Source organism: Maniola hyperantus, chromosome 16, assembly GCF_902806685.2.
Source record: "Maniola hyperantus chromosome 16, iAphHyp1.2, whole genome shotgun sequence".
Taxonomy (NCBI): Eukaryota; Metazoa; Arthropoda; class Insecta; order Lepidoptera; family Nymphalidae; genus Maniola; species Maniola hyperantus.
The window spans coordinates 10,758,654-10,821,461 of record NC_048551.1 but is presented as its reverse complement, the minus strand read 5'-3'; the positions used below and the strand labels follow the sequence as shown (position 1 = coordinate 10,821,461).

The window sequence follows — 62,808 nt, the reverse complement described above, 5'->3', positions numbered from 1 at the left end:
AAATTTTGAAAGTGGTTCCACAACTTTTAAGCTTATAAAATTGATTAAACGGTATACCTAGAAGAAATAGATCTAGAAAATAATCTAGAAGACCAATATCATGCTAGACGTAGGCAATGGTCTCAACCCTGGGCTTGGATGGAGTGGACCACGGGTTTAGCGTGTGAAAATTTCATATTATACCTAATCACCGCATTGTGTATGCATAGTCGCGAGAAGTGGGGGCGTATTGTGAACCTCGCGAGTAGGTTTAAATTAGAAAGAATATACCGAAGGTGGTTTTAACCGGACAAGTTGTGTAACTAGGTTCAGATGTATTTAGAATAAATACTTGTGCTAGATTATGTATATAACCGTGTGTACAGTGTGTCTTTAACTCTAATTCGTTTTTAGGAATAAAATTTAAGAAATCTCTCTTAAATTTTATGACATATTATGTGTGTAATTGATTGTGAAATAAACTGCGCGGCCGTAAGGGTTTTTAAAGTTTAAATGTTCGTTTTTCCCTTCTAAATAGATTGGCCTAGGAAGCGAACATTTGGCGGGTTTTAAATGTAACAAACACATTTAAAATTCCGTCTAAATCACAATACCAGTTTCTTTTTTTTCTAAAAATACTCAACTGTGAGAGTAAATAAAACAACTTATTTACCAGAAATAAAAGCATTTGAGTATAAATATCATCTTTTATTTATCACGTCTAGATACCTTCTATAGACATTTAATAATGGAGCTCAAATTCATTTTAGAGGTAAACGATCGAACTGTGTGTGTTCAAAAATGCCGTAGATACATGGTTCCATGTGTCGGACTCCAATATTAAATCTCTCATATTACCTATATCACGACTCTTACTATTAAGTAAAGTTTAGGCTAGTTCCTTTTTTTTCAGCAGTACACCGAATTCACAATATTAGCTCTTATCTAATAGTAAATAAGAAATAGAATAAAATTGACAGACTAACGCAGTCAGATGGGACGACCCTTGCCAAAATACACATTGACTGGGTAGGCAAAATTGCACTAATAATTTGGATAATGTGGTGTGTTTTGAACTATCAGCTACCACGATACCATCACCATCATCATGAGCAACCCTCGCCGGCTCACTACTGAGCGCGGGCTCCATAGAGAACTCTCAGGTTGCGGTTTACCTCACGATGCTTTCTTTCTACGACGAACCAAGTGATATTTAATTAATTTGAATATACACAACTACGACTACTAAAGGGTTATCTTTCGGGTTCGAATCCCCGACCCTCGAGTGGAAAGCAGGCGAGTCAAAACTGGGTCAGTGCGACTTACAACCAGCACACAGCGCAAGCAGATTGTATGAACGAGTAACGGGGCCGTTGGTGAACAGTAGAACAGGTACAGACCTTTTTTTTTTTGTGTGTCATCGTTACGCCGCATTCCGAGAGCTATAGGACGGCGTTACATACCGGCCTAAACCGCGGGACACTGAAAGTATTAATGTGTGAGAACTATTAGTTTGATATCCTTGACCTATAAGGTCGGATTTAATGTAAAAAGGCACACGGTCGATATGACGGCGTCCTGGCGGCAAAGCCTCGGCACACCAAAACACGCCATGTCTTACAGCTTCGACCTCCCGACACCTAAGTTGGCCAACTTAGACATAACTGAACGAATATATATATATATATATACAAAATTATACCATGGTAAGGGGCGAGCTTTTAGCTCAAGAAAAGAACCTTGTCTTCCACGACAGGCTACCAAACGCTTCGTAGCGAATTAACAGGGAGGTCGGCTGTGCCCCACATAACAATGTTGAAAGGCTGGTGTCCAGCGCAGGGTCCCCCGTGCTAGTAGAGGCTTTGGTCAGTAGAACGATGGCCTTATTGGCAAATACATGTACCAACCGACCCTTCATCCAAGCCAGAACGCATAACCTAGCTGTTTTTTTTTTCCCTCCTCAGGATTTTCATCCGAGAGAGTTGAATGAGTCAAAATAGTAGATCTCTGAAATAAAATTCATCATCTAACCGCGAAAATCTGGAAGTTTGATTGGCAAGGTCTACATGTCCGTCCGACGAATTGTGCCTGCCATGTACTTGGCCATACCTAAGATAACATATGACTCCGAATACAAATAGTGTCCCAAAGTTTAGCCGATTTACTTGTTTTTGAATTTCCTCATTATAGCCCATCAATCGAAAGAAGCAGAGACGATCACCGTACCATCACACCGTCGACCTTTCGGTTTTCAGTCCACTCCTTTACCGGTTGAGCTATTGAGGCTCTTTAAAATTGTATCCCAAATGTCGACATAGTTAGGCACTTTAACCAAATATTAGCTCACGTTACTCACGTAAAGCTCTAGTAACGAAACAAGGCCTAATTTATGGAAAAGGTCTCCTAGTTCAAGGAGAAAAAGGCTTAACAAGGCTGACGCTAATGCGGGCCTTCATCAAACCCTGGGGGCCTCCACCCGTGTTGAGTTACAGGTCCTGTAGTTACCTGTAAGTTAGCCTGACTATAAACGATTTTTTAACGTGATTAATCCATAATAGAAATCTTATATCACTACGCATTACCTACCCATATCAGTACCCTTATTATAAATGCGAAAGTGTGTTTGATTGTCGGTTTGTCCTTCAATCACGTCACAACGGTGCAACGGATCGACGTGATTTATTGCATGGGTATAGATAAAGACCTGGAGAGTGACATATTATGCTACTTTTCATCTCTAAAAATCAAAGAGCTCCCATGGGATTTTCAAAAAACCTAATTCCACGCGGACGAAGTCGCGGGCATCAGCTAGTATTTATTATAATTGCGAAAATATGTCTGTTTATTGGTTTGTTGGTTTGTCCTACAATCACGCCGTAACGGAGCAATGGATTGAAAAGTAGCCTATGTCAGTCTCCAGATCTTTAACTATACCCATGCAAAAAATCACGTTGATCCGTTGCACGGTTGCGACGTGATTGAAGAACAAACCAATAAACCAACAAACAAACTCACTTTCACATTTATAATTTGGGTAGCGTACGCAAGAGGAAAACTATAGGTATTCTAGTTTTTTTTATAAATAGGTACACGGACAAACCCGATCTACTTTTTGGTGGTTAAAAATGTATATTTAAATCTTATATTTCTAGTTAAATAAAATTTTATTTAAATAAAATAAAAAGTGTAAAATGCAGAAATCAAAACACCTTGCTTGTGTTGGCTGTTAATTTAGAAATTATTTCACTTCTAAGAATTCTTACTAAAGTAACCCTGTTTTCTTACTAAGAATCCCTAGGAAGTGAAATGGTCATAAAATTAATATTATTTCACTGAGTAAAATGTTTTATTGGAAACCTACAATTTCTTCGAAGTACGAAATGAATGTTATTACAAGATGAAATATCTTAAGCTTCATTTCCGCCAGAGCAACCATTACATCGATGAGAGCAACATAGTACGATATTGCATCATTTTACAGGACTACAGTACGCGGCAGAAAATAATGTACATCGACCTTTAGAATGAGATTTCGGCTTGGTAGAGCGTTGCCTCTGTCACTCATACCTATGTGGTGTTTTATCAGTCTCAACGATAGAGACAACGTTCTACAAAACCGCTATCTCTTTCTTCGTGCCGGCTTCGGCCGTGGCTAGTTACCACCCTACCGGCAAAGCCGTGCCGCCAAGCGATTTAGCGTTCCGGTACGATGCCGTGTAGAAACCAAAGGGGTATGGGTTTAATAAAAACTGCCATACCCCTTCCAGGTTAGCCCGCTATCATCTTAGACTGCATCATCACTTACCATCAGGTGAGATTGCAGTCAAGGGCTAACTTGTATCTGAATTTAAAAAAAAAAAGCGAAACTTTTCATAAAGTTGCAATTACAAAACGCTTTTACCTGAAAGATGCATTCAAAAATAAAACGCATAGGTACACCCAAAAATTAAAGTGCTACAATAATGTTCTGTACGTAATTTAAAAAAAGGATTTCGTGGCAATAAACACACTGTGAGCCCTCGAATTCGAGCCCGTTCTAAAGCAACGTCTGTGAAATTTAAACACGGGAAATATTTTCGCGCACATTTTATAATTAAATACAGAGGATCTCCTCTCACACCTCGGCGTGGATACTTTTTGCTCTGCTGCAAATAAAGATGATGCTCCACTTAAAATTACTATGCGATACATTGCTATAAATAAATAATCTTTATTTTGTCAGACAACAAAGGCCCACAACATTATGTTAGTAACCATCTTAACCTATGTTAGTAACTATATTATAATATAATAAGCTATAATATAAGAGTTTTTAAACATAAAAAGCACAAGATGCGCGAACCGCAAGTCATCTACATATTTCAAGAAGTAAGCTAAGTTTGAGTAAGTACTTTTCGACAACGTTGATAGTTTTTTTTTTTTCGTTCTAGTAAAATATATATATAAAAGGAAAAGCTAACTGATTGACTGACTGACTGATCTATCAACGCACAGCTCAAACTACTGGATGGTTCGGGCTGAAATTTGGCACGCTGATAGCTATTAAGACGTAGACATCCGGTAAGAAAAGATTTTTGAAAATTCAACCTCTAAGTGGTGTGGCGTGGCGATGAAATAGGGGTTGACATTTTGCGTAGTCCACTTAAACGAAGTCACCAGCATAAACTGTAATTATATCTTAGCATCACCACGGAAGTTCACCCTTATACTTCTCCATGCCTATCGCGAACACAGAGTAAAAATAAACTCAACAGCATGTTAGCATACCTATATGCTGACAAAAACCTCTTTTTTGCTATTTAAAATTCATTATACACCCTTTATAAGTGCCTACTGACATGGCACTAAGTTTGCAATTTGTAGCTTTTAGTATCAGCTAGATGCTTTAGTGATGAAAAAACTGATACTTGGAATACAGGATAATTTAAAAGACCTTTTTTTGGCGGTGTAACTCCGCTGCTCTCTGCTCTGCCAGTGTGCGTTGAGCCTTAGTTTAATGTAAGCATTTCTTTCAGTAACTAATATAGTATCCAATTATAATGATGTACTGTACGCGGCTAAAAGTAATGTACCTTTAGAAGGAGATGACTGTCTCTGTGGTTGAGACCGACAAAACGTCAAATAGGTATGAGAGACAGAGACAACGCTCTACAAAGCCGAAATGTCATTCTAAAGGCCGATGTGCATAATACGCGTGACCGCGGCTGCGACTGTAAATTATAGTCCACAGCAATCAGTATGCATAATGAACAATTTTCAGAATCGGATCATTATCGGATCGGATCATTTTTACACGAGCAACCTGTGGGTGGACTACACGCAGAAACAGTACAATACCCTGCGTGTTCAGTTCAATAATGCATTGAGGATGCTAATAGGCTGACATACATAAATGTAAAAGGCTGTTAATAAAAGATTTAAAAAAAAAGGATGCTAATGGGTCTGCCTCGTTACTGTAGCGCGTCGGGTATGTTCGCGGATGCGCATGTGGATTGTTTCTACACTACCATGCGTAAACGGTGCACATCCCTGGTGCGCAGGGTACGAGCTAGCTCCAGTGGCATCCTGAGGGCATTTGCTGACAGGTTTGATTGTCAGTACCTGAACCATTGTCATATGGTGCACGTGCTGACTAATCAGGCCTGTCTTAGATATAGTATTAGGATTAGGTAAATAGTTATAAGATTACTAACTTTAGTTTTTAAGGTGTGTGTTATTACTAACAAATTATGATCGTGTTTTATGGTCGAATTAAAGGATTTTTATTTTTTATTTTTTTATTATTAGTTCCGAAGATAGAGCTCCTTGCATCACAAACTTCGCCTCTTTCTAATGTACTTAGTATAGATAGAGGGCGTTGAAAATAAAATCAGAATAAACATATTATTAAGCAGTTGACCCCGTCCGCTTCGACTTTCGAAATTGCCGCTTAGAGAGGATTAAATGCCGCCCTAATGTTAATAATTCCGGATTTCGACCCTAAAAATTTATTGTCCCCACAGATTTCCCCGCATGTGGGTAATTTTTGTAATGAATTCATTATTCATTGGGGGTGGTCCAGACCATAACGTATTTACGGATATCGAATTGAATATAACTTATTACCTGATCCCCGTGACTTTGTCCGCGTTTATTTAAATTTACTAATAACTCCCGGGAAACTCTTTAGTTTTCATATAATTTTGATTCCTTTCTGGCGCGGTGGCCTGTGGTTTTATCAGTGGGAGTTTTATCAAGTCCCTGATTTAGCAAAATTAAATTCTATATGTATAACATTCTACATTTTGCATGGGTATAAGACGAGAGTGACATAAGTTACTTTTTATCCCGAAAAATCAAAGAGTTCCCACGAGATTTTTAAAAACCTAAATCCGCGCGAACCAAGTCGCGAGCATCAATCAGCTAGTAGTAAATAAATAAAGTACAAATGCTAAATTGCTATGATCAGCAAGAAATCTGTACGGCGCAGACTGCAATACTCTGCATCCCTTATCCACCGCTCACCTACAGCTTTGTACAGGAAAAGCTACACATTACCTACCGTTCAATATACAAATCCTCCAATACACATTCAACGCACGTTTCGCTTCGCCACGAATGCATTCTTAGGAGGCAAATACAATAGGCAATAGCCTTTACAACGGACAATTGCAAAAGCTTGACTTTGCATTATTGTCTCTTGTAAAGTCTAAGTTAATAGGAACTTTTGTAAAAATATTTATTTCCAGTTGTACCAGGTGTACCTACATACATATAAATAGATTTAAAAAAACAGCCAAGTGCGAGTTAGGCTCGCGCAACGAAGGTTCCGTACTACAGCCGTATTTTCCGACATTTTGCATGAGAAATCAAATACTATTGATAGATAAAAAAACAAAAATCGATTTTAGAATTCACATGTGAGATCCTTTCATATGATTCCCCACTTGATAATAGTTGTCATACTTTGAAAATTGAAAACACTAATTATTAGTTCATGACCACAATTTAATTTTTTTGAGTGATGTAACCACAAATTCACGGTGTTTAGATTTTTTCCCCTTATGTCTGCTTTAAGACCTACCTGCCTGCCAAATTTCATGATTCTAGGTCAACGGGAAGTAAGCAGGTACCCTGTAGGTTTCTTGACAGATCGACAGACAGACAGACGGACAACAAAGTGATAATATAAGGGTTCCGTTTTTCCTTTTGAGGTACGGAACCCTAAAAAGTGTACATCAAAAAACAAAATACAAAAAAATGAAGTAGCCTGTACCTAGATAACAAAGGCAGTCTAATCGCTTAGTAGAGATCTTTTCCAGACAACCTTGGACGTTCAAATATTTAAAAAAATCGCAAATATCCCGACTTTCATACATTTGTTGAGTACCTACCTAATCGTTATAAATTTTCGAAGATTTTCATAAGTACTTCATCAATTTATAGGATTGGTAACCTACTTACCTACTACTTGATTTTCCCCAAAATATTTGACGGAAATTTAGAGTAGCAAAAATAAATTCGCGTCATTATACCTACCTATCTACTTAACGACGACCTCTCCTTTTTTTGAAGTCACTAAAGAGCTTCCGATAAAAGAAATTTTATGTAGATACTAATTCTTAGTACAAAATTATTATTTTCTATATCCATGCTTCCGACACGGTCAAGCGGCTTGACGTCAAGCACGTAGATTGTTTTGCTTGATCACGCTCGCATCCATCACGCGTTAAGCACTTAGTTGCTTGACTCAAGCATCAAGCAGACATTGTAACCGGTCTAAATTTCTCAAGCAAAAATCTTGACGCAAAGCCGCTTGACCGTCTCGTATTCCTTGATCACGTAGCCTTTAGTTAACGTCTGTAAAAAGTTAGCTAACAGTTTCGACTCGTTCCAAAAGCTCTCTCTCTACGTCTCTCTACTCTCTCTCTAGGCTCTGACGTCTATATGAAAAGTAATTTGGTCTCATAAATTACTACCAAAAGCATCAAGCAGCTTTTATTCCTCCAAAGTATGTATTGTGAAAATTTTGCTCACCACTGCGCATGTTTGGGGCACAATGCATACGAATGTTCCAAGTTTAAATTCAGTTGCTTACCAGCTGTTGTGGGTGACAGATGTGCTTTCTGTGCTTACTCGCGTAGTTCGGTTGATAAACTTCGACTGTGCGTGATTGTTCGGAACTATCGTGTGGGTTTTGTTTCTTTATGGATTGTTAAGGTGAGTTTACGAAGTATATTTAATTAAGGATTATTTTTATACAATTTGTCATTTTATACATTAAAGAACGGACTTTTGCGTAGTTTTAATAATATAATAGAGAATCTGAAATAAAAAAAAACTAATAAGGCAACATAAAATTTGGAGATGAGCATAATTATTATAACCTTAACACATTATTTTATCATTCTTTTACTGTAATTAGTATTGTACAAATCTAACAAAGCGACATTTTTTAATCCTAAGACTATTATTTATATATATATTTTTATAATTATATAACTTTATAATTAATAGGTACGTTTTTCTAATTAAGGATAAGTAAAGAGTACTTCCTACTTTGGTACTTCCTATTAGAAAATTTTCTTATTAAATAGACTAGGCTTATTTGTATTAGAATTATGTTTCTAAAGGCTTATAAACAGCTTTCGAAAACACTTACAGGCCAACTAACTATAAAATCCAACGGACAAAGCCGTTAAGCCGACCGGGTGTCGGTAAAGCCTATTACATAAACACTTTGGGTGTATGGTCACTAGAAAATTTGCCGCATTAAGTGAAAATGCTTGGGAAAATATTAACAGGCTGGATACTTGAACTTACTTTACTCACAACCGCACTCAGAGTCGCTAATCAATACTTAAGATTGGAATTATTTTAGCATCTTCAATAATATTGAAATCGACCACCAGTTTTTCAGTCTTCTGGTTCTTTGTCTGATTCCTTACATCTAGTTGGTTTCAGGACCTTGGTTTCAGATCGGTACTGCTATTGACATCATCCATGTATATTGTATAGGTACCTAATATCCGTGCCTGTGATTTCAGAAACGGATGTTTTATAGATTAGGTATATTAAACGGATGTTTTATAGATTATATTAAACGGATGTTTTATAGATTATATTAAACTGGTTCTTTTATAGATTATCAAATTTATTTTTACTGAAAAATTAATAATACATATTGTACCATCCGCACAGATGATAATTACTGACATGTAGTGCGTGGGTGCGTGGGTTCAATCCCGGGCCTCTAACTTTTTTAAGTAATTAGGTAAATATCGGTGAAGGAAAACATCGTGAGGAAACCTGCATGCCTCTGCAGTTCTCCATGATGTTATCAAAGGTGTGTGAAGTCTAGCAATCCGTACTTGGCCGGCCACGACCATTTCCAAACCCATCTCATTCTGAGAAGAGACCAGTGGCCCTACCGCGGTTGTTTGACAGCTACAATGTCACGATCACAATCATCTCTGATTGGTTAGTGCTCGCTCACTATTGGCCATAATGCAGTGATGCTCATTGTTGCAACAAGAATCGCACAAATTCAGCCAATTAGAACAATTGAGACTGTAATAATGACTGATGCAGGTTTTAGACAATCGCCCCGCTGTATTCAGCAGTGAGCCGGTAATGGGTTGATGATGATAATATCTCTAGATACCTATAACATTTATGAGTGAATAAAATGTTTTTAAATGGCTACGCCAGAACTCTCACTTCGCTTCGATGAAGCTGAACGAAGGGACAGCTCCTCATTCATCATCATATTTTTTTATTTTTTTTAAAAAGAACATTAGCCATGTTAAATGACTAATATTCCCATTTCCTCTCCAACTAAGCATGAAGCTTGTGCTAGGAGTAGGTACGACAATAGTGCAACGGGCGGGGTTTGAACCGTCGACCATTCGGTTTTCAGTCCTTTACCGGTTGAGCTATTGAGGCTCTTGTATTGTATTCGCATTTCGTTACACTCCATTCTCTCACCTTAATAGAAACCGGAATCGGCAGAAGCAGGCTAACCTGAAAGGGAAAAGGGGGTTTTATTAATCATCATCATCATCATCATCATCATCATCAACCGATAGACGTCCACAGCTGGACATAGGTCTCTTGTAGGGACTTCCAAACGCCACGGTCTTGCGCCGCCTGAATCCAGCGGCTCTCTGCGACTCGTCTGATGTCGTCCTTCCACCTAGTGGGGGGTCTTCCAGGGGGTGTGCGGAGCGTTCCCGCCCCGATCGCCATCTCGACTTGTCGCGTACTATAAGGTAAGTAGGTACATTATAGATGAATATTGCGGTCTCTGCCCTGCCAATAACAGAGCGATTCAGATTAGTGTCGATTAATTAGCCACGTACACAATATTGGGAGGTCATTATTTATGTTTTGGGACCCCTATGGCTGGTTTTCTTCTCACGATAATCGTCGGGCTGACAGGCCAATAAACATATAGTCCGTCGGGGTATGAAGCGGGGGAACGGACGCCCCGCACACCGCTCGTCACCCGCGCTCGCCCGCACCGGGTTGACGCGGGAGCTGTGCGGGTGTGCAGAGCGTTCCCTCCCCGATTGCCATTTTGACCTGTCGCGTACTATATGCATATATCATTACATTACAAGCGGTGATAAGTGGTTAAGACGTCAGCGTTCTATTCGGAGGGTCAGGGCTTCGATTCCTGGCACACGCTTCTTTTCGGACTTATTTTATTTATTTCATCATCATGATTCGTATCAATCTATAGACGTCCACAGTTGGACCAAGTCAGACAGATAGACAGTTCTTTTATGTTTCGATTCAAAGAGCCTAAGTGTTGCCAGATGCCGCATCACTAACATTTAGTTCCGAGTACGCTCACATGACGCTCACATGACGCTCACATGACGCTCACTGCTGCTATCAATGCCAAAATGGCGATAATCAAGTTGCTTCAAATAAACGTCGTCAATCTCGTATCTAGCGTACCTACTAAGTAAAAAGTATTATTGTTATATCCACTAGCTGTTGCCCGCAACTTTCGCTTGAATTAAGTTTTTAAAATGCCGTGGAAACTCTTTGATTTTCCGGGATAAAAGTAGCCTCTGTTATTCTCTGTTATTATTAAGTTTTTAACTCTACACATGCGAAAAATCACGTCGATCGATTGCTCCGTTTCGACTCGATTGAAGGACGAACTAACAAACAAACAGATTCGCATTTTTAGGGTTCCGTACCTCAAAAAGAAAAACGGAACCCTTATAGGATCACTTTATTTTCTGTCTGTCTGTCTGTCTGTCGGTATGTTAAGAAACCTACAGGGTACTTCCCGTTGACCTAGAATCATGAAATTTGGCAGGTAGGTAGGTCTTATAACAGACATTAGGGGAAAAGTCTGAAAACCGTGAATTTGTGGTTACATCACACAAAAAAAATTGTGGTCATGAACTAATAATTAGTATTTTCAATTTTCAAAGTAAGATAATTATTTCAAGTGGGGTATCATAATTGGTGTCATAAATGGGTTCTAAAACAGATTTTTATTTATTTTTATGCATTATAGTGTTTGAATTATCGTGCAAAATGTCGAAAAAATACGTCTGTAGTACGGAACCCTCTTTGCGCTAGCCTGACTCGCACTTAGCTGGTTTTTTTAAATAAAAATGGCGAGCAAATGAGTTAGGATTACCACCGCCCATGAACATTTTGTAGCACCAGAGATACCGCCAATGCGTTGCCGGCCTTTCAAAAATTGGTTGATCCGCCCCTTGAGTAACCCCATGTTATAATATAATATGGGTAGTGATGTTCTAAACACAGCAGCGGTGCCTGGGAACTATGTGGCTATACAATATAATGTGTTAGGCAATTTAATTATTAAGGTTTCCATCAAATCGTAGCCACTTGCCCACTGCTAATTATGTACCGCCTTTATCCAACCTGTCAATTGCAGACCGCTTCGGATTAGTTTCGATTGATTAGTTGCTTGTACATTATTGAATGTTATTAATTATGCTTACTGTACTGACCTCCTGAGTGAATTGCTTACTATTAGCACTTACAGGATTACGCTTTATGTATCTACCTCATTATTAAATCAAAATTCAAAATCAGTTAATGATGTTACACAGAAATAACTTTATAAAATTCTATAAGGTCCGATAAAAAGCTGTGATAGCCTAGTGGTTAGGACGTCCACCTTCTAATCGGAGGTCGGGGGTTCGATCCCGGGCAGTTCAGTCAGTTGTCATCATCACCATCATCAACCGATAGACGTCCAGTGCTGGACATATAAGTCTCTTGTAGGGTCACGCCACGGTCTTGCGCCGCCTGATGTCGTTCGTCCACCTAGTGGCGGTTTTCCAACGCATAATGGATTTAAATACGTCAGCCTGATGTATTAAAGACTATTGTGCTTTCGTGGTGCTTTCAAACTGGGAAAGTTTTAATTTAAGTAACTCAATCAGCGCAGTGGTTTTTGAGTAGTGAAAAATAACTAAAAGGAGACTTAATCTAAATATAATAAAACGAAAAGCTGACTGACGATCTACTGGACTATCTACTTAACAACTAATTGGAGACAAACTAAGGACGTATCAGGCTGAAATTTGGCATGTACATGGCTATTGTGACGAAGACATTCGCTAAAAAGGATTTTTGAAAATTCAATCCCTCCAGTTCAAATCCAGTTTGAAATTTGTGTAGTCCAAGCGGTCGCGAAATTTTCGGTTAACTATAATTTTAGGTAAAGTTTAAAACAGTTTATTAAAACGTTACAAAATAGAATGCTCTCATAAATGACGTAAGTAATAGAAAATATTGCCCGCGATAGAGTAGATAACGCGCGGCGCTTGAGAGTCGTCGCAATTTCATCGGCAGTAAATAAAGTGTGGAATCTAGCAGCTGCCCCATCGACGTTTATCAGAGATTACTTGGCCCGCCTCTTTGCAGTGGAGAAGTACCTAACTTGTATAATACTGCCCATGATAATATGATAGAGTTTCCAACTCTAGGTAATTTTATCATTAACTGATGCTAGTTAATGATAAAATTATTTTGTCTGGTGGGAGGCTTCGGCTGTGGCTAGTTACCACCTTACCGCCAAAGCCGTGCCGCCAAGCGATTTAACGTTCCTGTACGATGCCGTGTAGAAACCAAAGTAGCATGCGTTTATTAAAAACTGCCATACCCCTTCCAGGTTAGCTCGCATCCATCTTAGACTGAATCGTCACTTACCACCAGGTAAGATTGCAGTCAAGGGCTAACTTGTATCTGAATAAATAAATTTAAATAAATACCCGTGACTTATCGAAGTCTTACCTACTATGCGGCAATAGCATATTGGGTAAGACTTCGGTTTCCAATTCGGGGATACCAGAGTTCGATCTCAGGCATGCAACTCAAACTTTTCCGAGTTATGTACGTTTTAAGTGATTAATTAATATCAAACTTTAACCATGACGGGAAACATCGTGAGAAAACCTGCACGCTATATGTTCTCAAAGATGTGTGAGGTGTTAGGTCACACTTGATCAGCATGATGGACTATGGGCCGTAACATTCTGATAGGAGACGCATGCTCAGAAGTGGGCTGACTGACGATGGGTTGAGATGCTGATAATAATAGTTTTAAACAAACCGGACAGTAGTTGGGTAGCAATAGTATAGGTATAATATTAAATTATATTAGCTTCAGCGAGAGAATTTAAACTGAATAGTAAACTAGGTAATCGTGTTTCGTAAAGTTAATTCAACGAGGAATACAAATGTTTGACTGAGAGACGAGTTAACTCGCTCTAAGTCGCAGCAGCAACCGTAAATATTTTCGTTACCCATTATAGAGAAGAAAGATAAAGTTTCCATCGGAAAAGATTGAGCGTGAAACTTACGAGAAAATCACCTGCATTATTTCCTTAGTCGGTAAAGTAAATCGAGCGACGAATACCCCCCGAGTAGAGATGGTTATCAGAGATGACTCGCTCCGTAAACCTGCAGTGGAAAATGTTTTAAATTTTTTGCAAGTTGAATAGGAAGACTGCAGGATTCTTAGTAAACATATTATATTATCCAGTACCTACCTACTTTGAATTACAGCAGTATTTGAGCCAGAAAGACATTTTGAAGATGATGACTCAACATATTATTATTGTAATATGCAATACTAATAAAAAATTAAATGGTATATTATTAAGTACTTACCTACTACTGAAAATATGTAAACAATAAAACGTTAACTCCATAAGTTAATCGAGGGTCGAATACCAGCTATCTAAAAAGATGCTTTTCAGAGATATCATCGCTTCGTAATACGGTTAATAATTTTCTTTAAGGCATGCAAGGGCATGCATGCAAGAGAAAATTCTATTGGAAAAGATAAATCAGAGTATATATTGCTTAAGGTTAAATCTCTTGCATTTTCAAAGACAGTAAGTAAATCGGGGCACGAGTATCAACTGTCTATAGACATTTGTTGTTTGGAAGTTATCTGCAAGTTATGTCTTGGGTAACAGATAACTTCTCTATCCAAATATTGGGGAAACTCACCAGATTTACCTACAGATTTTACTCTAAATCCGATTATTTCGTTTTATGAAAGCTTATACCTGCTTGATAGAATTTTACTATGAGTCCGATTGTTAAATTCTGCAGAATATCTTGTTGAATATCTATAATATAATATCAGAATATATCTATAATATCAGAATATCTCATTTACTTTGTTTTATGAAAGCTTATAACAACTTGATAGATTTACTAGATTTATTAATATTTTTGAATAGCTTGTAGATTACTATATCTACTATATAACATGAGACTTCGTCTGCGTGGATATAAGTCATTTAAAATCCCACGGGAACTCCGACTTACCGGGTTCATTTACAATATTATTAGGATTAGGATTGATTTGTGCACGCGATCGATCCTGTTTTCAGGGATAAATAGTATCCTGTGTTCATCCGTAATGATGTCACTAGCGTTGTTAACCGTGTTTTTTTTTAAATTTATCGGTAAAAACAATAAATCTGCGATGGTCATAAATAATTGTTTATATACCTACACAGGGGATGATCTGTGTTTATACATAACAGATTCCTCAAACAGATGTGTACTTTTTATTAAATAAATAAAGAAATGGGGGCACTTAAGGAAAAGTCTCGTGCTTTAGAGACGGTAAATATAGCGAGCGAGAATTCCAGCTGTCCAAAGGACATTTGTCACAGATTACTCTGAAACCATTCCACTGGAAAATGGCGGAAGGCACCAGCCGTATTAAGGAGAATCTCTTGGCGTCACTGAATTGGCTATGAATTTCCTCAGAGACACTTAGCTAATTTTGCACTGTTGATGTTTTATTTATTAACCCCCTATTTCATTACAACACTATACAAATTGATAAATGAGTACAATGCGTCTACAATCTAATATCTATCCTCTCTAAAGGATATTTGTCTGAGATTATTCGCTAACCATTCCACTGGAAAATGGCGGAAGGCACCAGCATGCCCATATTAAGGTGAATCTCTTGGCTTCACTGAATTAGCTATGAATTTGCTCAGAGACACTTAGCTAATAATGCACTGTCGATGTTTTATTTATTAACCCCCTATTTCATTACAACTCTATACAAATCGATGAGTGGGTACAATGCATCTATAATTTAATACCCGCACTCTCTAAAGGACATTCGTCAGAGATTATTCGCAAACCATTCCACTGGAAAATGGCGGAAGGCACCAGCCGTATTAAGGAGAATCTCTTGGCGTCACTGAATTGGCTATGAATTTCCTCAGAGACACTTAGCTAATATTGCACTGTCGATGTTTTATTTATCGACCCCCTTATTTCATTACAACAGATTGACCGACCTACAAAATCGATAACTGCTTACAATGCATCTATTATACAAGCCATGCATAACCTAATATGCGTCCTCTCTAAAGGACATTTGTCAGCTGGAAAATCGCGGAAGGCACTGCGTGCCCTTATAATAAAAATCTCTTCCCGTCACTGAGTTGGCAATGATTTTTCTCAGACACGCTTGGCTAATATTGCCCTGTCGATGTTTTATTTATTGGCCCCCTATTTCATTACAACACTATACAAATCGATAAGTGAGTACAATGCCTATATAATCTAACTAGCTGATGCTCGCGACTTCGTTCGCGTGGAGTAAACAAACTTGAAACCCCTATTTCATCCCCTTAGGCGTTGAATTTTCAAAAGTTCTTTCTTAGCGGATGCCTAGTCATAATAGCTATCTGCATGCCAAATTTCAGCCCAATCCGTCAAGTAGTTTGAGCTGTGCATTGATAGATAAGTCAGTCAGTCAGTCACCTTTTCCTTTTATATATTTAGGTATCCGTCCTCTCTAAAGGACATTAATTGTTAGAGATTTCCTACTCGCAAACCATTGCACTGGAAAATGGCGAAAGGCACCAGCATGCCCTTATTAAGCAGAATCTCTTCCCGCCACTGAATTGGCAATGAATTTCCTTAGAGACGCTTATTTATCGACTCTCTAATTCATTACAACACTATACAAATCGATAATTGACTACAATGCATCTTCTATACAAGCCTTGCATAACCTAATATCCGTGCTCTCTATAAGACATTTGTCAGAGATTACTCGCAAGCCATTCCAACGGAAAATGGCGGAAGACAACAACATGCCGTGGATGTTTTATTTATCGACCCCATATTTCACAAGACTGCCATTACAACACTATACGAGGCGTACATTACCGAGCTATCCAATGGGCATTTGTCAGAGATTACGCGCAACCCATTCTAGAGGAAAATGGTGAAAAGCAGCAACAGAGACTTGATGTCACTAAATTGGCTATGAATTTTCGCTGAGACTTATTACACTGACGATATTTTATTTATCGATCGAATATTTCATAATAGTGTCACAACACTATATAAGCTTGTGCTATTATTATCCTTGATAAAAGTTGTACAGAGTGGTTAGGTTCTTTACTCACTGCATCCGGAATCCGAGAAAATTCTTCAATTTTTCTCGGAATGGAATGGAGATCCAAATTCGCAATTACCTAAAAGGTACTATTAAGACGTAGTAGTGTGGTATTAGGTGTGTGGTTATTCGTATGAGGGACCTTAGGTCCTTTACTCACGTATTTCGTCGACGCTAGCCCGACTAGTTTCAATCTTTTCCAATTTTTTAAACGATTAATTTGAGCTTAGTTGTGCGTCTGATCGTTTGTGTATTTTATAAGATTGGATTACAAACACTTACTCCAAGCGAGCATGCAAACGTTTCCAAAAACTCTTAGTAGCTCATATTATATTAAGTTTATTTAAATAGTTATTTTTTCATAACCTTGGTCAAGTTATTCTGCCTAAGGTTTTCCATTTTACATAGTATTAGATAAGTTAGGCGGTGTCATTTCACAGGGGACAAGGGTTGATATAGGGACAGAAATGAAATTTACTGCCCTATTTCACTCTATGAAACCAATTACGATAAAGAATTTCCATAAATAAGGTCGCAAACTGATTTTGTTACACAATCAATTTCTCACTACTAACATACTAACTAGCTTTTATCTACGACTTCAATTGCTTGAATTTATGTTTTTGGAAAAATCCTGTAGAGCCTATTATTATTCCAGAGTAAAAAGTATCTTATATCCATCCGTCTTCAGGATGAAAACCTGATATGCTAATTTGGAGGTAAAGAACTATCTCTATCTCCTATTATTATTGGTATCACTGCTTATTTTGTAACGTCGTTTATGCCATAAATTTTGTAATTTTATTTTATTTGAAAATTTGTAATTTTATTTTATTTTATTTAATGGATGGATTTAGATAATCACCACACCTAGAGCTAAATCTCGAGGATGCCCAAAAGCCTGGCAGATCTGAGAGCCAATAAAATCAATCAAATCGTCTAGAATCTAGATGATCTTCAAGAGTGGGCAAAGTGGACGCAAAAAGGTGGAATGATTCGTTTGGAAGTTCACGGAGCTTTAATGACCAAAAAAACTTATGGTTTAGGTGTACTTTTGGTGCAGTTTAGGTGTTTTCTTAAGGTACTTGTGTTCCCAATGAAAGCGAAAACCTTAATTTATTATTATTTCTTACTTACTTATTTATTCATTTCATTTTCATTTCATTTCATTTTCATTTCATTTCATTTCATACAAAAACGGATCCCACTTAGGTACGAAAATGCTAAGGTCAAAGAAGAAGAAGCTCAATCTAAATATTCATTTATTTAGAGGCCCAAACTGCCCAATTGAAACTCGGGAACTTTTGCTAAAAGGTATTTCTAAATCTGTGTAGGACGTAACATCCAACATTTGGGTACCAGATACGGTAATAACGCCCAACTCTGATACATAATTCTCAATTTTCCTCAAAATAAATGTCACGGATATTGTATCCCCATCGTAACCGGCAAAACTTATCCAAGCATTTTCCATTCTTTCTTTTTTTCGTGCGACACTAACTTTCTGTCTAATGTGTCCCACGGGCCACTAAGTTAAAGGCGGTGTGAGGTTGTTTTTTGCTAAAAAAGTTAAAGATTAACTCACAGCTTTATAAACACCTAAGTTGCTTTTCCACCAGCGATGTGCAATGTTTTTTTTATTCAGATACAGGTTAGATCTTGACTGCAATCTCTCCTGGTGGTAAGTAATAATGCAGTGTAAGATGGGAGCGAGCTAACCTGGAAGGGGTGTGGCAGTTTTTTAAACCCATGCCCCTTTGGTTTCTATGCGGCATTGTAACGGAACGCTAAATCGCTTGGCGGCACGGATTTTCCGGTAGGGTGGTAGCTATCCACGGGTGAAGCCTCCCCCTGTAGCTGGTAACTACCCACCCGTGGGTAGTTACCAGCAATTTTATACGCGTTTGTTTGAGATGGTGCATTTTTTGCGGCCGAGCCCGCGGATGGCATCGACGTGTCCCACGCGGCGTTCATCGTGGCGGCGCACGCGGCGGCAATTCTCGAAGAAGCGATGCCCGCAGCGGAACCTTCTGCTAGTCTTTATTTGGAAATCGCATAACGCAGACGCGCCCGCCGCGTGCAACGCCGCGGGCACAGCCACTCTTCCCGCCTCGCATCTCTATGAACAGCATCGTATATTGCCATATGTTTCTGATTACGCGTGCGATGATCAGTGCCGCTTCACGTGCCGCCTCAACGTAAACAAAAAAAACGTACGACGCGCCGCAAGACGCCACGACACACGCGAAGCGCGACGCCCCGCGTCTCCGTAAATGAGGCCTTACGCGTCACATGCGCTTCAACTGCATGTGAAAAAGTCGCCGCATGCAAAGGCACTATTTATCAGAGTGAACGACTCTTATTTCAATCTATAAACTTATTGATTAAGTACCTTACCGAAGTTCTCTGTAGTGTGCCCCACGGGCTGAACTTAAATGTTTTATGATAGTTCTTTGTTCGTATACGGCTTGCTAATTAAGCTGAACATGTCTGAAACTTGAATTTAAATCTTACAACAAATTTAAGAGCCTTGGATGGAGTTTCGTGAACTTCACAGCCCCGAGTGTTCAAAGTTATCGTGTCTAGCTAACTGGATTTTATTTTACAATTTTTTTGCTACATTTTTTCTATTTCAACTTTCAGAGTTCAAACTTTTACGAAACAGCAACAAGATTTGGTCGTTTTGATACAGTAAAGAAAATTTGTAAGAAAAGAAACTACTTACATTTGAATTGTAACTAAGTTTTTGCCGGCTTCTTGATAATTCTTAAAAAAATCAAAATGGCGGATTTTATGTGCTTCAATGTGCGGGCTGAAAAATTTTTTGCTTTTCAGTTACCAGTTACTATTTATTAGCAGTCGTGTTTTTAGTTTTTTTTTTAAATTACGTAATTTTATTATTGACTTGAATAATAAGAGGGCTTAGACGTAGAAAGTAAGACATTTATGTACCTATCCGGTTTGTACTCTACAGGGGTGACATGCTCACTGTGTGAGTAAACACATATATAAATAAACTAGCGACCCGCCCGGCTTCGTATGGGTGCAGTGTAGATACTAATGTGGTGTCAGTGAGATTTAAATTTTCCTAGAGATCTCTAATTTTTTGAGACTTAAACTATACCTACCTATAAACCTTCATCTTGAATTACTCTATCTAGTGGTGAAAACCGCATTAAAATAAATCCGTTGCGTAGTTTAAAAGATGTACGCGTTCATATATACATACATACAGACAGCGGGAAGCGACTTTATTTTATTAGTATAAAATATGTAGAGATTAGATTTAAAAAAAACTTGTATCTCTGTTTCTGAACGAGCTACAGATAGAGAGTATATTATGTTTGTTCTGCCTTCGTCAGCATTCGATGATGTGGCAATCACAATCTCTGTGTAGTTGTTTGCGAACTGCGCTGTTCGGAATTTGTTGGCACAAGCAACAGTATCTGACTGATCATAGAGCACTTAACTGATTTTGTCTAAAAAGCAAGTTTTAACTAGCAATGTTAACTGATCGGATGAATTTAGTTATCATCAACAAAAACCGGCCAAGTGCGAGTCAGACTCGCGCACCGAGTTCCGTACTACAGCCGTATTTTGTCGTCATTTTGCACAATAAACCAAAACTATTATGCATATCTAATAATAAATAAGAATCCCTTTCATAATATGATACCCCACTTGGTATACCTATTAGTTATCTTACTTTGAAAATTGAAAATAGTAATTATATTATGTGCATGAACATATTTAATTTTTTTTCGTTTTTTACCACTAATTCACGGTTTTCAGGTTTATTCCTTTACTTGTGCAATAAGACCTACGGACGTACCAAATTTCATGTTCCTAGGTCAACGGGAAGTACCCTATAGGTTTTCTTGACAGACACGATAGACAGACGGACAGACCGACAGACAGGCAGACAACAAAGTGATCCTATAAAGGCTCCTTTTTCCATTTAAGTTACGTAACCCTAAAAATGAAGAAAAATCTAGTTTTGATTGTCAAGAGTTCAAATTCATAGAATTCATAATTGGCAAGAGTTCAAATCCTACTACAGAATTGGCATAGGTAACTACAGTACAAAGAAACCCCACAGAAACAAAGAAGTAACATAACCTCTTTAACCTACGAGCCCCTAGAGACACATTAAAAGAGCCAAGTCGTGTAGCAGATGTCAAGTGGTAAACAAAATAGAAAGAACCGAAAGCGTTCTCAAGTTTTGGGGTTGAGAGATGGGGACTGCATGTCTACGAACAACACTGACGATTTTGTGTGGCAACAAAAAAGAAGTTGAATCGATATATTTTACTTGTTAGTTACCTATCTGTTGTTAACAAAGTAAAGTTGGTTTCATAATTAGTTAATTACATTGATAATTACGTACACGGCCTAAAGTGATGTACATCGGCCTTTAGAATGACATTTCGGTTTTGTAGAGCGTTGTCTCTGGCACTCATACCTATATGACGTTTTGTCGGTCTCAACGACAGAGACAGTGCTCTACAAACTTGCTATCTCCTTCTAAAGGTCGATGTACATCACTTTAGGCCGCGTACTGTACATAATTAGTTAAACAGCAATTCTAATTACTCTTAAAAACTTAACACAAACGAATCGACAATGTAATCCATAGATACCTACTAATCCATATTTTCGGTCCATATCTCTTCTAAATATATGTACAAGGAAAAGCGAACTGACTGACTAACTGATCTATCAACGCACAGCTCAAACTACTGGACAGATCGGGCTGAGGCATTATGATAAAGATTATAACGTAGACATCCGCTAAGAAAGGTTTTTAAAAATTCAACCCTAAGGGAAATAGGGATTCTAAATTTGTGTAGTCCACGCGGACGAAGTTGCGACCATAAGCTAGTAAATATTTGTACCGGTATATCTATCCGTTACCTTTTCACAGCTCAACTGTTGAACCGAGATTTTTGAAATTTGTCACAGAAAATATAACTTATATTATTCTAGAGGCGGACATAGGATACTTTTATGCAAAAAACACTGCCGAAAAATCAAAAACTTTCAACGGGATTTTTAACAAACATAAATTCCACGCGAATGAAATCGCGGGCATTAGCTATTTTAAAATAATGGTAAAAGTATATCGATCTGTCTGTTACCTTTTCAGGACTTAATTGCTGAATTGACTTTAACGGGCACTTCGTATTCATACTCTAAACAATACATTGTGAAATTATAATAATAAAGCCACAAACAATATCAAAGTGCCCCACACAAGGACCTATTATTATTATATTTTGTGTAGGTACATCACAATACTAATAAAGGCTAAACTTAATCCCACAAAACAAAAACAATAGGACCTCGCACAGGCAAATTTCAACAATTGTATCCAACCCCAAACAAAGAAAGACGCGAGACTATGTACCTACACTAACTTGATTTATTACACTTGGAAGGAAGAAACGGGAATTAAGCACAATTGCGAAGAGATAAATGCGAGGATACAGCGAGTTTAATGCCAACCCAGCCTCAGATAAGATTTATTTTTGACCCCGAGTTAATTCCTTTTAATCCGTATCGCTCACTCGGAATGTTTAATCAAGTAGTTTGGAGCGCTCTCAGATGATGAGAAGTAACGGACTGAATAATGAATTACCGTTTTTGATGTACCTAATAATATGAGCATTCAGTTATTTCTGGTTTAGCTTGACTTTTTAGACGTATCCTATAATGTCTGCACTCTGCAGGTACTGTGGTAGTGATGTACCTTTGTGGTTAATAATAATATCACTATGTTCTGCAGTACGCGGCCGAAAGTAATGTAGTACATCAGCCTTTAGAATGACATTTCGGCTTTGTAGAGCATTGTCTCTGTCACTCATACCTACCTATATGACGTTTTGTCGGTTTCGTCGCGTACTGTACTTTTATTTTAAGCCATCTTCAATTTAGCATCTTTGATCAGAAATAGAGATGGCTTAACCCTATATTAAATGGTATAAAATGTGCACATTTTATGTCAATTTTCAGAAAAAAAATCCAGTTTTCCCGTGGATATATTTTTCCGTTGCGTCGCCGAAATTATTTTTATTCAATATTCACGCTCGGTTGAGCTAATCCCAGAGCCAGCTGATGTAAAGTTAGAAGCAGGTAGCATCTGCATCCAGATGCATTTGCGTTCAACCTAGCGTCACTAACATATATACCAGAATATAGGTACTTAGATATAGAAGTTTTAAAGGAGCGTGAAATTATTGCCACGCAGCTTGGAAAACTATCAGTGGGAATTATTTATTAAATAGGTAGGTAGCTATAGTACGCGACAGGTCGCAATGGAAATCGGGGAGGGAACGCCCCGCACATCCGCAATAACCCGTTGCGGGCGAGCGCGAGTGACCGACTGCCATCTCGACCTGTCACGGACTATATTATATACTATTTAATATCATCAGGGATTTATCAAGTTTACAAAGAGTGTATTCTTCTTGTTATTGAAATACATAAACGTTTGGTGCTTTTTATTTTCAACAGTGGTAAATAATGGTAAAAAAAAAATGTGAGTTGCCGCTTAGAAATTTTTGATACTTATTGTATTTTTTTTAACAAAAGAAAGTCTACTAACCTTTTGTTTTATAAGATAATGCTTATAATTAAGTTAAAGTTAAAATTTTCCTTTCATTAGATAAATAGTAGAGAATATTCTAATTCTAATGTAGGTAGGTACGACAAAGAAAACGAAAGTACAATTTTCCTTTTTCCGTCTCTCTCGACCATTTCACATTTGCGTTAAGTTAAAAAGAGATGGAGTGTGCAATCTGTTGCTTGTTTAAATTCAAGTGTCAATTAGCTGCTTTATTAGGTCCGCATTTACATAGAAACGATGCAAACGGCGTCTGTTTGTTTACGACTTCCATTATATCACATTACCCTGGAACTTAATTAAAACGTAGGGCCACTGAGTTCATTAGGCGGCAGATGTGGTTGTTTATACTTAATTTTGTTTGCTTTATTATTTTAATTCAATGATAAGTTAGCTCTGGACTGCGACCTCGGCCGTAATAAGGGCACCACATTTTTTGCCGCTTAAAAAATGAAAAAAGGGAGAAATTCTTATCGCACTGATTGTTCTAAGGCTGCTTATGGTAGCGATAGTCCGCGACAGGTCAAGATGGCAATCGGGGAGTGGACGCCCCGCACACCCGCACAGCCTCCACGTACTCTGTCGGGCGACGTGCAGGAGTACGGGACGTCCCCCCGCCCCATGCCCCGATTGCCGTCTCGATCTGTCGCGTAACGTGCAGATGTACTCGTATATGGATGTATGCTATATGGAAGCACAAGATTACAAGATTTTGTATGTAAATTTCTGAGGCCGTGTAAGTTTGAAACCTATTTTTTTTACGGAAAACTGGCAATCCATAGACAGAGAGGTGATAGACTAGTGTTTAAGACTTCGACCTCCTAGTCTAGGGGTGCGAGGTTCGATTCCAGCCACGGACCTCTAACGAGTTATGTACGTTATAAGTAATAAGTACTTATATCAGTTGCTATCAGTTATCAGTTGCTTTAACGGTGAAGAAAAACATTGTGGAAACCTGCATGCCTGATAGTTCTCCATAATGTTCTCAAAGTATCTGAAGTATGCCAATGCCCATTGACCAAACCCTTCTCATTATGAGAGGAGACCCGCACTCAGTAGTGAGCCGGCGATGAGTTGGTAATGACATGATAGACAGAGATATTATGCATTAAATTCTAGAAGGTACCTACAAAATTTCATTGAGTTAAGTTGGAACTACTTTTGTATAGAGCGCGCTACGAATACACTTCTTAATTAATTATTATTTTTAAAACTACGCCGCGAAAGTGGCGGTGTTGTTATAAATTCGGCGCTGTTTATGTTAATCTCGGAAATTTAAGCTCAAGCACGCTCCAATCTTAACGAAGCTTATTTTGGTTTCAAAAAATAGACTCCAGAGATAATTTGAGCCTAAATTGAAATCGCTTCAGCAGTTTATCATATTATATCGAGCTCTAATATAAATATTCTTTATTGAAATCCATTTTTGTAAGCGCTTTTTAATCATTTTACTTTTTTGGGTTTGTTGATATTATTGTAGAAATGTTGTTTTATTTTGGTCTTCTAACTAAAGATAGGTAATATTATAGTTAAATAATACTAGCTGATGCCCGCGACTTCGTACGCGTGGATTTAGGTTTTTAAATCCTGTGGGAACTCTTAAATTTTCCGGGATAAAAAGTAGCCTATGTCCTTCCCCGGGTTGCAAGCTACCTCTGTACCAAATTTCGTCATAATCGGTTGAACGGTTGAGCCGTGAAAAGCTAGCAGACAGACAGACAGACAGGCAGACAGACAGACACAATTTCGCATTTATAATATTAGTATGGAAGTATGTATTTGCATTCTAAAGGACATTAATTTTATGTAGTTGATCGCTCATCAGTTCTCTATTATCGTCGATTTTTTTTTAATTTTTTTTTCAGTATTACGATTTTTATTCAAATTAAATCATTTAAAATAATTCATTTTTAAAGTATAAAAAGGACTATTTATAACAACAACATTAATGTAATCACAGCAAGCACAATTCTGAAGCAAAAAGGTAGTGTATATAAAATCGTGAAATATAACGTCTTTGACATAATATGTAGATTTTTTAGTTGAATTAAAAATTGTTATTGAACTTGAAACTAATAAAGGACGTTGCAGATTTATCGCATTTCGGAAGACCCGTTATTTAATAATCTCTAAAAAGTATTTTTTTTTTGATATAGGCAACATCCCTATTGTTAGTTAATTTATGAGACTTGAAATATCAAGCGCACCGGGCGCGTAGTGGGAACACCTTGAAGATCACATATAATATATCCGATATACTTACAAACCCATTCATTTTATTAGTACCATAGGTACCTCTCATAATATTATCTTCCACAAAATACCCAAAAAAAGGCAAATAGGCCCCCGTTCCCTTTATTATTATATATTTTTCCCGGCCCGCATATAAAGGATACGAAAACAAATAACTTTTCATTATCTAAGAGACGCGATGAAGACATCGTACGGAATACAAAGCATTTGAACAATACACCTTAATAAATTCAAGGTTAAGGATTAAAATCGCTTGGCAGTTTATTCTAAACTAGATTTAGGTCAAGACATGACAAGGGTATGTAAAACAATGTATGACAAAGATTAGTTTGTGTCCTTATTACCATAATATTTGGATGCTAATAGTGCTTGGTTATGAATATTCAGCAAAAACCATAACTCTAAGCAACTTTGGTCCTGTGTGATACCGTGTAAATACTAATTACTTACTTAATATTTTACGTAGATGACTATGAGCTTTCTTACAAGGCTGTTAGTTACCAATCATGTCTCGGATCTAAACTGCCAACACTATCTGTTGTCTATCTTCGACTTTGGTCTTCAGACACTGAAGAGTTTTCGACGGGAATAGCTCGAAAATCAAAACTTCCCCACTAGGTGGACATACCACATCAAACGAGATGCAAAGAGCTGGTAGATCCAGGCAGCATAAGAACGTAGCGTGAGGGAGTCCCTCGAAGAATCTATGTCCAGTTGTGGACGTCTATCGGTTGAGGAAGACAACAGTGGCAATGCGTAACTGATTATAATATACTTCAAAACTTGAAGAGATATAACCCCTGAATTCTAAAAAAGGAAAGAAATGGTCTCTAGGTACATTGTTCCAATATTCACTTTTACTTGCCATTGCTAGATCTATCTATTTTGAATTCTGTGGGTACGAAAGACTCATAAATCATAATATCTGATCAAGTTCAGCACGTGATAGCACCGGAACCTTCTCTTGTTAGAGATACTCCACATAAATCGTCTTAAAAGCTATTACCTACTTATAAAAATATTAAAAAAGGTATATGTACCTATATAAAAATATTATACAAAACAATATAATATAATATTTCTTTTCAATTATTATTAATATTTATGGAAAGAAGATTTCTGAGAGAAGACGACCCACCCACCTCAGTAGTGGTCGATCATGATGATGATAAATGATAATATCATAATGGGAATGCAAAATAAAAGCAAAAAAATAATCATGAAATACGCTGACAGAAGGTTCCTTCCAAAAGTGTTTCGTTACAAATGCGAATTTTTCTCTTTACTGATCCCCTACCGAATCGAAAAACTGCGAAACCCTACTAAAATCAGGAAAGGAAAAATCATCACTTTTGAAAGGATGGTTTTGGAAGGAGAAGATCAGGAATGTCTTCAGGTTTCTACTTATTCCATTTAGCCACCCTAAAAAGCTACCTTAGAGTATATACCTACCTACTCGGAATCGTGTGTTTATATTATATCCCCCCCCGGGTTAAATAATGTATCTAATATTAAAATTCTATTAATCCACCCCGTTCGGTTTGGATAGGTGGACACACATTCTTTAATATACACCCCAGTGTAGCTGTTTTAGGAGAGATAAACGGATTAAGCCGAAATGTCTCTCCATGTGGTATGTACCTATTCGTAGACACTTTTAATATGGATATTTAAATACCCAATTTCTCATTGAAAATGTCCTAAAACGTGAAATTTGGACGAAGTATAATAGATGATAATGTAATGAGAATGTAAAATTACTGGCTTTTACAAAAAATTACGACACGAATTTGTCAAAGCGCCTAAAATTCCACTCGTAAAAATGGAATTTTTTAATCTTAGCGGAATTTATTGGATATCTGGAATATTATCGTCAGCGTTTACTAAGTAGGTAGTTACATAAAAAGATTTCAGAGATAAAATTGATAATTTGAACCGACTAGAAAAACGGTAATTCGGTACCGGTACTTATTTATTTAATCTAATTTTATGTTTAAAAAACCGGCCAAGTGCGAGTCAGGCTCGCACACTGAGGGTTCCGTACTACAGTCGTATTTTTTCGATATTTTGCACGATAATTCAAAAACTATGATGCATAAAAATAAATAAAAATCTGTTTTAGAATGTACAAGTGAAGCTCTTTAATATGATACCCCATTTGATATAGTTATCTTACTTCGAAAATTGAAAATACTAATTATTAGTTTATGACCACAATTTTTATTTGTGTGATGTTCCACCACAAATTCACGGTTTTTAGATTTTTCCCCGAATGCCCTAACTGCCAAATTTCATGATTCTAGGTCAACGGGAAGTACCCTGTAGGTTTCTTGACAGACCGATAGACAGACAGACAACAAAGTGATCCTATAAGGGTTCCGTTTTTTCTTTTGAGGTACGGAACCCTAAAGAAAAGGATAGTGTGATACCTAATCATAATCAATGTTTAGAATTGGACAGTCGCTTGAGCAGCAGAGCAACACAAAAGCTTGTAACATAAAATAGGGCTCAGCGATCTTACCTTTTCGTTTGTTTGCTCGGAACTAACCCAAATATGTCAGTTGATTGTGCGGTCAGTTTGTTCATTATTCACTTCGGTTACAGCATATGTTACATCATTACACGTCTATTTGTTTAGGACAGGTAGATATAAGTACCTATTTTATCAACAAACACCCCCAACAATGATTTATGAAATTTATACCTACTTAAACTGTTTTATTTTGCTTAACAATTGCTTAATTAATTGAAGTGCTGCTATGGATTTTTCAGTTGATACTGAACTCAGAATTTTACACATCTTTTTGAATCTTCTTCCGGTACCGAGTCCTCAATCTTGATGCAGGACTTGTCAATTGTAAATTAGAATTATGGTTACCAAATAGAAATTGATTTTATCATTGAACTTTGGGTCCCTCAATCCTCAATACGTCATATTACATAGATATAAGAATAAAACTATAAGTTTTATAACACTAAATATTTATTTTAGCCGCTATTTTGTTACTGCCATACAATAAATTGAACTCAATTTTTTTCACAACGACAACATGGTCCTTCGAACCAGAGTAACTAACAGTTTAATTAGTTTTTCATCTAAATCTTATTTGCTTATATGGATTATCCTTTATCCAATAGAGCTGTATAGTGTATACGTCAGTGTTCGATGTGGCCATGTCGGCCATTAGATAGTTCAGCCAAGCAATGTAGGTATTTTATTACTAACACTGTCTGCTGCGGGATTGGTGCAGTTTACTGGGCAGTTTTTCAGTTTATTTTAATTAACATAGTAGATGTTTTACTAAGAGCCTGCCAATTTACTGCATACAATTAATAAATTGTATTTGCTACAAAAAACAAAGTGGTCCTTCGAACCGGATAATGTATATCTATGCTAAAAATCATGTTAATCCGATGCCTTGTTGCGGTGGGATTGAAGGATAAACCAACAAACAAACACACTTTCGCATGTATAATAATATGGGTAGTGATTTTCGTCCTTTATGCAGTCTAGCTCCAATAGAGCTGTATACGTCAGTGTTCGATGTGGCCACGCTGACCATTAGTTAGTTCAGTCAAGCAATGTAGGTATTTTATTACTAACACTGTCTGCTGCGGGATTGGTGCAGTTTACTGGGCAGTTCTTCAGTTTATTTTAATTAACATAGTAGATGTTTTACTAAGAGCCTGCCAATTTACTGCATACAATTAATAAATTGTATTTGCTACAAAAAACAAAGTGGTCCTTCGAACCGGATAATGCATATCTATGCTAAAAATCATGTTAATCCGATGCCTTGTTGCGGTGGGATTGAAGGATAAACCAACAAACAAACACACTTTCGCATGTATAATAATATGGGTAGTGATTTTCGTCCTTTATGCAGTCTAGCTCCAATAGAGCTGTATACGTCAGTGTTCGATGTGGCCATGTCGGCCATTAGATAGTTCAGTCAAGCATTGTAGGTATTTTATTACTAACACTGTCTGCTGCGGGATTGGTGCAGTTTATTGGGAAGTTGTTCAGTTTATTTTAATCAACATAGTAGATGTTTTACTAAGAACCTGCCAATTTACTGCATACAATTAATAAATTGTACTTGCTACAAAAAACAAAGTGGTCCTTCGAACCGGATTATCAATATCCATGCAAAAAATCATGTGAATCCAATGATCCGTTGCGGCGGGATAGAAGGATAAACCAACAAACAAACACACTTTCGCATGTATAAAAATATGGGTGGTGATTTTCGTCCTTTATGCAGTCTAGCTCCAATAGAGCTGCATACATCAGTGTTCGATGTGGCCACGCTCACCATTAGTTAGTTGCTAAGCAATGCAGCTATTTTACTACTAACGTTGTCTACTGCGGGATTGGTACAGTTTATTGGGCCAGTATGTTTGCATAAAAGATCGTTTTAAACCAATTCAAAACTGTACACTGTACAAGTTTATTGGAGCGTGGTTTTTCTTGCATACCAATAACTTTTTTTGCGAACTAGCCCTGTTCCGTACTTTTTATGTATTTATAATCATAGCACAAACCAGCCTCTTTTCCAAATTCGTAGACTTATTTTTATTACAATCGGTCGGGGTTTACCTATGTGGCCGCTTACTAAAACGGCAACACTACAGCTGTCAGTCGAAGTTGACACATACAGCGAACGCTCCGCGAGAACGCGTGACACACCTAAAAACACAAGCCTCTAACGGCTATCATCAAAAAAAAAGCAAACTTTAGACGCGAAGTTCATCAACCTTCGAACAGATCATCAACCCTGGACCTTACCAGCGCATCTTGAGGGCCCCATCATCGGAGCGCGTTCCCGGATCTGGTTGCATTACAAACACTGACCGTCCACTAGCTTTTATTCTTAACAAGCCCAATGGCTAGGTTATGCCACATGGGGTTTACTTGACCTACCTAACTAGGTATAATCAACTAGCTGATGCCCGCGACTTCGTCCACGTGGATTTAGATCTCCAAAACCCGAGGGGACTCTTTGATTTTCCGGGATAAAAATTAGCCTACATCACTCTCGTTACGGATAACTAAGAATTGGTGTCCTTTCAATTGATCGATTCAATTACTAGCTGTTGCCCACGACTTCGTCCGCGTGGATTTAGTTTTTTTAAATCATGTGGGGATTCTTTGATTTTCCGGAATAAAAAGTAGCATATGTCACTCTCCAGGCCTTTAACTATACCCATGCGAAAAATCACGTCGATCGGTTGTGCCGTTGCGATGTGATTGAAGGATATACCAACAAGCAAACTTTCACATTTATAATTGATGTGGACAAAATATGAGTATGAATGTGTTTTGTCTATGAGAATCTACCTACTTATTTCGTGGTTTGACGACATATATGTTAATGTAGATAACGGGTACATACTTACCACGATTTGTTTGATGTTTTTATTTGTCGACTAGCTTATGCTCGCGACTTCGTCCGCGTGGACTACACAAATTTCAAACCCCTATTTCACCCCCTTAGGGGTTGAATTTTCAAAAACCCTTTCTTAGCGGATGCCTACGTCATAATAGCTATCTGCATGCTAAAGTTTAGCCCGATCCGTCCAGTAGTTTGAGCTGTGCGTTGATAGATCAGTCAGTCAGTCAGTCACCTTTTCCTTTTATATATTTAGAAGACTAGCTTATGCTCGCGACTTCGTCCGCGTGGACTACACAAATTTGAAACCCCTATTTCACCCCCTTAGGGGTTGTATTTTCAAAAATCCTTTCTTAGCGGACGCCTACGTCATAATAGCTATCTGCATGCCAATTTTCAGCCCGATCCGTCCAGTAGTTTGAGCTGTGCGTTGATAGATCAGTCAGTCAGTCAGTCAGTCAGTCACCTTTTCCTTTTATGTATATATAGATATTTCAACCCAATTGCACAGGTCGTCCCATCCCGTCACGACCTGTGAAATTGACGACGGACGGGATAAAAACTTTTTATATTTTCTACCTACTCACAATATAATAATTAAAGTTCTTTTAAGTCATGATATTTTTTTAGCGGAAGTGTTTATTTTGACAATAAAGAAAATTTCTTTTTTTTGGAAAAAAAATGGATTAGGTAATTTCTTTTTGTCAGTTCCCAAAAAATATCCTTCAGCTTCGGTGTCGGATGTCACACTAATTGGAAAAAACTGAACGAAATGTCCAATGGGATTCAGTTAATCCGTCACCATTCTGACATCGACATTACGAGCCTTGAAAATTTACCCATGGAAAATAAGTCTACTTTTTCATATGTAACGGTTACATTTATTATTTACAAAGTATACCGTATCGTATTTTTCACACTTTCACATATTTTATAATAAGCACCACAAGTATTGATAACACAGATTCAGCAAGGAAGTCACAGAGAAAATTTTTAATCAGGAACAGCCAGAAAGTGAAAAATCGATAGATCGTAGGTACAAACTCCACCTTGCAATATTTTATCGTACATACTTCTAGTACAAGTTTTTTGGAGGTGGGGGGTGAAAGGAGGAGGAGAGAGAGGTTAAGAACATGGCTAATAAATATTTTTTTTTAATAGAAATATATAAGAAACTAGCTTTTTGATTGTTAAAAAAAGTTGTACACTATTACCTTTTCAAACTAAAAGGTACATTTATAAAATATACTCAAACTTAAAGTGAATGAAATTAAAATTAAAATTAGCTTTCAAATTGTACCTATTACTAACTAACATAAATAATTGTATAACACAGGTTTTTAACCAGTGCGTAAATTATAGTACGTACATTTTGGTATACATATACTAAATGTAATAAACGCATGTTTTTTTTGTTGTTTTGCTTAAAACTACTAAAGCAAACGTTTATGCAAGATTTACATGGAAGATGGAACAGATTTACATGGTCAGTGGTCACTCTCTAAAGTCTGTTTAAAGCTTCATTTACGCCAGAACAACATGGTGCGACATTGAGGCATGCCACAGGGCCACATGGTACAATAATTTAAAACGTAACGAGAGCCATCGGCAGATAAAATCCTACCGTATAATATTACAATTATATAGCACGACTAGCTTATGTCCGCGACTTCGTCCGCATGGACTACACAAATTTCGAACCCCTATTTTACCCCCTTAAAGGTTGGTTTTTCAAAAATCCTTTCTTAGCGGACGCTTACGTCATAATAGCTGTCCTAGTCTGCATGCCAAATTTCAGCCGGATCCGTCCAGTAGTTTGGGCTGCGCGTCGATAGATGAGTCAGTCACCTTTTCCTTTTATATATTTAAGAAGACTATAAGGTGGAATAAATTTTTTTAAATTTTGTTTGACCCGTTTTTTCAGCTTCACCTACTTCTGAGCCTCGCACTTTACAAAATAACACTTGAGGATAAGACTGTATGGAAGCGGGGTGATCATGATTTTATTCTGGTTTAGTTATTTATTGACTTTATCGAATTTCCAAGGTGAGAATGTAATAAGAGTGAATGCGATAACAGTTCAAAATTAACGATTATTTATTACTACTTGTAGCTAATACCCGCGACTTCGCCCGCTAGCTTTAGTTTTTTGGAAATCCTGTGAGAACTCTTTGATTTTCCGGGATAAAAAGTAGCCTATGTCACTCTCCAGGTCTTTAACTATACCAGTGCAAAAATCTCGTCGATCCGTTGCTCCCTTGCAACATGACTGAAGGATAAACCGACAAACAAACACACTTTTGCAATTTATAGACGGGCAGTGATGGCCACATTTTCTTTCCATCCATCAGCTTGTATGCGTTCACTGCAGCTGGACATACGTCCAACTACTACCTAGAAGAACCAGCAAGATTGAAGGACAAACCGAGAAACCTACAAACCAACAAACAAACAAACTTTCGCATTTATAATATGGGTAGTGATAGAACAGTTCGGTAAGCTACCAATACAACCTAATAAACCACTGCTTTTTACAGGAAACTTAAGATTTAACATAGTTAGAGCTTTTTCAGTAACATACTGCGACAAAGCAGCAGCCAAACAAAATTGTAGATATTTTAGGAGCCGAACATAATTGCTAAGAATTAATTATAGGCATTCAACCTAAACTTCGTTCTGGCAAGATTCCAGTGAAGCCAGAGTGGGAGGCTCCCTATAATTAGGAGAATTAGCTTGGAAATTTTAGTTGGAATTAATTTGGTTAGACCTTTTTGTCATTATGTCTCCCAAAGTTGGTAACATAGGTTCGACATGAGCTCGATTCAGTGAGAAATTATTGGGTAGGCTATTTATGGCCACAACCTTGTTATTTTTTCCTTGTCGAGGGATACATCTATTCGGTATTTTGTTAGAATACATTTATTTACTAACATCTATCCTTGGAGAAAGACCTTTACCATATTCGGCCTTGGGGCCTGGGAGTTCGATCCCGGGCACACACCTCTAACTTTTCGAAGTTATGTGCGGTTTAAACAATAAAATACCACTAAACATCGTGAGAAAACCTGCATACCTGAGTTCTCCACAATTTTCTTAAAGGTGTGTGAAGTCTAAAAGTTTGCACTTAGCCAGCGTGGTGGACTATGGCCAAACCCTTCCCTACCAAGATAGCCCGCTGCTATCTTAGATTGCATCATCACTTACCACCAGGTGTGAAGGGCTTACTTGTAATGGAATAAAAAAAGTACCTAACAAGTTTCAGCGGACGTTCTTGAAAATCTCAATCAAATCTGCACACCCACGGATTTCTTTTCACGTGTGACGTCATTTCTTTGCTTCATTTGGACAGCAAACGTCTGGAGTATCTTCCGACGATATTCCGACACGTTCCGCTGACGCATCCTTACAGGATTCCAATACCCACAGAGTAGCGATTTCCTTTGTTAGCTACTCTGCATTCTACACTTTTAGATTTCTATTGTTGTCTCTGTGCACACCTAAATTTTAGAGTATTCGCATCCTCTTCTTACTAATGCATTTTGAAAAGGACAGTTTGACAGTTTTAAATTTAATTTAGAGCTTTCAAACCTCGTGACTTTTGCTGCTAGACGCGAGCCTATTGTTTAAATTTGTAGCGTGCACTAAAATTTAGTCTTTAAATGTAAAATTCATGTTCCGTCCCTTTTTAGCAATATTAAAAAGAAAAAGATGCAGATAGTCTAAATGGCGTTATAGAAGCGATCTACGAACAAGAAAAGAAATCTGGTTATTTTATAGATCTCTCGCTTAAGTGGGGTTTGGAATTTGTGTATCGTGCGGACGAAGTTGCGGGCATAAACTAGTTTCTGATATGAATCTTTTCCAGTCTAAACGATGGTTATAAGCTTTTCTGAGCTTGTAACTTGTAGATGAAACTTTAGCACGAACCCAAAAATTTAAGCTTGTACCGTTGATCCCTCGAGAAAAACACAGAATAAACAGCGACATTTCTGCCTCGACAACTTGACTGGATTCATAAATCAAGCCCGTGTTCTGACATTTTCCAAAATGGCCCTAGTTTGTAGCGGTGTCGAATTTTACATGTCTCCAGTTTGCTCCTCTAGGTACAACTAATTATGCACATCACACTTGTTACAGTCGACGCATTTTAAACTGAGTCGTCGAGTTATCTGTCTGTTTCACTCGCTGGCACCTACGACCTGTAAGTGCGAGCGAAAGAGACAGATAACTCGACGACTCAATTTAAAATGCGTCGACTATAGGAGGTATTTATTGTACATACTTCCATACTTAATATTATAAATGCGAAAGTGTGTCTGTCTGTCTGTCTGCTAGGTTTTCACACCCCAACAGTTTAACCGATTTTAATGAAATTTAGTACAGAGTTAGCTTACATCCCGGGGAAGGACATAGGCTACTTTTTATTCCGGAAAATCAGAGAGTTCCCATAGGTACAGAGGTAGCTTGCATCCACGAAATTGACAAAGGCAATGTTTTATCCCAGAAAATCAATGAGTTGCCACGGGATTTTTAAAAAACCTAAATCCACGCGGACTAAGTCGTGGGCATCCGTGTAAAAAACGAGCAAAAAATCAGTTTTGTTGTAAAGGAGCCCCCTTATACATATATTTATTTTATTCTGTCAGGTGGCTGTTCTTCGCTTTAGTGGAAGCGCACCTTAAAATAACGTGCTTTTGTGGTCATTATTTCAACTTTAGGTGAACAGTAGGTGTAAACATAACACCTGAACTTTCGTATCCATGTGTATAAACAAAGGGCGTTGAATCCACATCATGCATGATTTTAGTAACCTTTGACTTTGACGTCACTTCAATAAACTTTACCTAAAAGGGTTGAATACGGTTCCTGACCGCAAGACCGCATCTAATCTAATAACTAATGACAACCTCCCTGGCGCACTGGTGAGCGCTGTGCTCAGTGGGAAGCTTCAAGTTCGATTCCTGGCAGGGGAAATTTGGAATTTTATAATTTCTAAATTTTTTCTGGTATGGTCTGGAACCTTCAGCCGTGGCTAGTTACCACCCTGCCGATCAAGCTGTACTGCTATCAAGCTGTACTGCTAAGCGATTTATCGTTCCGGTAGATGCTGTGCAGAAAACCTTTGGTTGGACACCCATGCCTACATACCCAAAGGGGTCGGCCATACCCCTTCCAGTTTAGCCCGCCTCCATCTTAGACTGCATCATCACTTACCACCAGGTGAGATTGCAGTCAAGGGCTAACTTGTATCTCAATCTAAATATATAAAAGGAAAAGGTGACTGACTGACTGATCTATTAACGCAAAGCTCAAACTACTGGACGGATCGGGCTGAAATTTGGCGTGCAGATAGCTATAATGACGTAGGCATCCGCTAAGAAAGGATTTTTGAAAATTCAACTCCTAAGGGGGTGAAATAGGGGTTTGAAATTTGTGTAGTCCACGCGGACGAAGTCGCGAGCATAAGCTAGTAAAAAATAAAATAACAGTGTAGACAGGCGGTGCGGTAAACTGCAGCATTTTTTCCGTTCCGCCCTAGCTCCCCGGTTCCGCCTCCGTATTTTCAGCAGTATCAGTTTCAGTGTCAAAAGTTTGGGACGTCACGTATGCAGTTAGCAAAAACGAGAATTGTTCAGAATTTCGCAGAGTTTCCAGCTACATACATCCCGCCGTGCGCTAACTAGAACGTGCTACATGGTTGGTTTTGAGTTTCAGATACTATTTTTATCCAACACGGATCCATTAGAAGCTTTTATAACGAGTACAAACTAAGAAAGAGCCGCTGTGGCAGAAAATTGTGACGTTTAAAAATCGGCCAAGTGCGAGTCGGACTTGCGCACGAAGGGTTCCGTGCCATCGTACAAGATTTAATTTAATTCATCTTATCTTTCATTTCATCTTTCACTTCATCGTACACTTTTTAATTTTCGTGTTGCCCATTTTGAATTTTTTATTGTTTTTTGTTATAGCGGCAATTTAGAAATACTTATCTCTAAAATTATTAAACCTAAAACTTTAAAAATACAGACAATAGTTTTCTACTCTTAGATTACAGGAAAATCTAGAACAAGTCTATGGTCTTAAAATAACTAGGTAAATCTTTCAATACTGTGCGCACAAACTTACATAATATTATTCATCGTACGGAACCCTTTCCATGCGAATTCAATTCGCACTTGTCCGTTTTTTTCTGTGTTTTCGTTTTTGATATGTAGGTAGAGCTCCTTTTTCACTTGCAGGACCAATTATTTTAAGCGCAGTTTCAGCAAAATGTCTAAAGGCCGCCATTTTCGTAAGCACGGCCACACTCCTGTACCAATAAATGAATTACCACTCAGATTTGGCACTTAGAGTGGAATTCCACATGCGGATTTAGGCGTCTCGAATTTCCACTAGATTCGTTCCTGACCTAAAATGAAGTGAAAATCTCAAAACCGTCTATGTGCCGCTTAGCCACATTTTAGTTTATATAGACGGCAGAAATAACACTGAAAATTTTTCCGCGCTAAAATGTAGTTATAACAATGCAAATCCTGAAAACTGAACTTTTAATCCGCTTGTGAAACTCCCACTACCAACTTCAGTTCGAAATCCTTTAAGCCGACAGTGAAATATATTAGTTTGTCACGGCATAACAAAACAAATTAGCTTTGGAACTTAATTAGGTTAATTTTCCGTGATGAAAGATTATGATGATTAATAAACATGTATGGATAATACTCATACGCGTATGTATCGCGTGATAATGAATATTAATAACACCTCATAAATTTTAGAGTTACGTTTATTTATACTAATTACATGTAAGGCTCACTTAAATAGTTGAAGTACGTCATTTTGGCATGTCAAGTTGCAATAAATAATCGAATATCCCGGTTTCAAGTTGTCAACTTTTAAAAGGGTACCGTTTTTAAAATTTTATAGCCGTACCTACTACTTTTACATTGAACTCGCTAGTGGTAGTAACATCATGCGTGGACTATACAAACTTCAAATCTCTATTTTACCCCCTTAGGGGTTGAATTTTCAGCAGCACGGATGTCTCCATCATAATGACTATCTGCATGCCAAATTTCACCCTGATCCGTCCAGTAGCTTGTGCTATGCGTTGATAAATCAGTCAGCCAGCCAATCAGTCAGTCACCTTTTCTTTTTATGTGTATACAATATCGCAACTTTCAGACCCTGGCTATTAAACTGAGAAAGACCTGTCTCATGACACGTGCACTAAGTTATAGCACTATTAATATATTCTGTGGTTATAGACAGACAAACAAATTTTAGAATAGTACCTAAAGAAAAAAAATAAGATTAGAAGATAAGAGCCCTATTACCAATGAAACTTTATTCATATCTCAAACTCCTTCCAACAACTATGCTCTTAATTTACACAGAGTTTCATCTATTTTGAGACACGACGCGACGGCTAATTTTCCAGACTTTGTCACTTCTAAATAATTTAAGTCATCTATCCACAAAGTTTGACAATTCTAGCAACTTGTATGGAAGTTGGACTCTCTAATGTAGACGTTTCGTGCATACTTATAGAATTATTATTTGGCCCCGTATTGTTAACAATCGAGGAAACTTGTATAACATAAATATTACACAAGTTTCCTCATTACATCCCTTGCCCTTCGAAAAGATAATATTAACTTACTAAATACTTCGAACTCGGAAAACAAATTTTGACGATAAACTTTTTCCTTGTTCCAGATTAAACTGTAATATCATGGAAGAGATTACCAAGTACATTGTAATCATAGCATCGCTAATGACCGTCAAGCTGACAGTTACGGAGAGCAAAAACGAGACGAAGCCCAAAATTGATAGACGCCACTACCAAATGCCAATCTTCATCAATGTCTGCGACATCGTCGATAGGAGGTCGAAAGTACATTGCTACTGCGACAATAATAAGCCGAAATTGGCAACGAGAGCTGACTGCTGGATTTTCGGCGGAGGATTAACCGAGGATGACCCGATTTGGCCTAGTTTTACTTCACAGTCTGAAATAGAACACCTCATGTTCAACGTTCGGACTGACGACGCTCTAACATTCATACCGGCTAAAGCCATAGTGAGACTTGACAGACTAAAACACCTGTCGATACAATTCGGAACAATCAAAACAATTTATCCGTACGCTTTCACGAATTCATCAACCATAAGACAACTCGTTCTGAAATCAAACAAGATCGCAAACTTGGAGAAACATTCCTTCGCACAAATGATGATGCTGTCTAATCTAAGTTTGGATGACAACCAAATATCTGAACTGAAGATGGATGTGTTCTTCAACCTACCAAATCTACATATTCTACATCTATCAAACAACAATATAAGTTTAATCCATGAAGGATGTTTCAAACACCTCAACAATCTAGTCGAACTAAGATTGGATTACAACTACATATCGGTAATAATACGAGAGATGTTAGCTGGATTGGAGAATCTTTCACGATTGAACCTAAGAAACAATAAGTTGGAAATGGTCGGAAACTTGGCCTTTACTGAGCTGTGGGGCTTGAAAGAATTGATGTTAGATAATAACGCAATAGAATTTATATCGGAGAGAGCATTCGGAGGTCTCACACAATTAAGAAAATTGACTCTATCTGGGAATAAATTGACAACCTTTTACGAGTATATACTTGAAGATATGCGAAGTCTTATTGTACTGGATTTGAGGGACAACCTTTTGACGACGATGTCTTATGAAACAATAAGGCCTGTTGTGGAAAATGATAAATCTCTTTCATCTGTGGTATACTTGGATGGTAAGTAGCAACAGTTTTTAGTTTTATTTTTTTATGCTGATCGAAAATAATGGTACTAACCATGTACTAACCGCATTACAGATCAAGTGAATATATTAATAAGCTGATAAAAGGGGGAAATAATTATTAATCTAATCTTGTAATGAAAATTTCAAGTACCTAACTAAATTAACAATTGGCGGTTAGGTGGGTCTTATAGCAGACGTAAGGGGAATATCCTTTTCCGTGAATTTGTGGTTAACATTACAAAAAATAATTAAAATGTGTTCATGAACAAATAATTAGTATTTTCAACTTTCAAAGAAAAATGGGATATTATATGAAAGAGCTTTACTTGTACATTCTAAAACAGATTTTTATTTATTTTTATGCATAATAGTTTTTGATTCATCGTGCAAATGTCGAAGGGACCCTGGGTGCGCGAGTCTGACTCGCACTTAGGCGGGTTTCCACTATATTATAGGTGATGTAGGTACAAATATTTTTGAGAAACATTTCACATAATAGACGTGGTATAATATTTTTGTCACATATAAATATAGGGCGGTGCACTTTAGACAAGACACGTTGTCTCGCTTCGACTCTACAGCAATGTAATATTTTCTATACTCGTACAAGCTGTGACCTATTTACAAGGCCATCGCTATGCTAAGAAATGCGATTAATGTCACAATACCATTCCACTCGGTTTAGCTTCATAAAACTTATTTTACCTAGTTGAAGTAGGTTACATAAAATAGATGAAAATACTTAAAGCAATATAAGCAAAAGATAAGTAGGATAAGTTGGCAATGGGATTAATGGATTTAAATGTTTTTCTATGACTAAAACAATATGTTTTTTCAAATAAAATTTGAACTGTATTAGCTAGAAGGTAGGTGTAGACATTAGACATGCCAGCGCATAACCGTTATTTTTACCCAAGCTGTAGGCTGTTCTATTATGATTTCAGTGCGTGATCGAGGATTGAATCCCCGACCCCGACTAGAAGGCGGACGTCCTAACCACTAGGCTATTACAGCAGTTGCAACAGCTTAAATTTAGTATTAATAAATATTTATGTTGTTTGAGAGTATTAAAATTGAAAATAATCCATAATATTAATAGCGAGTTATTCCATTAGCCTCGTTTTAAATAGGATTAAAACTTTAGACCGTTGAGTTTGTTCTAAATTTAGTTCCACTGGTGTAAGGTTTAAGTTGAACGCACATCACATCACGGCCTAAATAATAATCACTTGCGTCATAAGCAATGTATTTGTCAGTATTGGAAATTGCGAACAAAGCGTCATGCAGCCACATCAAACTTTCTTAAGAGATGCGGATAACATTAGCAGCCTCATTAAAACTTCTTGAGAAGTAACTTGAGAGTAACTAAGATCTTTTTTCGGACGGAGATAAAATAAAAGTTCTATTTTTTAATAACCCATTTTTTTTAATAACACGAAAGCAATGGGACTTCAATTACTTTTATTCATGGCATAATATTGTCTATCAAATTTTTGAAATGTGCAACCGCCGAGTTTCTTACTGGTTCTTCTCTGTAGATGTATTTGACGATTCAAGAGTTGACTTTGTTAAAGTTTAATTGAATAAAAAATATCTTGATTTGATTTGATACACGCTACCACCCTAGCGTGTTTTAGGTTGTATAAATGGAATTAGTCATATTATGGTGTGTGGACTTATGAAACTACCATACAAGAAGCCTATATCCACCAGTGGACTCTGGACATCTATAGTTTGACAACAATGACGTTATAATGCGGGACGTACGGACCATGTTTTAATGTGCGACAAGGCTTACCTTTTATTCTTATAAACAGCAGTCCATTGTAGGGAGCCGGGTTATGAAAATGCAGATTGCTTTGTCTTTTGCTAGAATGTTGGAAGCTTGAAAACTTGAAATGAATAGGTGTTGAGGCCACTTTTACACAGTTTTCAATTTCGCTGCTTCGAAAGTAATTTTAACTTGTACCTACTTTTTGCTTAAAATTTTTCTCCAACAAATTTCGTTTTGCGGATTTCAAATGTAGCTCAGACTGTAATTCAAAAAGTCGCAGCTTCTAATCTCTCTTTGAAATTATAATAGGAGTAAAATGACACTTTATTTGAATTATTATAAGAAACACTCTCATACCTTCTATATTAGATCTTTGTCAGCCCTAGCCCAGACTACGGTCTATTTGGGCTACAAATTGCGAACACCAGTCTCAGTTTTTGTCTAGTGATTTGGTGTAAAATGTTCACTTTTCATTAAGTACTTTTATTTTTGACTGACTTAAAAAAAGAAAGAAGCTCGTCACGCTTGCCTAAAACTATTTACTTATTATATATTTATTTCTTTTCTTATCGTTTCCCTTTCTTTCATCACACTACTATATTTATTTTATGAAATATCAGTAGGTTGATCAATTTCCACAGAATATTATTATAATAATCTATTTTTCTTTACTTTACTTTTTATTGATTTAAGCGCCAATTAAAAAACTTTTACCAGTCATTTCTTTTGAACACACCCACACCGCGCCTCGCAAACCTTCCTAAGGTTAATATACTGGCATAATAAGTTTGTCGAACCTTAAATACAAAGGAGGATGGCGAGATTGGAACCACGTAATTTAAAAATCAAGGAAGCATCGTTCAAGCATAAGTTTATATTAATTATAATCATAAGTTTAAACAATGTTTATATAAAAATTATTGAAGCTCTAAGATATTGGAGTCAACTGAAAGAAATTGTAATAATTTATTAAAAAATCAGTCATCTTGCAGTAATGGAACGTTTTGCGCAATTGACATACCTACACATTTTTTGACATGACATTATTTTTATGGATGCAACCACATCGATACCTACTCAAATGAATAGTAATTATTCACAATAAGATTATTTTCGTCTTTTGATACTAACACGAGCAGGTACCTTCTTTAAAATTATCAAATTATTTAATTTATTATGTTAATGAATTTATCAGTATCTGTAACAAGTACTTTTAGAAAACTATTTTTTACAGGTTTTTATTTTATTAGTAGGTTATTAAAACACAAATTGACTGAACAATATTTATTGATTAATAATTTTAGGTCATATTTTACTTTTGGGTATATCTTTTTTCTTTCACTTTTTTAGACTTACTCCGCTTTTTTCTTAGTTTTGTTACGTTCTACAATTAATAAGTTTCCATGATGAACGCTACCCCTTTCAGTGAGTCACAAAATACATGCATTCTCACCATCCTCCTTTAATTTTAATTAATTGACAAGTTAATCCAACGTCTTCCTACCCATCAGTTAGTACGCAGCAGTCTACCGGGACCCTTCATAAATCCATACAACACGACGCGCGACGTATGAAAAATATATTTTATAGCCGGCCCTCGACCAAGGACTTTTACGCAGGTCCTAAGAGCTCATTTAAAATTTAGTTGATCACGCATTTTTCAGTGAAGGAAAACGTTGGGTCCCAGGAGAAATTCTGGAGTAAAAATATATATAATTCAGACCCGGATAAGCAAAGTTCTTGTAATATTTGAAACAATGACAATCACTGAAATGGATATAATATACAAGTATAGGTACGGCCAGCAGGGAGAAGTGGCGAATGCTCGTGAGGCATATAACATCTGCCCCTAAAAATGTCACTTCGTGATGACCACGACCACTCTGCCAAGAGTGTCACGACGAAGAAGAAGATAGGTACGCTGGAAGAGGTGTGCCATACAAAATGACTTTTTGTGCCGATTCGAAGCGCCCATTGACACTTTGTGCAATGGCACAAAGTGTCAATGGTCTTATGGGTTATGGTCTTCGTGTTGACACTATGTTGCCAGCTACTCGATTGCGGTAGAGTGACAGCTACAATGTCACGATTCGTGACATTGTAGCTGTCACTCACTCACGATCGCAATCATCTCTGATTGGTTGACGCTCGCTTACTATTGGCTACAATGGCATAGTTGCAACAAGAATCGCACAAATTTAGCCAATCACAACAATTGAGATTATAATAATGATTGATGCAGGTTTTACGAAATCAACCAAAACAGATATTTCATATTTCATCACTTATGCCTGTTCCACACGTTCCTCCAACACTCACTGCTGCTGTCAGCGCCAAAATAACGAAGATCAAGTTGCTTCAAAAACATGTCGGCAATCGTAGATCCAGCGCACTTGTATATCAGCGATAAAGATGCGGATTAATCATCTGATATATTTAGTTTTTTTACAAGTTTTGTTGAAAACTAGTATCACAACTTGTCTGCTGGTGTAAACATGGCGTAAGGCTTTGATGTTGAGAATACATCAACAAGAATACACACGAGCGTCGCGATACGAGATGTAATCCTTTTATTTCCCCCTTCATACTTCGTTCGTAAATCACGCTTCCCATTCTCGCATGAAACCATATATATGTGTTATATAAAAGGCCGATAAATTTCAGCCCTTCTCGCTGTGATATAAGTAGGTCTTTATTTTCAAATTCGTGCCTCTTTATTAGATACTAAAGTATTCACACGATTTGATTTACCTTGAAGTTCTTATAGGTACGTGACAGTGGGTCAGGTAGGGCCGGGGTTTAACGCGACATAGTCGTATTTTAAAGGGCAAGTGGCTATGCGTTTCCAAACTATCCTCTTCTTTTCTCTTCTTACGGTAATTTCTTGGCAATTTTGCTTGACCCTTTTTGAGGTTTAACTTCCAAAATATTTCGTCATTTTTCTGTCTATTACGTCTTCCTTTATCAGCATCCTAATTCCAGTTCAACGAGCGACTTGGAGTTAGTAGACTAGCTTTGCTTGACAATGTCCACCTCTCATCAGCATATGAAATATATCATCACCATCATTTTCAACCAATAGACTACTGGACATAGGGCTCTTGCAGGGACTTCCGCGTGCTACTGTCTTGCAATGAATCCAGCGGCTTAAGGTCATGTGTCCACAAAGTGGGAGTTTTTCAACGCTGCGCCGGTGTCAAGTCACTTTGGGACTCCAATGTCTATCAGTTATCGAACTATGTGCCCTGCTCATTTCAGCTCCGCAACCCGTGAAACTATGTCGGTTGCTCTGGTTCTCTCTCCTACAGATCTCTTCTTTTCTGATTTGATCACGTAGAGAAATGATGAAATACATAGGTACAGACCTTTAGAAGAAGATAGTCCCGACAAAACGTCATATACGTATGAGTGACAGAGACAACGATCTACAAAGCCAAAATGTCATTCTAATGGCCGATGTACATTACTTTCTGCCGCGTACAGATACTTGAACATAACTATAAAGCACAGTGAAGGCAAATTCCTTAGGTATATGTTATGTTTAAGAAGGGAAACTGTCAGAGGCTTAAGCTGTTCCTTCATTTATAAATTTTAATCCTCCCCGGCCCAAGTATACAAGCGTCACACAAACTAATATTTATGGTCACGAAGGATCGCCTTGAGCTAGATTAAACGAATTAGGCTACAAGCTAGAGATTTGTGTGTTCCCTTTTAATGTATTTAGTTGAACGCTGAAATGAAAGCCACTTGACGCACTGATTCAGATTAACGAAAAATCCATTACTTTGAGCAGTTCTAAAGCGATTAACTAATTTGTCTGCGTTTGCCATCTTTATTAATACTTTAGGATTCAATTATAAACTTGTATTTATGTTATGTAAGAAAACGACAAGTTTTTGGAAATCTAAATGCGGCGATCTTTTATTCACGGGCAGGAAATGGGGCAAAATAGACAACGTAAATATAACTATCTTAGTCTATGAGGTAGTATTAAAATGTTTATTTGATGTAACAACAAAAATAACAATACAAAGTTACCTTCATGCAACGTTTCTTTTCACGGAATCTATGTCAGTAAAACCTATTATAACATTGACACGCCTACACATTTATACATTAGACATACCTACATGAACCCTGAAAACATTAAGTGCCCCGTAAACAGTCAAACATGTTTGTCAAATATTACGTTGACGGTGTGTCCGTCAAACATATTTGAAGGTCTATGGCTGCGTTTTGTCAAACAAACTACGTGTTTCGCAAATTTGACTGACGGCGTGTTTGACAAACATGTTTGACCGTTTACGGGCCTTAAACTTCTTTTTTTGGGCAGTACAAAGTAAAGCAAACTCAATATATACCTTATTAAAACCTTGATAGCTAAAATTTTACTGGAGAAATAGAAGACCGGTAGAGTAAGCAAAATAACTTTTCGACAAATTCATACTTGCCGACGTTTTACAAATAAATTACTCAACGCGTAATTCAATTAATCAACAGCTGGTACCCGCGACATTGTTGGGTCTATTTCAAAGATTTAATTTAGGAATTTAAATTTTGAAACGTTATTTCTTAACTAGTTTACCCGAAGTGAAGCCGTTGTAATTTCAAAGGGATTTCAGGTGGGGAAAGTGCTTTGTTGTAAAATTTACCTCAGAAAAGCCTTCCTGTTCAGAAAAGACTGAAAATTTACCAGAGGGTACCAAACCTGATTAAGAGAAGACAACCTGTCGAATCATTAGACATGAATCATCATTGGTAGATGCAGTTGATGATTCAAAAATACTTGCAAAAGTTTAATTGAATAAATTTTTTTTTTTTTTAAATCATTTTCAACTGATAGACGTCTACTGCTGGACGTCGTTAAGCCGCTTGTAGGGATTTCTACGTTTTTATTTATTCAGATACAAGTTAGCCCTTGAATGCAATCTCACCTGGTGGTAAGTGATGATGCAGTTAAAGATGGGAGCGGGCTAACCTGGAAAGGGTTTGGCAGTTTTTAATAAACCCATGCCCCTTTGGTGTTTACACGGCATCGTACCGGAACGCTAAATAGCTCGGCGGCACGGCTTTGCCGGTAGGGTGGTAACTAGCCACGACCAAAGTCAGATTTACCAGATCAGAAATTTAGAAATTATAAAATTCCAAACCCCTGCCAGGAATCGAAACCCGGACCTCCCACTAATGAGACCACAATGCTTACCACGGTCTTGGGCCAAATTTAGTGACTCATTGCAACTCGTTTGATGTTGTCTGACCACCTAGCGGAGCGTCTGCCAACACTGCGTTTTCCGGTGTGAGGTTGCCAGTCTAGCACTTTGGGACCCCAAAGTCGATCAATTATTTGGAACTATGTACCCTGCCTATTGCCACTTCAGCTTTGCAACTCGTTCAGCTAATTTAGTTACTCTGGTTTCTTCCACGAAACTCCTCATCGGACATTAGACTCCCAAGGTGCTATGAATAGCAATCTTGCACCAGAGAGCGCAGCGTTGGAAGACCCCACCAATATGTAGGCAGACGATATCAACGAGTCACAGGGAGCCGCTGGATTCAGGCAGCGCAAGACCGTGGCATGTGGAACTTCTTACAAGAGACCTATGTCCAGCTGTGGAGTTTGGAATATGGATGTCTATCGGTTAATAAAATGATGTACAAAAAACTGGCTTAGGTCGCGTATTTAGTCGACGTTAGCCCAACTAGTTTCGAACCCATCCGGGGTCCTTTTTCTCAAGGACTCAGTTCGCAAACGCATTTCTACATTTATAATGAAAATCACTCACGATAGTTTAAACGATATAGTAAAATAAAATGATAATGATCATGGTATCTTTAAAAAGCCTTTGGTTAAAATGATTTTGATGTAAAATAATACCTTAATGATACAATGCATGCCTTGTAGCGCGATAAAACCGTGACGTAAGCCCATGAATACGTCCCCGTGGGCGCATCAAGCCATTAATATCATCATGTTTCATATTTATACCTCCCTCATATAATTATATCTACATAATATCATTATGTTGCGGAAATTTTAATGTATATTATAGTCTTTACCTACGGTTATTATATAGAGGTATTTGTTGGAGGAGATTGTAGTATGTAGGGTGTAATCTGAAGGACCAATGCTCCGATTCTGAAAATCACTATATCCAAATTATAAATACGAAATTGTTTGTTTGTCCTCCAATCACGTCAAAACGGAACAATGGATCGATGTAATTTTTGGCATAGGTATAGTTAATGACCTGGGGAGAGACGTTGGCTAGTTTTTATTCCAGAGAATCAAAGAGTTCCCACGTGATTTTTAAATACCTAAATCCACGCGGATGAAGTAGCGGGAATCAGCTACAAAATCGGTAAAAAAACGCTCCCTATAGGGACCCTAGGAACACATCATTTGTACATAATATGTCATCTGAAGCTGTATTATAATGGCCGCTATGTGAAGGAACTGCTATTCTAGGATCTGAGTATAGTTAAGTATTACTTCAAGACAAGAGTGAAGTCACCTTCTAGGCAAGCGCGCTCCATCTTAGGCTGCATCATCACTTCCCACCAGATCTGATTGCAGCCAAGCGCTAGTCTATAAATTAAAAAAAAATATTCTAATATATCATTTGTTTGACGACCACTTTTCAATTCAATAAATTAACTAAACAAACATTCATACATAAATCCGTAAACAGAATTGCCACCTTCGAAGCAGGATAGGGAAAATATTTGTCTGGACAAGACGCAATAGATTTATCTACAATATGCAATATTTCAATGTCAAGTCGATTCAACATTGTTGATCTTCAAGCCTGCGAAACCCCTACAAATATAGAACGGCAAGCATGAATAAATACATATAATAGAGAGAGAGCTAGACCTTCGTTATTTTATAAAAGCTGAAAGTTTCCCTGCCTATTGTCCCCAACACTGGGAGAAATGTTTGTTTTGATCATGGTGGCTTTGGGAGATAACAGGTAATAAAGGTGTGAAAAAATCTTTCGTCAAAGTATGGTCTTATTTTTTCATATTTTCTTCAGAATAGTATTAGAAATGACGTCATGCATGATCCAAACAAACATACAAACACACGTTCCTTCCCTTACACTAGGAAGAACGTTTGTTTGGATGTATTTTTTTAAAAATAACGATGCTCTTATGGCTCTTAGTCCATAAAAGTGCTAGCTAATATTTTAGAGAGTCCAGGAACTTTACTCACTAGAATTAGAGTTTACATGACAACGTACGTATCAGATTAGGTAACTATTATATAAGTCCTGTAAATTATTGCTATTGCGCTGGAACTTGCGTCTCATTAACATCGAAATGGCGTCATTTTGACGTCAGCTGAAATAAAAATATACCATCAGCTCGAAACTTCAGTCTAGTGCTGACGTCATTAAAATGGCGCTACGCGTATTAGCAATTTGCGGTACTTATATTAAAAACATTTTTAATATGCTAATTATCTACTTTTGGCTTAACCCGAAATTTCCAGACGAATGAAAATGTGTAGTATGTAGTTATTTTTGTAATGCAATATATTAGGATAACGTAAACTGTAGCAAACGAGTTTTAATTTAAACATGGATTTAAGTAATAATCTATTTCAAATGTTTCGGTTTTTCCGTTAAAAATTATATACCTGACCAGCCTGACATTGAATAAGTTAACCCTTGTTAAATATAAGGACGGTATAATTAATATGCCAGAACATTTCACCCTTTGAAATGTTACAAACAACAGCTAACTGTATGACTTGTAACTTAATATAATATCTACTCTTAAGTTACAAAGACAAACAGTCCCACGCGGCAAAGACTAAATTTCGCCTTTGAATCTGTGTACACTTTACACAAAATGTAACTTAAAGTCATCAGTTTGTCACAAAGCATGCAATATTTCAATATCGAACAGCTGCAATGTTGAAAAATTCACGAGACGAGATGCCGTGAGAGCGATTCGACGATAAAAGTGATTTTTCTTTGCCACGACCGAGGTAGCTAACCATCCGTTTGCAGGTCCCACCTTACCAACTTTGCTAGATAATTCTGCACCGCTCCACACCGTTCCCTGAATGCAAATTGACCGTTTTACGCTGATGTCCACGATATATTTTCTTTTATAGCCTGACATAATATTTTTCCAGTTCCAGAAAAAGCTTAATGTCAAATACATTAACCTCTCTCAGCTATTAATACTCTACTAATGGTAGTTTTGAACTGAAAGCTATATTTAGTAGAAGATAACTGTCTCTATCTACTTTATATATTAATCGCGGCGGCGTTATTAAAGCAAATGATCTAAGCGTTTAACGCGTATAATTATACCTTGGGGGTAGGTGAGATACTTTTCTCTTTGTTTGATAATGGCTCTTCGTAGTAACTTAGAAAATAATAGGTCCTTTAGGCGTAATGGAAGCTGGAATATATGGAAAGTAAAAAGTGCATTCTCGACGCGGAGTAGCAAAAAATGCGCATAAAATTTTAATTGGTCACATTAGAATTAATGAACGCCAAGATCTCCCGCTAGATTAGAAAAAACTATTTGAATTTGAATTTCAAATGAGCAGTCTCGATTCCCGTGATGCATATTGAGTTTCCAAGGATTTTAAGGTTAATGACATTACTCCGTTAATTGCTTGGAGAAGGAAGCATTTCTAATTTGCAATTAGCCTGGTGTAAATCTCATACACTCTTTTGTTGCAGGTAACCCTCTCAGCTGTAATTGCCGTCTATCGTGGATTTACGTGCTTCGCAACGAGACTCACGACAATACAATGAGGCGAGCTCTTGAAAAAATATCGTGTGTACCGGAACCGACTAACGAAAGGCGAGTAAGTGATACTAAAGACGACGAAGAAGATAACACTAATGTTTTAGCCGATGACAATTACGAATACTACGATAAAGGCGAAGAATATAATGAAAAAGAAAAGAATACCAAAGTAATTAAAGCAGTTAAGTTGACAGATATCCCATTAGAGGAACTTCCTTGTCCTAAAGAATTAATGCAATCGATAGAGGAAACTTACGGGCATCCAGTTCAGAACGAAATTAGATTAAAAGGCGTCTCAAAGGTCGGAAGAGATTTACCTAGTTTTCTTTTCATTGTAATCTTACTGATTGTATTCTAACTTTCAAAATGTTTGAGCAAAAAACAATGTTTGTGATATTAGATATTAAAATTCGCATATCTCTCAGTCGATAATTGTGTTATTTAATATTGTAAAAATTGTTAAGTGTTAAATAGGCTAAGCCAATAAAAAATAGTTAATTTAATAAAATATCAATGGCGAAATTTACTGTACATATTAAAAATTTAATGTCGGCTATAATATTAATTGCTATTAATATGGTTAATGTCTTCTGTATATTTTATCTTCTCAAGTTGACCGAAATGTATAATATTACGATATTTGAATAAATTATTATGGAAATTGTACAAAAATAAGACTTTATCATAATATCTTCCGCATAATATATTTTAATTCGTAAAGTAATTGTGATTATAAAACAGTGTTTATCAAATACTATATAATTATAATTGTGAAGTTGTCCTGAATATTGCCAAAACACTTTAATTTTTCTTAGAACATGTATGGATTTATTTTTACCATAGTAGGTACGATAAGAAATCAATATCTAATGTGGAAATTGTGACTATATTAGAGTAAGTAAAACGATAGAGACATTCCATTTGAAGAATTAAAATAATTTTCTTTATTTATCAGTTGGTGTGATCAAAGTTGTTTTAAAATATATATTTCTTTTAAAATATTATAAGTCAGTAGTATACTTGGAACACCGAAAAAATGCAAAGTCGATTTTATTTAATCCTAAAATTATTTGAATGTAAAATGGGTTTTATAAAGAGCTAGAAAATTTTATTCTAAGTAATCACAAAAAGTTTGAAATCAGACCAGCCGCGTTTGTTTGTTTGAAAGCACAACTCTCGTAAACTACTGAACGGTTTACATTTAGGTTTTCACATTTTCTTTCCGAAAAGGTGGTCTTCATAATTATAAAATGCTTTACCGGTTAAGGAAAATATAGTGAGGAAGTCTGCATGCCTGAGATATCTCCAGAATGTTCTCAAAGTGTGTTCTATAGCATTCTAAAAGAAGAGCTGTGTGATCCAATAGTGTGCCGGTTGACGATGAGTGGAGATAATGACTGCTAATAATAATAATTAATAATTAATTCAGGCTGTCCGTCAGAAGTCGGGCGAATGAGATACTAATTATTCATACAACAACGTAGTAGGAATTTCTCTATGACCAAGAATTTTAGCAGAAAAGTTGCACGTTATCTCTATAATATAAAAATGAATCACTAAATGTGTTACTCATCGCAAATCTCGAGAACAGCTGAACCGATTTCGCTAATTCTTTTTTAATAATATTCCTTGGAGTACGAGGATGGTTCTTACGGAGAGAAAAATTAAAAAATTGTAAGTATAAAAAAAATAAAAAAATAAAGAATCGACTGTTAGGCGGAACGAAGTTCGCCAGGGCAGCCAGTTATTTATATTTCAGTTATTTTATCTTTTTCTCTATTGAATAATCTCGTCCATGACCAACTTTTTTGCTGACCAAGTTTTATAGGCCGTATTACTTGTGAAGCAACCAGTTTAATAATACATGAAATGGGAAAACTTTTGTCGCAAACCCCGTGGCTAAGTGAAAATATGAAAATATGTCGCCTCGCTGATAATATTTAAAAGGCTAACGAAATTGTACGCCCGCATAAAATACGTTAACTTTACCCCTCCCTGGAATTTTCCATTCATTATTTTTTTGTTCGTTTTTTAGGGTTTCGTACCTCATAATGGAAAAACGCAAGGAACCCATATAAGGTCACTTTGTTATCCATCCACCTTTCTGTCTACCCCTAAATGGTATGTTACTTAGAAACGGTTTAAAGTAACAAGGTGCTATCGATGCAAAAGTTTAACCTGATACTGATTTTATTACTTATGAAACTGCTTTTAAAATCAGGTTTATATTACCGTGCACGCTAAAATTTAAACTCATTAACAGATCATAAGGGCACTTTCCTATGACCTACAAAAATTGGCAACAAGGCATAGTCTGCGACAAGTCGAGATGGCAATCGGGGAGGGAACGCCCTGTAGGTACACCCGCACAGCCCCTGCGTTTCCCGGTGCGGGCGAGTGCAGATGACGTGCTGGTGTGCGGGGCGCCCTTCCCACCACCTCATACCCTGCCATTGCCCCTGCCATTGCCATCTCAACCTGTCACAGACTATACACTTGTGTCACAAGTGGACAAGTTAATACAGTATACAAAAATAATATGTAAACCAGTAATAGTACGGAACTCTCAGGGTACAATTCCTAATCGCTCTTGATCGTCTTTTTTAATATATGGGAATGTGACACCCATTTCATTATCATGGATTTGTGCTCCCTATATAGGTGTTTAATGAAAAAGGTACAATAAAACGGTATCTTCGTTAGTGGAACGTTTTTAAAAGATGTCGTATTTTCTAAAACCTGAAACCTGGCCACTTGAGCGATATCATTTTGTATTGTAATCTGTCTATTCTATTTCAATGATTGACCACCTGCACCTTGTCGAATTATGATAATTATGTAATGTTCAGTCATCCAGTCTGTAAATGGAGATCTAGTCATTCCATACACATAAAGTTTCTATGTATTTCTATTTATAAGTACCTACAATATTATGTGTGCAACTTAGTAACTAGCAAAAATATTCTGTTTCATTAATGCAACGAATTGTACAAAATGTATTTATTTGTAACAGCATAGATTTCTCCTAATACCATTACATTGTTGTGAATAGCTCTGACTTCTGTTATAATAAATATTTCTACCCGTGGATCGTTTATTATTTTATCCACACCAAAGTCCATTTTTATTATTTTATTTTATTTCCACCTGGTAAAGTTGCATGGAAGCCACGGGCTGAGCTTTCATTTAACCACAAGATGGTGTAGTTGTATTGTCACATTTTGCATGTAACAATACACTTGTAAATAGCAGCTGCGGAGTTTCTGGCCGGCTCTTTTCAGTAGAATCTGCATTACGAACCAATAGTAAAGTCACAGATAACTGTAAGAGACGAAATACTATATTTGAAATAGTTGTTCTATATGAAATAAATAAATTTTAATTTTGGAAGCAAGAAAGAAAAATAATTTATTCGTATTGTGCTATAGAAAATAACAAGCTATGGTTTTATAAAGGCTTAAGAGTAAGCTTGCTGTCCGAATCTTGAAATCCGTGGAAAGGAAACTCTTTGATTTTGTGGGTTAAAAGTATCCTTTTTCCTTGCCGAGCCATGTCTCCAGGACACTTAAGCTAACTCTTTAACTTTTGTCATGATCGCTTCAATGACTAGGCCGTGAAAACTAACATACAGTCACACTTTCGCTATTATAACAAGTACGAGTAGATAAAGTATAATATGGTGGACTCAAAAGTCACGTAATCAAGACAATGTGCGGAATGAGGGCAGCGAACGTGTGTGTTGTTTCGGATTGACTATGCTGCTTAGGCCCTACTGGCCGCTACAGCGTCACCGGGGAGGGTGGCGAGCGCGAAGCTCCGCCTGGGACTGAGTCCCATGGCTCGAAGAAATAATTTGAGAGGTCGGGGGGCAACATCCTCCTAAGGGCGCCTCCTGTGAGGCTCGGACCACTTCTTAGGATGACGTTGGGATGGGTGGAGTTCTTGGACTACAGGTTAGTCCGTATGCCCCCGAGGCCGTGGCGTGAGTCCACGTCTGGGTGACGTTAGAAATCGGGGACCTCGTCTTGGCACCGAACGGGCGTGGACCGTCTTTTATACTAAGCAACTGCCTAAGCCTGGTGACTTATCGCCAAGTGTCCGTTGGTGTCCGCTAGGCGTCTATAGGTGGTGGTTTGTGGTGAAACCCAAACCCATCCCTAATCAATTTCTATGCGACAACGCACCGAAAGGTAGGTCCATTTTTATTAGTAGGCTGCCGTCCTTTACAAAAAACTGCAAAAAGTAGTTAAGGAATTATTGTCGCCAACAAATATGGGGTTTTAGACAAACTGATGTACGTATCTCAAAAAGTTTGCTAAGTAGGACCAAACTAAAAACCTTGGCATCCTTTTTGGAAACATTAGTTTTTAAAAATTCGCACGTTTTTGGTGATAATTCAAGTACTATTTTTGCAAATTTACGACTATTTAGAAGGGCGGTAGAAGGATAGTAGCCTTGTGGGTTTATTGGTTTGTCCTTCAATCACGTCGCAACAGAGCAACGGATCGACGTGATTTTTGCATGGCTATAGCTAAAGACGTGGAGAGTGACATAGGCTACTTTTTATCTCGGAAAATTGAAGGATTCCCACAGGATTTTCAAAAACCTAAATACACGCGGACGAAGTCGCGGGCATCAGGTAGTAGTGAAATAAACTACACTTTCGATAGTCATTTTTAAACCCCCCTGACACGTGAAATTATTGTCACGCAGTTCTCTAAACGCTTCGTCCACGAAGCCCCACATTAAGCCAATTTTTATAAGTGTCTTGTCACATAAGGTGGGAAAAAAATTAATCGGATTACGTTCGTCTTGCCCTGGTATTAGCTTAAGTGCCTAATTCGCAACGCTCCGGATTATAGCATTAAAGATATTAAGCCGCTCTTACTTTGTGCTAACATATCAAGAATCATCTACGAAACATTCAAGAAAACCTACATAGTGAAAGTTAGGTTTATTAAGTTTTTTTTTAATTTTATTGCATTACGTTCAGAGGCAGGTTATGCAGTGGCGTGCAGGTCATAGAGGCATAAATGCACTGCTTACCCCAGTTGTACTAGCTCAATGCATATTTTTCATTATGACCTGCCAGTAAATAGTTTCCTAACTAATGCCTACCCTGCCTTTAAACTTTGTGCACGCCACTGAGGTTATGCCTAAGGCAGACTAGCCATGTGCCTAGGAGCGCAAGGTTACGAAGAGGCGCGCGCCATCATATTAGAGTTCTATTACCTGGCCTACCTAATTATCCCTACTACCTAAATGTTATTTATTATCTTGGAGTGACTGAAATTACCTCTTCCGTCGGAGGGGTTCGTGGTTTGATCCCGGCACGCACCTGTTAAGCAGTTAAATATCACTTGTCTTAACGGTGAAGGAAAACGTTGTAAGGAAACCTGCATACCTGACAGTTTTGCCAAGTCTGCCCATCCGCAATTTGTCAGCATGATGGACTATGAGCTAAATCCTTCACATTCTAAGTGCAAATCCGTGCTCAGTAGTTGGTAGGAGATGAAACAAATAAGCCATGTTCACGTAGTTTCACCAATACACAATACAATACATCAAAGGGAAGTGCAAAAGGCTAACATCGCCAAGCAAAGGCAACGGCTGAATATTAAAACTTTCTTTGAGTCTCGTGTTATATTGTGGCTAATTCCATTGTACACAATCTCTAAACTAAACTAAAACGACACGTCTAAATCTATTGCTATCCCTTTGATAATGTTGCTTGCGGAAAAGGATAGCACTAGATTTAGACCTGTTAATTTAGTTTAGTTTAGAGATTGTGTACAAGAGAATCGGCCCCATTGTACGCGGGAGATATTGGCGCGAATGCAATCCTTTATTTTCTTTTATTTTCAAAATCGGCAATGGTTTATTTATTGGTACCTGTTATACACAGTACAGTATGCGGCAGAAAGTAATGTACATCGGCCTACAACCAACGCACCGCCTACGACGCAGCTTTGACTTCAAGTGGCCTACTTACGCAACGTTCGATGACTTCTAGCATCAGTCAGATGTTTTATTTGCGATATATCGTAAAATTTTACAAAATTGTAGTAATTTTTTCCGTTTTTTTTTGTGGTATCATATAAGTGATCATCAGTACTATCACCTGTCTTCGTATTTTGCCAGCGTTCTGGCTACACCCTGTATTATTATCATAAGTAGTAGGTACGTTAGGCACAACACTAATCGACTAGTCGATATCGATACAATCAATCGCTTAACACATCAATTTTGATTCGAAGTTTCTTTTCGCTATAAAGCACGTACTTTACCGACTTTGCCGTTAACTTCCGAGAATACGAAGAGTATTTTTCTACTGCCAGAATCCTTAGTATGAGTTTGCACATCTCGATAGAGTTGATAGATTTTGATAGGTATTCAAAACACAATAACGTTATAGAACAATCTAATTATTTATATTTATTAAGTAACTGACATTTGTGTTACAAAGTCTCTGCTTGGAACGCTCGCGCTGGCTGCAGATATAGACAAACACAAACTAGTCACACCTTAAAACGAAAGAGCTAAAGTCTATTTTGCTTTGACATAATAGTTTTTCAACACTTCAATCAACGTTGTCGAGATATAAAAATGTCATGTCACTATCGTGAGTGATATCCATTGTACATATAGACAACTACCTAATACCGGCTGTACTCAGGTGGTTAGTCCAGTGAACCCGACTAGTTTCGAACCCATCCGGGGCCCTTTTTCAAAGCTCCTTTTCCCGATGAAAAAGGATCGGATCGGGCTGAAATTTGGCATGCATATAGCTATTATGACGTAGACATCCGCTAAGAGATTTATTTTTTATGTTTCCGTGTGTTTTATTAGTTATCATTAGTTTAGTTATCATTAGTTTATAATCCGTGGCGTCACCCGGTTCAGGGTACCAGCTGAAAATCAGCGCTGTATGTCCTTGTGCAACAAGGCATACAGCATAATGCTGAGCTGGGACCCTTTTTTCGGGTTGTGCCACACAATATAACAGTTTGTTCCGGCGCTTCTTTTGCTTGTTCTCAGGTGGAAGAAGCGCCGGAACAACCAGCTCTTAGCTTTAAGTTGTGATGTGTGGCATAATTTGTATTAATAAACGTCTTTTCTTTCTTTCTTTCTTTCTAAGAGAGGATTTTCAAAAATTCAACCTCTGAAGGGGGGTAAAACAGGGATTTCCAATTTGTGTAGTCCACGGGGATGAAGTCGCGGGCATATGCTAGTTATTCATAAGAGATGTGAAAACTTTTACTAAGCCTCCAAGTACTTAAATTAGCCGCGATTCTAAATGAACTTAGGAGAGTTGAGCGCTGGATTTATTTCCGAAGTTTCCAAGAACCTCGTAAACCATTACGGCGCTTTATTACTTTGCTATAAAAACAATATTGTTTTTAGTGTTCCTTATTGAAGTGTTCGATCAGCTAATGCATTTACTGCTACGTAGTACCACCTGATTGCATTAGGACTGTGGCCTATGCTGATCTTTTTAGGATTCCGTACATCAAAAGGAAAAATAGAACCCTTAATAGGATCACTTTGTTGTCTGTCTGTCAAGAAACCTATAGGGTGCTTTCCGTTGACCTAGGACCATGAAATTTGGCAGACATGAGTGGAAAATCACAAAAAAAAACCGGCCAAGTGCGAGTCAGGCTCGTGCAACGAGGGTTCCGTACTTACTATAGTCGTATTTTTTAGACATTTTGCACGATAATTCAAAAACTATGATGCATAAAAATAAATAAAAATCTGTTTTAGAATGCACAGGTGATGTGATATAGTTATCTTACTTAGAAAATTGGAAATACTAATTATTACTTCATGACCACAATTTTTTTTTGTGTGATGTAACCACAAATTATTCACGGTTTTCAGATTTTTCCCCGAATGTCAGCTATAAGATCTACCTATCTGTTAAATTTCATGATTCTAGGTCAACGGGAAGTACGCCGTTTTTCCTTTTGAGGTACGGAACCCTATAAATGGAACCCTTACAGGATCACTTTGTTGTCTGTCTGTCATGAAACCTATAGGGTACTTTCCGTTGACCTAGAATCATGAAATTTGGCAGACATGAGGGGAAAAATCACAAGAAAAAATTAAAATGTGTTCATGAACTATTGCTATGTTTTAAAGTAAGATTACTATACTAAGTGGGGTATCATATGAAAGGGCTGTATTCGTACATTCTAAAAAAGATTATTATATATTTTTAGGCATAATAGTTTTTGATTTATCGTGCAAAACATCCATACAATACGATTGTTGATTGATGCGAAAAAAAAATTTTGCACATGGCCCCAGAGTCTCCACGGCAAATGGAACAAAAATGTAACTCTCGATAAGACAGGCATACTTACTTGCGCCGCTTCCCGTTTTCAGCCATTTTTCTGCTGCGGCTCCGTCTTGATGCTGTCTCCCTGACAATGACACAGGGTCAATGTGTCAACGCGTTCTTCATCTATAGATAACCATTATCATCATCATCTCAACCCGTCTCCGCGCTGGCCCAATGAAGGCAGGTCTCATTTCTTAATTAGAAGGATTTAGGTAAACCATAGTGCGGATTGCCGCACTTCACTCACCTTTGAGAACATTATAGAGAACTCTCAGGCATGCAGGTTTCCTCACGATGTTTTTTACATCATCAACTTAGTAGGTACAGATATAGCTTGCATCCTGTACCGTTAGTATAAGATTGAACAACGCAACGATTGACAGACAGGACAGCGCTCTCAAGGCGCACTGGATGTCTGCATTAGTTAATAAGTATATTAATTATATTAACTAACATAGAATAAGTTTCTTACTAACATACATTATATTATAATATAGTTACTAACATAGGTTAAGATGGTTACTAACATAATATTGTGGGCCTTTGATATCTGAGGAAATAAAGATTATTATTATTTATTTATCGTTAATCGTTTCGTTTGCTCCTCAACGTTTACGTATTCTCCCGCAGTACTAGTTGGACTTAACTGTCAGTTTTGGACTAATCGATTAAAAGAAATAGTAAACGTGATGGTCCAACTCTCGCCACAAACAAGGACTACTTTTCATGCCGGGAAATCAAAGAATTCCCACCGGATTTTTCCAGAACCTAAATCCGCGCAGACGAAGTCGCGGGCACCATCGAGTATCGAACATTTTATGCCAAGTGACAAGTATGATCAAAGTCGGTATACGTAATGAAATACCTTGGGAGAGGGAAATCAAAGGAGGGCTACAGTCGGCGACAAAGGTGATTAAAGGATAAGAGGGAGTAAAATATGTTCGTCGACAAATCTGCGGATATCATCGTATTTTATTCGTAATTTTATTTGTTAACTAGCCACCCCCTTGCGGCTTTATTCCAGACAAAATTTCGAAAATGTCCTAGCGCGTATATTATAGTAAGTACGCGACAGGTTGAGATGGCAATCGGGGTATGAGGCGGGGGGACGCCCCGCACACCCGCGCTCGCCCGCAATGGGCTAACGCAGGGGCTGTGCGGGTCTGTGGGGCGTTTCCTCACCAATTGCCATCTCGACCTGTCACGTACTATAGGTACCTACCTATCTAATCGAATGGAAAACTCAATTATTTAAAAAAAAATACTAGTATTTTTTGTTTGAAGTTAAATAAATAAACAGAATGTATTTATTTAACCACTAAAGCGTTTTTATATTTTCTTCAATGGCTTTCGTTTTTATCTCCCATTCAAGCTCCTTTATAATCTCATCTCGAGGATATTGATATTAATATTTTACTAGAATAACAACGAGCCATGAAATTGCAAGCCTTCGTCACTAGGGTTGCCAAACGTTTTGTAAAATTTTTTTTTTGTAATTACTATAGTTCAATTCAATTCAATTTTATTTATTTGCTGATACAAGTATACAAACAGGGTACAAACAGGGTTGAGATGGAAATCGGGGTGGGGACGCCCCGCACACCCGCACTGCGCTAACCCAGTGCGGGATAGCGCGGGTGACGTACGGGTGTGCGGAGCGTCCCCCGCCACATACCCCGATTGCCGTCTCGACCTACTACTATAGCTTAATTAACGTAGATATACGGATTTCCATCTATATATCTTTTCAATATATTATCTACTCGTATCCACAGAATATATAATAATAGTACTGCGTCGTATCTATGGTACGCGACAGGTCGAGATAGCAATCGGGGTATGAGGCGGGAGGACCCCACGCATATCCGCACGTCACCCGCGCGCTCATCCGCACTGGGTCAGCGCGGGGGCTGTGCGGGTGTGCAGGGCGTTCCCTCCCCGATTGCCATCCCAACCTGTCGCGGACAATACATAGTGTAAAGCAAATTACCTACTGTCAGCGCTGTACTCTTTTACGTCTAAGGCTCTCATTTCATCTCTAAAGAGACTCATCAAGATTTTGATTGTATTAATATTTTGAAATCCATATTGTTTTTTATGTCAAGCGCCTTTGCAGTATGTTAGTCGATATTGAAGCCTGAAAATAGTGGTTCACACACTAGGTTAGATAAGATTAAAATCACTACCCTTATGCGAAAGTGTGTTTGTTTGCTGGTTTGTTGGTTTGTCCATCACTCCCGTCTCAACGAAGCAATGGATTGACGTGATTTTTGGACGGGTATAGTTTGACCTGACCAGTGACATAGGCTAGTTTTTTTCCCGGAGTTCCCAAGGGATTTTTAAAAACCTAAATCCATGCGGACGAAGTCGCGGGCACCAGCTTTAAATTTAAAAATATTTTAGCAGCAATAAATTATTAAACCTTTCAGGTTTTAATTTTTAAAAGAAGTAGAAAGACATCCCTTATCATGAGAGCCGTTGCTAATAAAATCGATGAAGTCAAACGTTTAAAAGGTCAGACAAGACGTTTTCATGTCGTTTTCGCAGCAGACAAATAATTGACGTGCGCTATTTATTTTTATTTCTCTCGTAGTTCTTTCGTTCGGAAAACCTCTCCTGAATGTCTTGGAGAAAATTCGACTTAAATAAATAAAAGTACCTACTTGTTGTTGATGTACTTACATTTTGATTTGATTCTACATTGGATAAGTAATAAGTATCAAGTAAAAAAGCTGTGATAGCCTAGTGGTTAGGACGTCCGCCTTCTTCACTACTGATCACAGGTCTCTTCTCAGAATGAGAAGTGTTTGACCACAGTCCACCACGCTGGCCAATTGCATATTGGCAGACTTCAAGCACCTTTGAAGAGAGAATTATGGAGAACTTTCAGGCATGCAGATTTCACTTCACAGTTAAAGCAAGTGATACTTAATATTTTATTGCTTAAAACGCACATAACCCTGAAAATTTAGAGATTCATGCCCGGGATCGAACCCCCAATCCTCCGAATAGGAGGCTGACGTCTTAACCACTAGGATATCACTGGATTCATAAATAACTACTCACGATTTAATTAATCACTTTAAACGCGAAAGTGTGTGTTTGTTGGTTTATCCTCCAATCACGCAGCAACAGAGCAAGGATCTACATGCTAATCATTCATTTAGTTACAGACCGGAGAGTGGCATAGGAATAGGATACTTTTTATCCTAGATCATCTATCGATGACAATGACAATCACTATAAATACTGTTGAGTAACGTTAATCGTAAAAATACGATACGCAATGGCTGTCATACAAAACATACATGACGCTTGTGCTCTCATTTTATTCGTATTTTGACGGATCCAAGAAATACGAACCAAATTATTGCACACGCGTACGTACATTTTGTATGAAGTCCAATGAAAATCAATTTTTTCGAAAACGAATACGAATGAGTGCACAAACGCCCTTAAACTAAATTATATACACTTTTTTATAGTCTAGTGTGTGTGTCGCTTCTTACGCAGCTAACGTCCTTTTTATAAAGTTAAAAGAAAACTAATTTTGCAATATCAGCACTCAGCGGTTAATGATATACCTAACAAACGGAATCAGCGTTGTCAGACGCACGCCTACTACAAGAACGAGAATAAATAAGGGGAATAAATAAGCCTCCGTGACGTGCATATTATTTATTGTTTTTTACATAGAGGTGACATTTTCTAGAGGCCTGCAAAACAGTATCAGCCTTAGCACAAACTGGCACATAGCGACAACGCCGATTCTATTTCGAACATCGAAACACTACAATGTCAATGGAAAATTTACCTTAACATTACCTGTTTTATGGGCTTAACTTCGTCTATCGCCAGTGCCCAAAACGGAAAAATAGGTATTGTAAAACAAAAACGCACGACTTATCTGTCTAAATTTGCACGCTGTAGCCGTCTATTGTTTAAATTAT

The 62,808-nt window shown here is 37.6% G+C and overlaps 1 protein-coding gene across 1 annotated transcript; it reads left to right on the top strand.

Annotated features, from left to right (window-relative positions):
- The first annotated feature begins 8,056 nt into the window (after positions 1-8,056).
- Positions 8,057-53,602, top strand: LOC117989651 (connectin-like). Its single transcript, XM_034977043.2, has 3 exons — positions 8,057-8,178; positions 38,897-39,960; positions 50,445-53,602. Exons 2-3 carry the CDS (start codon positions 38,913-38,915, stop codon positions 50,870-50,872), a joined length of 1,476 nt encoding a protein of 491 aa, XP_034832934.1. The 5' UTR covers positions 8,057-8,178; positions 38,897-38,912; the 3' UTR covers positions 50,873-53,602.
- Positions 53,603-62,808: the final 9,206 nt, after the last annotated feature.

Bases quoted from the DNA above. Each gene is read 5' to 3' on its own strand.
- LOC117989651 (XM_034977043.2), top strand. From the start codon at position 38,913: ATGGAAGAGATTACCAAGTACATTGTAATCATAGCATCGCTAATGACC. The intron at 39,961-50,444 runs GTAAGTAGCAAC...CTTTTGTTGCAG, and splicing joins ATCTGTGGTATACTTGGATG to GTAACCCTCTCAGCTGTAAT.